The following is a 72089-nucleotide window of genomic DNA, read 5'->3' as shown; positions in this document are numbered from 1 at the left end:
ATATGCATTTTATGCAAGTAGTCTGTTATACTGTTATAAAAATCTCATTAATGTACATTACAAACTATCAGAATTGATTTCATCTTACTTTTTGGTCATATACATATCAGCAACAGCACCAAATTGTATATTTTTGCTCAGTTTGGGCCTTAAAAATTAGGGTGTACTTTCCTCCTTGAGTACGTACTCCATATTTTCTTAACTTATGCTGTATGAGCCATAAAAGCCTGAGAAATCAGAATATTCTGACTACTATTCCATATGTCAGGCATTACAGGGTTAAAAAGTAAATCTCAAGTCTTCAGAAGTCATTTGATAGTTTCTTTTTGGCCTAGTATAGCTTTCCAGATTTTTTTTAACTTATTTTCCCTCTGGAGATGTCACAGGGTGTACTTTGCCTAATGGCAATGATTATTTCATTCTCCATGTCTTGAAGAGTGTCCCTCTGCATTGAAGTGCCAGGGTGGCATCTATCACTGTACATTCGTCAGTTCATCACAGCTCTTGCCTCGAAGATGACCTCTCGCAGCTGTCATCTCATCTTGACATCTCATTGTTCATTGTGTGATGTTTGAATATCATCCTTGGGGCTTTCAGCCTTGTACTCGCTTGTTTAGTTTGTTTGTTGTTTTCTTCCCCTAAGATGCATCTTGTCTTCCATAATTATCTGTGGTAGAACATCAAGAAGTGAGATGATAATGTCAGATTTGGAGAGGTGGAGGGGTGGCCAAGGCATCTGCCAATCCAATAATCCTATGACCTCTGTGTAGATGCACAAGGATATGGACATATGGGTGAAATTCCTTGGCAGATTCCCAGTATGTCGGAAGATCATATGTCTTAATTAAAGACCACCCAGACAAGTCTCTGCAGAGCCTGTACTCTAGAGGATAAGGCTTCCTAGCTCAAGTTGTGGAAGCTCTTAGTGATGACCTCCAGATTCTCAAAGATGAACCATTGTTCAATCATCAAACGGCTCAGAGTTCAGTCTACCTCATGCAACTTGTATGAACTGGCTACATGTGTCCTCCACCGCAGTGTCTTATTCAGAGTTCAGAACACGTCTTATCCTTTTTGTTGACCTGCTGTAGATGATTCACTTCTGCATATTGTGGCTCGTCATTTGCCTTGAGGTATCAGCAGATTGCCACACCTTTACATCACTTCTCTATAAGCAATACACATGTAGAAGTCGAATCATTATCATGAAGAGTTTGTTGCAGTTAGCCTTCCATGTGTTGAGTCTTGAAAAGCCTGCACGTACTGTTGGGATTGATGTGATTTATATTAAATGATAGGAATTAAAAGTAACAATATTGATTCTAAAGTTACTTTTGTAAAGCCAATTGCAAAATCAATTGGCAAGGCCTATCATGCACCAGGGGTGTTGAAATGAATCGTTTCTACGATGCGGACGTGGACGATTCTGCATCGATGCAGTAATAAACCATAATCGATTATAGCCTACTGACGTTTCTCTGACGTCATTCGTCACATACGCGCTTGTCACGCTAGCATAAAAAAGGCATAGGGAGGCAAAACACAAAAGTGAGTAAAAAAATGCACCCACTATTTTAACATTTACAGAGTGCGTGCGAGTAGCCTGTGTGTGCGAGTGCCTGTGTGTGTGAGCGTTATTCTAACTTAAGTGCCCTACCAGACAGCTTGTGTTTATTAGTTCTAAATGCTCCTATCGTCGGCTGTGTTCAGACTTATGTTTTTTTTTTTTTTTTTTTTTTTTTTTACACTACATTCAGGAAGTGTACTTTCTTGGACCAGATAAAATCAAAAGGAGTTCTTAAAATAAAAAGGGAGTTCTGCTTGTATTCATTGACGAAAATGTAGCCATGTGCAGTGATATTTTGCAATGCATCGTGATTTCGAATTGAATCGAATCGTTGACATGATAATTGTCATCGAATTGAATTGTGAGACCAGTGATGATTCACACCACTATCATGCACTGACATCAAATGTTGAAGGATTCTATGAGAAAAGCCATGAGAGGAATCATAACTTCTTCTGCATTGAATGCTGGTATGATGCTGATTCATAGCTGGCTCATGGAGGGAGTACAGGAGGTCAGATGTGACTGTGCTGACGGATTAAGGTCATGAAACAGGTTTTAACACTTTTCTGACAGCCCCTCTGCTTACCCAACTAACCAGTTGACATGTTGAATTGTAAGCTATTTACACTGCAGCTTTGCGCTGTGCTGTGGTTGTTAGCCGGAGAACATAAAACCCATGTTAATACTCACACCATGCACATAATATCTCTGCCTCCTCTGTTATGTCAGTCACGAGAAACTGACTAATATAATATAATGATGTTATATGATGTAATCATGCTTTTGAGTGTGGACATAATGTATACAAGGTCTATAATAGCTGCACAAACATTTCCATGCATCTTATGCCTCGTTTCCACTGAGCGGTACGGTACGGTACGGTACGGAACGGAACGGTACGCGTTTATTTGCGTTTCCACTATCAAAAGTTGTGAATGGTACCAAAATGCCGAACCGTACCGTACCACTTTTTAGGTACCCTTCCATTGGGGTACCTAGCACAGTGGAACGGTACTAAAAGGTGGAGCTAGACTCACTGCAGGACGTTGATTGGTTGACAGAGAATCGTCACTTGCGCGTGCTACACATAGCTACAAGAGGAATGACAACATAAGAAGCGCCATTTTTTAATATACAGTTTAATATAATACTACTGTTACTGTATCACGAAATGTAATTTTAAGAGTTTTTCAGGCGAGAATGTAGTTGTTTAAAGCTCAAATCTGTGGTTTATTTATAAAGATGATTTTTTTTTCCCCGGTTGTGAGATCCATGCGTTCAGCGGGCGCTCGGCGCTCATGTTTCCCGGCTGGATGAGCCTTGCCTCGGCGTTCGTCGCAGACTCCGACGGTAGTGGTTAAACATAAGATATAATTCGTTTTGTGTAGACCTAACGGGCGATCTTTGGTCTCGTGAGTATATAATGAGTTCCCTGTCAATCGTTTTGGCTGAGGGCTAAGTTTAGTTTTATATTAATGTTATTTGTGTTTAACTACTTGTAATGTTAGAGCGCTGCATTTGGATATTTGACTGAATTGTTTGCTTTATTTCTTATTGTATAGCTTCTTGTACTTTACTTAAACTTTTATATAGGCTATTATTGATAAAACTGAAATTTTACAAAAAGAAATATGGTTTCTTGTCATTTTTTATTACAAGATTATCACTGATGTTTATTGCAACATTTGTACAAATGCATATATTGCCTGGAATATGTTTATTTTATTTATTTTTTTAAACGAAAAGAGGTAACGTTAGGGTTGTGTTTATATTTCGTTTCGTTATAACGTATAACGTGCAGTGAATAATCAATATGCGTTGCGCATGAACCACATTTGTGTCCCTATAATGTTTAATTTATTTAAATGAAAACGAAAAGAGGCAGAGTGGTGTTTTATAACATATTTCGTTTTATTGTTGCTTAAAATGTACAGACAGAGTAACCGAGATAACCGGTGTATCAGCGACGCTTTTAAGAACGCGCTGTACCATTTGCATGTAGGAGTCGCACATGGCAAGTACAAACTTTGCGTACTTGATATTGAGAAAAGCCTAATGTCGGCGCTTGTCTTCTTGTGACAAACATGTCGAGGAGCAAGAACAAGATCTGCTGCATGTCATCCATTGTAGTTTACTATGTTCTTCTTCGCGCGAAAATGACGTCGATCGAAACACCACGCCTATCAAGTAAGGGTACTGTTGGCAGTGGAAACGCTAGCCAGATCATGGTTAACAGACCCGAACCGTACCGTACTGTCCCGTACCGTACCGTACTGCTCAGTGGAAACGAGGCATTAAGGGCTGTTGTTCGTCAGGTGTAGGATCCCTGGAAGTATGTGACTGAATTCTGTCATTTTTGCTGATTTGCAAATGCCATGTGACTAATCACATTGAAGCTGCATTAAAATGAAATGAAATGAAATTCAATATTGTTAAAATATTAAAATATAATAGATATTATTCAAAATATTGTATATATATTTTCACCCCTAATGATCCCCTAGAGTATTTGCAGAAAGTCTCTTGATTTCTGGATAAATAGGAAAGGATTGTGTTAATCACACTGCTTTGAAGATTAAAGGTCAGGAAGATCTTTGAGGATCCTTTAGTTACAATATGAGAGAACATCCTGGATTAATAAGATTCCTCCATTCAGTGTGACTTTTAGAGTTGCATCAGACTGTTATTTCTGCCCAAACCTGTGAACTCAGGGCTTAGGCGAGAGCCAAAGTGACTCTGACATTTCATTCCTCAGCAGGTGGGTGCTGATAGTGCTGCCCTCCCCTTCAACACACCCTTGAACTCCTCTGACTTCTGAAGGAGAAAGAAACTATTACAATGAATCAGTTGGAGCCATCCCAAAGGACCAGGCTCTGTGGCTTGGGCAGTCTGGTGGATTGAGCCTCAGATTGACCGGTCACATGACGTCACTCTCAATGAAAGCCCCATTGCGCCTTCAGGCATCATTCATTATGCTGTGAAGTTTCAATTTTGACCAAGCCAATGCAATTACTGGCCCTCTGCTGGGGCTTTGGCAGGTTCTCTGAAACTTCAATTCCCCTAAATGAGAATCTCAAATAGTGGCTCTCATTCAAAGCACCATTCCACTCGAGTAGTGTTTGTATTAAAGTGGCTTAGCTGACATAGGTGTGTGCTGCCTCAGGGTGAAAGCCTCAGTTTCATTTTCACCTTGACTGCTTCTGTTTATAAACACAATAATCGCACCTTCAGTTTTTATAGCGCTCACCCAGACTTTAATTTCCCACGCAGCCATTCTGATTTGATTCAGGACTTTTTTTAATGAGCACTAATCTCACACTATAGATCATCACTGAGCTCTCATTCCATAATCCTGCTTTAGTAATATCCCGGGGGGAAATCTTTGAGGATCATTTATGAAGTGGCGAGATGAAGAGCAAGTCTCTCTCTTATCGTTCTTATGAGGGTAATCAGCCAACATCACATCCATCATCTATATGCCATCTTCATGTTGCTGTTACGTAATGTGTGATGCGCTAGTTGCAGTCAAGAACTCCAAGACCCAGGCCAATATCAGACTACAGAGACGTGGACCAAGATTAGACCCCTTGAGATCCGTCTGTCCAAAAAGCATTTTCATGAACTGAAAAAGAGAAATGCTGAATTTATTGACTGTAAAATGAGACCCAGATTTGTATTCATTTAGCAAATGCTTTTATTCAAAGTGACTGAGACATAAGGGATAAGATAAGAAGATAAGAAGTTTCAGAATTGCTCAGAAAAGTATGTGATACCATGAGACAACAGAAAAAGAATGAGGAGGGTTTCTTAACAAGAAAGTTTTAAAGAGTAAGTGCCTTAACAGTTGTAAGTCAAGTGTTCACAGAAGAGTCTTTATGCAGTCTTTTGGAGAGGAACTTGGGATTCAGCTGTTCAGTTGAGAAGATCCAGAATTGGAAGAGGTTCTTGACAATCTCAAAGGTTTTTTGGAATTTCTGAATTAAGATCACTGACTAGTTGGCAGGCGAATGCATTGAAAGAAAGCACGGCTATAAAAATGCCATTTTTATCCAACTATTCACAGTCACTTCAAATGTGTAGGTGTCCTGAGAGCCAAGCGCATGCTTCTAATGCTTGAAAATAATCGTCTGCTCTGCCAAGAGGCTCTTTCAGAGAGATGTGTCGTGATGTAGCACCATTCGTTCCCAGCCATATCTGATGCATCAATGCATGAGAAGCCCACGTGAGGGCTGAAGCTGGCTAAGAAAGCAGACACGTGAGCCTCCTTAAAAGTTCATGTTCAAAGTCCCTGTTGGAGAGTCAGAAGTTCTCTTGAGACTGCTTTACCTGATAAATCAACTTTCCTCAGGTGGATTGGGCTGCAACATTTGACAATGAACAAAACGCTGACTTTGTCCCAATTGTTTGTTTACAGCCAGCGAGAACTGCCATGACTTCCACCCCATGTTTTTCACCCATGACCGCTCTTTTGAGGAGTTCTTCTGCATCTGTATCCAGCTACTCAACAAAACCTGGAAAGAGATGAGAGCCACTTCTGAAGACTTCAATAAGGTGAGAACAGCCCTTTTGAGTCCCTGCACCTGTGTCTAATTCTACATCAGTCTCCCTCTTCTAGTGGTCAACCAATATGGGTTTTTGATTGGCCGATGCTAGGGTTGTCATGATACTAAAATTTCAGCAATCAATAACAATATCAGTAAAATTACGAGACCATTGCTAAATCTAGTATGCTACTGAACTCAGCCCTTTAATTTGTTAGTAATACTTCACTTATTTTTTTTAAATTAAATTACAACAATGGGTTAAGGATTTTTGTTATTATTTAGTTAAGAAAACATTTTTCAAGTAATTATTCAAGAATTTTTAAATAATAATTATTATATTAATCCAAATAAAACTACTTACAAGACTTAAAATAAAGATACAAATTAAGTATCATGCATTTTCAAGTACCTTATTGTTTAATTAATATGAACAACATAATTGACACTGCATTTGACTGTTCATATGCAATTTGAATATAATTAAATATAGAATTATATTACGATTATCATTTACTCAAAATTGAATTTTTTTTTTCAATGTTCTATTCCATGTGCATCAGCAGGTCTGTCAATAGATTTTAAAGTAGTTTATCAGCCAATCATGCTCTTTATCAGATATTTAGTCTATCACTACTTCACACTACTAGGACTTTTGCAGGAGATGATGGTTGTTTCAAGCTCTTGGCAGAGATGATTTTTTTTTCTGGTAAAAGAGGTGGTTGAGATTTGCTAGGCTGTTGTTTGTGTAATTATGATAATCACACAGCAAACTTGTAACCGATTTATAGCATAAGATAAAAAAACATCTTGTGTAAAGCTGTATATTTGAGCTTAATTAAGATTCATGGACATGAAAAGTCATTTTTAAAATATCTCCGTGGAGCATGTCTCCCTGGACACTGTGATTAAATTCATCATCCTTTGTTTTCTTACATGAGCAGCACATCTGAGAAAACTTGCTTGCTTTTGCCCCTCGCCTGTATTCCTGCCTTATTATAAATAGACTTTCTGAATATAGAGATAAAACTGCTGTTTAATCTGGTGATCAGAACTCCCTATTCTTTTTTTTCTGACAGTTGTCTGGCAGTGTGCACACATGGAAATCTTAAACTTTACTGGAGGGATGAAAAGTTGCTGTCGGTAGATTGATTTGTTTCAGGTTCTTTTAAAGGTAGCGAGAAGGTTGAGGTGGTGAAATGCACAGCCCTATCAAGCTCTTGTTCCATAGAATGACTTTTGCGTGAGTGGCCTGTGATTCTTGCCTGTGTTCCCTCCAAATAAAAATCCACATAACCATCAATTCTGAGATGCATTGAATAATAAGACCATCACGTCATCAGCAGAACAACTGCATGTGATTTCTCCCACTAAATATGAAGTTATGCCAGTAGGAGTTATCCTTTTTCTTTTCACAGAAAGAACACCTAAGTCTCAACATCCCTGGGCTGTGTTTACTTGTCGTGTGTGGACACAATCCTGATTGAACTGAAGAAGATTAGACCCACCTCTCCGCCCACCTTTGTGGGAGCTTAATACAGACTTAGAGGAATAACTCTCGGCTTCATTGTTCAGATGTCGCCTTCTTAAGCACACTTAACTTTGGCATTGTTTTAAAATTAAAGTATTATAGTGCCTTAAAAGTTTGAGATAGTTGTTAATTACATCTCTTTGGGTCTTGGATCCCTCCATAATATATAAATAACTCTTTAAGCCTCTACTACTATAGAATTGTCACTTTAATAAAGTAGTATAAACTTTATTACACCTCGTTGGTCCAGTTTACTATACATTTATAAAATATACGTATATAAAGTTTATATAAACTTTGAGTCATCTGCCTTTACATGCACATGAACTTGGGAATTTATGGGAATTTTTTACCGTTCTTCTAGAAGTGCATTTGTGAGGTCAGGCACTGATGTTGGACGAAAAGGCCTGGCTCGCAGTCTCTGCTCTAATTGATCCCAAAGGTGTTCTATCGGGTTGAGGTCAGGACTCTGTGCAGACCAGTCTAGTTCTTCTACACCAAACTCGCTCATCCATGTCTTTATGGACCTTGCTTTGTGCACTGGGGCACAGTCATGTTGGAACAGGAAGGGGCCATTCCCAAACTGTTCCCACAAAGTTGGGAGCATTAAATTGTCCAAAATGTCTTGGTATGCTGAACTAGCTGGAACTAAGTGGCCAAGCCCAACCCCTGATACCCCCACACCATTTTCCCTCCTCCACCAAGCTGTACAAGTTGGCACAATGCAGTCAGGCAAGTACAATTCTCTTGGCAACCGCCAAACCCAGACTCGTCCATCGGATTGCCAGACAGAGAAGCGTGATTCGTCACTCCACATAACACGTCTCCACTGCTCTAGAGTCCAGTGGCGGTGTACTTTACACCGCTGCATCCAACGCTTTGCATTGCACTTGGTGATGTAAGGCTTGAATGCAGCTGCTCGGCCATGGAAACCCATTCCATGAAGCTTTCTACGCACTGTTCTTGAGCTAATCTGAGGGCCACACAAAGTTTGGAGGTTTATAGCTATTGACTCTGCTGAAAGTTGGCGACTTCTACGCACTGTGCGCCTCAGCATGCGCTGACCCCGCTCTGTGATGGCCTACCACTTCATGGCTGAGTTGCTGTTGTTCTCAATTGCTTCCATCTTTGTTATAGTACCACTAACAGTTGACCGTGGAATATTAAGTAGTGAGGAAATTTCACGCGAGGACTTATTGCACAGGTGGCAACCTATCTCCGTACCACGCTTGAATTCACTGAGCTCCTGAGAGCAACCCATTCTTTCACAAATGTTTGTAGAAGCTGTCTGCATGCCTAGGTGCTTGATTTTATACAACTGTGGCCATGGAAGTGATTGGAACACCTGAATTCAATGATTTGGAGGCGTTTCACAATACTTTTGGCAATATAGTGTGTGTGTATATATGTGAAATAGTGAGGATGAAAAAATAATACAAGGATAATACAATTTAATATCATGTATGTATGCAACTGTCTTCAGGCCATACTTTATTGCATTTAAAGCACATTTTATATCAGAAATGTGCTTTTAATGCAAGCTAAAGGTTGGGCTATATGTACGTTCTGGCATCCCTGAATCTGTGGATGTTTTTGTGGCTTTTTTTGGCATGTGAGCTGATTTAATTTATTATGTCCTCCATTTTGTGCTTTTGTCTTGGTGGGTCCAGTCAGACATGCGTTAAAATGATTATGAGGCTTCACTGTCACTATACAGCATTGATGGACCTCCACCATTTTCGGATGACTGCACCTCACCATCCTCTGCCTCTTCTCACAGACACACAACCATCTAATTTTTAAACGCACATGCTATTTTTCTCCTCCCCCACTCTCTCTTCGTGATTGGCCTGTCACATCCTGTAAATATTGTCTGTCCATCTGTGTGTGTGTGTGTGTGTGTGTGTGTGTGTGTGTGTGTGTGTGTGTGAGAGAGAGAGAGAGAGGGAGAGAGAGGTGTGGAGACGAGAAGCAGGAGGCAGGTCTGCTCTCAGCGATGCTTTGGGGGCTAAAAAAAACTGACGGGCAATGGTTTGCCTGTTTCCATGGCAACCACATTCTAATTACTCCCTCTCCCGCTTCACAATAACATAGAACAGCTATTGTGTGCGTGTGTGTTTTGGTTCATAAACAGCTGTCTTCTCCACCCAATCAGCTCTGATGAAGGCAGCTATGACACCTGACTTTAAAATGGCCACTTCGGTGCATCCAAGCACAGTAGTAGTGATGTAGTGACTCTGTTTAAGCTATAGCACAACCCCCACCCCTCCCCCTTCCAATCTCTCCCTCTCCCTTGTATACAAACCACGTGATCCTTATTGCCGAAACTCCATTGGCTGAAGCAGCCATGGCGTCTGGCCAATCAGGCTTAAGCGCTGAAATGGACATAAACTGAGCTGCTTGGAGATGCTTTCAGACTTCAGAGTGTTGATGGGCAGAAGAAATCAACCTTTGGCTAAAGCATGGTCCGTTTTCATTAGCAGCACACACACACAAACAACCCAGGAACCATCTGCCACCACTGTTTATTTTCCTTCTGGCGATCCTTTCGTCCCTGCACCTGGTCAGGGTTCGTCTCTGCTACACTGGGTTGGACCAGCGTGGATCCGCGCTCCCAAACATGGAGGTGACAATGGCATGTGAGTACTGCTTAAGAGATCGTGTCAGGTGCATGGAGGAAAACGGGTGTAGACTGAATGAAAAGGATGAAGGGTCATTTGCAATTTTGTCTGGATGCTGACGGGAAACGAGAGATAAAGCAGGCGCACAGATGGAGATGGCTTTGTGTGAAGCTGCTTGTAGTAATCAGGTTAGAGGCAGATTTCAGCTAGCGATTAACGAGGAAGCGATCCAGCGAACGCTCCAACCAGTGCGCTCCTCCGTTGCCCATCCCCTCCTTGGGGTACTTGTTATGAATGAGCGCTTTAATGTGTTGTTTCTCCATCACTCCTTTCTCCATAAAACATTGACCTCTGCTGTGTGGCTGTTCATTAAGTTTGAATTATTTGTACATGTATCCCACGTGTACATAGGCGTGTTGTAAGATCAGCACATTTTTTGTTACTCTTTTTACAGGGAAGGCTTTTATTGAGGTTAATCCCTTTTGTATACAGCCTTGTCCTTTGTGAATTCTTTGTTAGTTCAATGTTCAGAGGATTTACGTTTTGTGATCAAAAAGACTAAAAATCTCCCAACACTTCTGAATTCTGTGATGGGCTGTCAGTTAGCCCCTAACGTTGATTGATTATGGTAATATCGCAGGCAGGATTTTTTTCAGAGCATAAATCTGCAAGATCTCATAAAGTGAATGATGTCTCGAGGTGTTGTTTGGTCGTGCTCAGCATCCGCACCCAAGCCTCCGGTCCACAATTCCCTACTTCCCCTTGCAGAGCAAGATTTTTTTCTTTGTTTCTTCTTTTCTTTCTTCACTCTTTCCTTTGTTCCTTCCTTTCTATCTCTTCTTCTTTATTTCTTCACTTTTCCTTTCTTCCATCTTTCTTCCATTTTTCCCTTCTTTCTTTTGTTCCCCTTCTTCCTCTCTTCCGTCCTTTCCTTCTTCATGTCTTCCTTCCTGTCTCATTTTCCCTTTCTTTCATACTTTTCTTTCTTAATTTCCTTCTTCTTTTCTCCTTTCCTTTCCTTTCTTGCTTCCACCATTTCTTTCTTTTCACTTTTCACTTCACGTTTTGTCCTTTTCATACTCGCACACAAACGCAGTGCTACTTTACGCTATGAGCTGAGTCTCCTGGGACCTTAAGTGACCTTAAAGCAACAACATGGAACTTTTCCTCTGCGGTCGCCCTACAGGTTGGAAGCGGAATTGTCCATTACCGCTGTCGTAAAATGATTTACGGTTACTGTATATGAAGCATGCAGGTTTTTTTTCATATGGGCAATGATAATATTATTAATCTTCCCCCTTTCATAATTTATACATGTTTAGTAGACTAAACATTTTAACTCAAACATTTGCGATTTGCATGTCGATTGCAATGCTCAAATCTGAACGAGAATGATAGCGATAGCATCCTAACCATCTAAAACTAACTTACCATGTTAGTGTTTACTAGCTACCAGATTGATAATTCGCTCATCTACTAGCTGATTCATGAAGATAAATAAATGGAGGATCAGATAGTTTCCATAACGTAGCCAGGCAGACAACAGATTAGAAAAACTAAAGATAGTATGCAAGCAATTTACAGTTACTTACTAGTTCAACAGCATGACGGCCAAGTCAGCATCGGTCTGGTAACACTCCTCCTCCATAAGCTCACGCCAGCGAGCAAACGCTCGACCCATATTTATCCTCGTCCTGCCTTTCAGTTTATCACTCTCCCTTTTCGACTCTACTCCGACAAAACCTTGGACTTCTTACGTTTCGCTGCTGCTTCAGCCATGAAGAAAACAGACGTACGAAAACAAACGCGCTGGTTGGCCACATTTGAGGAAGTGGTGGGCAAAGTGACGTATGCCGTAAAGCAGTCGAATTTTGTAGTTCTTTTTGAGGGCTGGTTACTACCGGCACCCCGAAGTTACATAGTGCCAGTAAAAGCGATACAGACCCCGTCAGGCTCTGGCAGACGTCTCATTCAACCTATTGTAAGTCGATGTACTATCACAAGGGTCTTGGAAATATATTATGAAGGTTGAAAAGTTACATGTTGTTACTTTAATGCATTGCATGCTTTTGGCCCTTGGAGAAAGAGTTACTCCTGTCAGTGGAGTGGATGTGTGGCTGGATCCTGAGAGAGTTGAGTGCCACCTGCTAGAGTACAACATTTTTGGGGGGCTTTTTCAAAATCCTGTGTTATGAAATGTTTCCTTGTCAGAGAGCACTTGTGTGTTTAGACTGTGTCCTCTTTAGACCTGCTCCACGTAGGATTCGAACCGGGGTCTCCGGCATTGGAGGCGAGCGCTAAGAGGCAAGGGGAGTTAGGTTTACATGCACAGCTCTATACACTCGGTACAATGACCCCCCTAAACCTCACTTCCATCTGGGTCATGGCACCAAATGTAAACGGTCAAAAACGGTTCAAACTGGGGTCTCCGGCGTGGGAGGTGGGCGTGCTAACAAGGAAGCTAAAGACTGCAACCGCTAACGTGCCTCTTGAAGCCAGGGGATTGAGGTTTATACGCACAGCACTTACTGGCCTATGTCTGTTAACATCTGCACTTGACCATGTATATGTTTGTTCGAGTGTCTTTCTCTGTGTGGTCATCCTCAATACTGCAACAACTATTGGAGGCTACATACTTATGATACACCCTAAAACATTGACTGTTCTGTGAGAATGTATTACTATTTAAAAAAGGCACCCTGAGACAATCCGTTTCAGACAGGGAGCACTCAAAGGAGCCTAACAGATGTCATCACTCTGCAGATGACTGCAGGTTGTATGGCCAGGTGTAGATACTCAATATCCTGTGACATCAGTAAGTGCCAGGCCATTCGTCTCAACACCCCAGCAAGAATCCAGCAACCTTCTGCACAACTAACACACCAGGTTCTCCAAAGTAACCCTGGCCAGGTCTGAGATTTATGGAAGAGAGTGGGAGAGCCTACCCATAGCATCCCATTGCATGCAAGACTGCAGGTCTCTCTCTTGGCATGCATATGCATGCACAGGTGTTTTATACTTGTCTACTCCACTTGTTATTCATAGACTTACCCCCAGCATTTATGAAAAAATGACTTCAGACTGTACTGCATCTAAATTCATGACATGGTCTTTGTGGTCAGTGTTTCCGGCAAATTATTTTTCCGTTAATGATATCTATTTATTTTCTTTGAAGCAATGCCCATTTCTTTGATTTGAATCATTATTAACTGTTATAAAAATCATTATGGGGGAGGAAACCGCATAATTAGCATGTCAATTGTGGAATGGATAAATGTCCCGTTGCTTTTTCATGCCTGATTACCCCATTGGGTCCACAGTCCATAACTAGCAAAATGAATGCGAAGAGGGATGAGTGCAAGATATGCTTCCCAGCCTGTACTGCAAATTTGTTTTTTGTTCCTTTCCAGTTCAGATTTGAAGTTTATTGCGAAGTTTGTTAAACACTATTTGAATGATTGACAAGTTGTAAATGATAATTATGAATGGTTTCAGTTGTGGCAAAGACTTCTTTTGATGTGACTTCCTGGGCTAATTAAGCAGCTTTGTCTTTGGAGAACTGCGCCAATTGAAAGGTTTTGGGTTTGATCCTAACACCGTGTCCTTACCAAATGTGACGCGATACTGTGACATTAGAAGAAAGGTATCTTTGCCGTGTTAATCAGTTTTGGTCCTAACCAGCTTCGACCCTGTCATCAGAGGATTCTATTTTAGAAACAGTTTATATTTCTGTAACATTGCGCCTGGAACAACAACATACAAACTATGACAATGAGTATCTCAGGTACTGAGTATATACTTTATTTAAAGTTAAAAGGGTCTGTGTGAGTTTGAATACCATTTTGCATGACCTTTATAGTCATACTGAAAGCAGCAATGGACAATTTACCTCAGATCTTGAAAATAAATTAATGTTATAACCGTGAACTCAATGACCATGACAAAGATTGTATCAGTCTCTCAGTATGTATTTTAATCATGTTAAAGTGGTTTAAAATGTATCAATTAGATTATGTAGGCTACTTATTCATTTAATTGAGATTGCACTGCATTTGCAGACAGAGCCCTCCCACATGCTCTTCTGATTGGCTGTGATTTTTGATGGATTTTGTAGTCATGTCATGTCTGGTGTGGACAGACAAATTGCTTGTCGCTAAAATTTTACCGCATCACGTCTGGTTAGGACACAGTCCTAAAATTTTACCAAGACAATCCTGTGGCGGTCACCGATGTTCGCTTCAGCTTCACATGCAGAATGTTTTAATATGCCATTTCCTGTGTATATTAGTCATACAAAATGTCAGGATCATGAATAAAGATAATCCTCTTCTAGGCTTTGTTTACAGCAAAGCTGCGCATAACATTTATATGTGATTTATCTTCCTAAATCGATAAAAGAAAGTCTTCTGATGTAACTGAATTACGGCCCTTGCATAATTACAGGTAGGAAAAAAATATGACTATTAATAATGTGCTGGTATGTAAAACACAGAGGCATACCTATGAATTTATGATGGATAGCTGCGCAAAGTTGTAATTAAAATTGGACGGGAGCGATAAATCTAGCCTGCCCTGATTGGAGGCACAGCAGTGCTTTGATTGGCTGTCTGAATGAGGGAAGTATGCAGACAGTTGCAAAAAAAGGTGCTGGTAAACCAACGAGTGGACCACTAAATGCTACTGGAGGTAATGTGCTTTTCAGTGGTCATATATATGGAATAACACTGTCCTAAGTCATGGTGGGTTTTGCATTTGAAATTGTCGGTTTGTTTGTAGGCCAGACAGACGGAGTGTAAAGTTAAAAGAGTTTTACCTTTAACAAACACCACTTTCATAATGGATTGGTTTCTCAGTTTTGTGTGTGTGTTTCTGTAGGTGGTTGATGTGCACTGCTTATGATCTGACAGGTTAAGACAGGAAAACCTAATGCACATGTATCACTATTTTTTGTCTTACATATGATAGCCTAGTTAACTACATTTGGTTTGTTTACCTGTTTCTCATTAACATTTGGCTTGTGTGTCATAGCTGTGTATTTGAAATTGGTTTGGACCCCAAAGAACAAATTTGTTTTAAACTTTAATCATTCAGAAAATCCATTTGTTATCTTTTTTCAGTTGTTCAGCTGCCAGTTTATCAGATATAAAAATGTATGAAGGAATACACATATATTTTACAGCACTTGTCTTTAAGGGCCCTAAAATCTGGATTTGCTTACTTCTGTTTCCTCAGTATAATCCAAGACGGCAGTATACGAAAGATTGTTGTGTTTTATAATATTATTGTATTTTGTATTATATATCATATTACTTTGTGTCATTGCACAACTCTCTTCATGGCCTCTAATGGCGCTGGCATGATCCCACAAACCCACTCACTTTCCAAAGATGATTCAGAAACACTTTAATATTAAGATTAATCCCTCATTTGTTGTGCCTAAGGGAAGCAATAGATTTCTTCAATGCCATTATTGCTTTGACATTCAAATATATTAAATAATGCAGGCGCATTAGAAATTTATAATAATAGCTCTGATGTATCAATATAAATCAAAATATATAGTCCAATGCAGAATAACAGCCTTGGTCTTAAGAGTGCTTTAAATTTTTGAACACATAAGCGCACAAACATGCACAAATACACACACATTCATTCTTCTGTATGTCACTCTGTATTATCTGCTGGCTGACACACAGTGGGCGAGTGTGTTCTGTGCATTTAGATGCTCGAGAGAGGAGAGGCGAGAGAAAGACAATAAGCATGGCAGGACAGATGAAGACTCACACACTTCCTGCTGAGGCTGTGACACACTTGCGTGCGTTTGTCTAAAAAAAAAAAAGGTCCATTTCCGCTTTATTCATAAATATCACCACCTACCACATCAGCAGCTGAAATTCCACTGTTCCCCCATATCACCTCGTCCTCAAATAAAAGGTCTGCTTCTATTTCAGCCATCACGACTTGATTTAAAGAGGCTGATAAAAGGAAGAGAGAGAGCTTTGGATTAATTTTTGAACCGTGAAAAATCTGCAAATGTGCTCAGAAAATTGCTTCCCCCGGCATAAGGGATTGTTTCAAATGGAGATGTTCGCTTCTTCGTCCCCCACCTGCAGCTGTCAAACCCCCCTCCCCTTTAAACCTTCCTGTGCAGTTTGAATAGAGCCGTATCGGTTTATTCCTCCAGCAATCACTCCGCTCATTCTTCAAGCATGGACATATCAGCCTAGTGATTTGGGAGGGGGCCTTGACCTTGGCCCAATCTTATCACTAATTAAACCTCATCTAATCCTGCTGTGCGAGCCAGCAGCACCTGCTTCTCTGGGTGACTGGGAGGGGATGCATGCGTGAATAGCTACTGGACTCGTTTCCAGCTTCCCAACTCATGCGTTGCTGTGCTCCCTAGCTAATCACAGCATATGATCTGTAGCCCAAGGCTCGGTGCGTACACCAACCCACTGCTTGTGATTTGGGGATGTGCATTATTCAAGCATTACCAGAAAAGCTGTGGCTTTATTGCAGCTGGCCGTTTCTGTATCTGAGGATAAAGGAAAGTTGTCTTCTTGTGCTGCATATGGGTGAATTCTTGTCATAGTCCATTGCTGGCTATTGCTTCTGTTTATTTGTATTTGATTCTTCATCAAACCGTAATCTCCAAGATGGCTTTCATGACTGTGCTTGGCTGGCCTCCACTTATCTCCACATGAAGAGTTTCTTCCGAGCAACTTCTTAATACGTGCTCTTCAATGGTGGAACCAATACCTGTGAGAACAAAGCCTTGAAACTGTTATCACTGGTGTTCCACAAGGCTCAGTCTTGGGCCCGCTTTTTATTTTTTATTTACTGCCCCTTGGACATATTTTTAGGAAGTACGATATTAATTTCCACTACTATGCTGATGACACCCAGCTTTACCTGTCTTCCATGCCTGGAGCTTAATAAGTTTGTGAATGCCTGTCCAGGTATTTGCCAGTAATGTGATTTTGCACAATATATTTAGTAAGAAGTAGCTAATAACATAAATGTATAGAATTACCCGTGTGTGTGTGTGTGTGTGTGTGTGTGTGTGTGTGTGTGTGTGTGCCGTTCAGGTATACCCTACAGATTGTCCCCACAAAGATGACAATATACGAAATCCGAAAACAGCTTATAAATCTTACTAAGTGATGTTTTTTGAAAACCTAAAAAGGAAGAAAGTTTTCTGTGATGGATAGGTTTAGGGTTAGAGTTTGGGGATAGAATATTTATTTATATATTTTTTTCCTTGTTTATTCAGAAACCTTTTGTCTGGGAATGTATGTAGACACTTAGCATGTACACCACCAGTCTGTCTACAAAACAAATTTCAGGCATGTAAGCATTAGGTTTTTAAGATCATGATCATAATAAAAGTTGTCCTTTTATGTCAGTTATACTGACCTTGTGCTGTCATTATCATCATTAGTTTCAATCAACGGTCTGATCTTTTGTCTTTGTTTAATTCAAAAGCTGCACTAAAGTAAAAGCAAGATTTAAGAATGAGAAGTTTGTCTGCCTGAATGCATAAAATGATGTCCTAATGATGAAATCTGTGTTTGTGTGCTATAGGTGATGCAGGTGGTGAAGGAACAGATAACTCGTGCTCTCACGATCAAGCCTAACTCTCTGGATCAGTTTAAAAGTCGTCTGCAAAATCTGAGCTATACTGAGATCCTCAAATTGCGCCAGTCCGAAAGGATGAACCAGGAGGATTTCCAATCCCGGCCCATCCTGTGAGTCACTGGAAACTCTTTAATTATCTAAAGCACTCATTTCCCACAATCAGACTCACCCAGTTTTGGTCCATGTGTACTGCACCTGTGTCCCACTCATGATTGAAAACAAGCCTTTAAATGGTTCATAACTAATTAAACTAAGAGGAGACTCCATTAAATAAATTACCCACTGCATTACAGTAGTGTCATTTGAGCTGGAATGTACAATCGCAGAGAACATTCGTTTTTTGTGCGTACATCAACATGCAATATAACAGTGAAATGGAAATGTCCATGTTGAACTTTCAGAGCTTGTTTGAACTGAAACGCTGGTAATATCACTCATGATTTCATGTTCTATAAATGTGAAATATATAACATGGTTCAGTCTGTTCACTATAACAGAAATATCAGTTTGTCAGCTTGGCTTTTGACAGTATACACAAGGTTCCCACATTTTTGACCACTGATTTTTCCATTAGCTTTTATTTATTTTTTTCTTCCAGTATTCACAAGCATTTTTAATTCATTTTGTTTTTATTATTATTTTTACAGTAGTAAACATGGTTCCTATGGTATTAACTAGGTTATTGTAGCTGAATTAAATAATTGATAAATTACTATTCATTAAAAAAAGAGAGCCCACTTTACATGATATTGAGGATGGTTACTTTTTAATCCCTAACCAAATTAAGCATAAAAATGATCAAATCTAGAATCAAAACCAGATAAGCCAACTCATTACCACAGAATGTGATCAAAATGTTATTTTCTCATAAATTACTTTGCTCAGGGCATTGCTTAAATTACATTAGAGAAGTCTTTAAATGGCTAATTAATATTGCAAATTCTCAGCTTTCGATCTATAAGCAGTAAATTTGCCAGTAGTATTAGCAAAACCACAAGATAAAAGGAAGTTTGCCTGGCTCTTTCTGACTTGTGGTACAAAGAAATGTCTAAAGACCAAGTCTGTATGTCACTCTGTATGTTTTTGAGTCTATCTTTGTGTAAACTGCCAGGAAAGTGGTGGATCAGTACTTTTAACTGCATTTGTCTGATGTTTTTCCAGGGAGCTTAGGGAGAAAATCCAGCCAGAGATCATGGAGTTGATCAAACAGCAACGCCTCAATCGCCTGTGTGAGGGCACCTGTTTCAGGAAGATCAGCAGCCGAAGGAGACAGGGTAAGAAAAACACCATGTCATAAGGCAGCAAAGTGACACAACAAAACTAAAAGCGATACAAGCTGCCTCTTCCTTGTTATTCCAAGTTTCTGTCCAAACCAGCAGCTATGAACAACACTACATTTGGTCTGTTGCTTGATTTTGTTTTCAGCATTTCCCACCCACACAGTACATTCATTGAGCAACAATCCTGCACCTCATGTATGTTATCCATTAAGCATTGGCAAGCCTGAGAGAGATTGCATGTGGTAGTAGAGAAACATTGCATGACAAATCCCTCAAGGTTCTCTTATGAGAACCATTAAAAGGATGCCGTTTGCTGAAGCAGAACAGAAATGAATGAAAATACATGTGTTTTTAACATTAAAATAATATCAATATGCCCTCATTTTTCTTACTGTGTCTCTGTGGTGTAATGCAGCATTTTTGCCTTCAGTTTCCCCTAAAAAATTTACTGGTTAGTACATAGTATAAGATTTATGATATCTCCCCTAAAATGAATGTGCTTTCAGCTGAAATGTCTTAATGTATAATTTCTGAGTGAGCAGAGCTTCACTAGCTTTTTATGTTCATGAATTGATTCACTTAATGGGGTTGCTCCATTCTGCCTTTTATTTGGGACCTCTACTGGGCTGCTTCTTATTCGAATCTTTGGAATTACAGGAATTTACAGACACCTTCATTGGTCATAAATTTTTTTTATTTGCACATCAGCATTCTCTCAGTATAGTAACGGAATGTTAGAATGTCTTACATGATAGTTTTTATCCAACTATTTTACATAAACACTTTGAAATGTATGCGTTCTATGAATAATTTTTTTATGAGTGCTATTATTAAACCGACAGCATGATTTAGCAAGTGTGAAAAATAGCCTTTTCCGTTGCTGAGAGAGCGGAAGTATGGAGCCAATTTCAAACAAACGCTGAGTGGTGGGAGTGATAAAGCTTACGGCACAGATTGGAGAGTTGAAGGATCGTCAAATGTAATACCGTTTTTTACGCGGGCTGGCTGAAGAGGAGGGCTGCCTGCTGAGCTCAGAGGGAGGCTTTATCAGTTAGCCTGGATAATTTAACACTCTTCACACTTCTACCGGATTAGATCATTCTAAGACTAGACACCTTGTCTATCTCTTGCTATGCATTCGTCTGCCTGCCTCTCTTTCTCCTTTCTTCCTTTCTCTATTCATTTGAGAATTGTCACACTTTTCCTGTTTTATTGACATAATTTTCTTCAATTATGAACCTCATTTGTGTGAATGGAAAAAAAATTGTTTTGTTCACAATCAACTATTATATTATCTGCCAAAGACTTGAGACACTTAATATGACTTACATGGCACCCTCTCATAATTTGACTGACATATGCATTACACATTTGATAATTCGATATTTATCCAGTGGTTTGCCTTAATGAGACAAAGTTGAGCAGAGTTCAGCAATATTTGAATGTTGAAATTTTTTGCCCCAACCTCAAAGTATTCCAGTCAACTTGCAGTCGTGGACTCAAAATTTGATTTGGTTACTTTCACTTCCACTGAAAATAACCAAGTGGAATGGCGCTTGATTGATCTGTCCCAACTTATTTTCAAGTAGAAGGTTGAGAATTCCAAGTTCCAAGGTGTCCAGAATGCAGGATTGGATACAGCAGTAAAGGAGAAATGCCTACTAGTAACCAATATTTCAGTGACTTGTTCTTATCCGTGTGAATGCACCACATGAAATAGCATTGAATAGTTACCTTTGCACGTGTCCACGTGTTTGTGGTATGTGGCAGTATACTGTATATCAGTTTTTTCATTACAGACACAGATAGGTCCTTAATATATTTAATTTATTATTGTTATAGTAACCTTCGTGATAATGTCATTTACTTTGAATCACATTGAATGTATTTGCTCCATGACATTCAGGTATGTTCTACTTCCTAATATAATCTTTAGAATGAGGTTCCCCACAGGAGCGAGGTACTAACCACAGGAAGCCACCAAAATTCCCAAGATAGCCCAATGTCAGACCATTGCTTTTGTCTATGAACAACTAACCTTTTCAGCAAGCGTTTAAGGACTGCTCTTAAACGACAGATTAAAGCGCACCTGTGGATTTTCACTGTGACAGGTGCTACATTGACATTTGTATTCCCTATTGTTCCCGCATAGCAAAGCTTTCTTCTCATGGTGGACAAAATGAGCTGTCCAGTTTCCACCTTGATCTTAAGTATTACAGAAGTTGCCTGAGGCTGAGCTTTCTGAATAATATTAAAATGTAGGCTAATTCTTCTTTGCCTTTAATTTACTGAAACATTTTAGATTTTTGTCCTCTTTTAGACAGTGAACAATCCTACATCTGGAAGCCCACCTTCCTTAAGAATCTAGCTCCAACCCTAGTTAAAAATCCTGAGCCAGCTAATCTTCAGAATTACAGGTTTATATTGGGAGCAGATTGAGTTCAACTCAGAGAAATCTTTGCATTTGATAGATGTTGATTGGGTTGCAGTGTCATCTTAAGGTTAAGGAGATCTTATTTTCTTAGTCCCAGATGTAGGTTTAAGTGCATACATGATGCCTGAGGAAAGGGCACCACAGCAGCACTAGCATTCAGGAGCATTCTTAAATAAAAATAACTTCTTTCCGCATCCACATCGCTCATCGTCTCATGACTTGTGTACTGTATGTCACCAATTAGAATATAAATTCAGGAAAGCCACGTACAAAGGAAGCACCCTTTTCATCATGCACGTGGCACTGCATGCTTATTAAACCATTCTGCACATATCTCCTCTGACATCTCAGAATGGGCTCACAGATGGCTGTTGGCTGCAATATCCATTGGTTGTTCATTGTACATTTGTAGTGGTGGATAAACGGCCCATTGAGCTAGTTTGTTGGTAAGCTTAAGCTATAGAAAGAGATCACCCTAGATCAAGCTGTTTCCAGCACACTCCTTATCTCTTTGGGTGTGTATATGCAGCCTGTGAAGTGCCACCCTGCAGGACTTTCATCCCACTCTTTCATCCCACAATGTTTTTTAATCTGCCAAACTGCTATTCCCAGCTATTAGGATTTGGATTCAGGCGCCAGGGTTGAGTGCCAGCTATGGCCTTCTAGGCTAAATGTGAGCAGTCCTGGCAGTGATCACTTTTGTCTGCTTTTGGCATGGCACAGGAAGCCTCGGGAAGTGATTTGGGGGGAAAATTGCCTGTCACGGCTACCCAATCTGCAATGAAAAGCCAAAGAATATTAAGCATTGTACTAGAATGAAAGACAACTTGTTAGCATTACATTGTGGAAGACTGACCTACTGCTCTGCTTCTTTACAGACAAGTTCTGGTACTGTCGATTGTCGCCCAATCATAAAGTTCTCCACTACGGGGATCTGGAGGAGAGCCCTCAGGGAGAGGTACCCCATGATTCCCTACAGGACAAGCGTGAGTACAGCCTGCTTTCTGATTGTGGTGTAGTGGCTTCACTCTATAAAGATGGGATTAAGATGGCCACACCTTGTCTTATTAATTATTCTTTGTTCCCTATGGCAGTTCCTGTGGCTGACATCAAAGCTGTTGTCACTGGTAAAGACTGTCCACACATGAAGGAAAAGGGAGCTCTGAAGCAGAACAAGGTGAGCAAAAATTCTCTTGAATATCCAAAGATCAAATTTTCCTTTGATGCAGTGGTGCGTGGCTTGGTGACAAAGGATGCATTAGTTATGCCTTGTATCTTTGTGAGTAATGATACATCAGCTCACTTCAGTTTCAAAGTCACCCTTTCTTCTTCCCTCAGAACAAAGCAGACAATGTCAAATTTATGCCACAACTGTAAAAAATTACTCCCTGTTGACCAAATTGATTAAACTTGAGGACAGAATATCAAGTATAGTTGGAAGCTTCTGGCACAGCCATAAGGATCCCCTTAGTCCTGAAGACACTGACTGTAAAATAACAATGTGTATCAATGTTTTTGTTTTTTTGTACTTTCTTTAAGCAACATTTATCTTAATAGGAATTTGACTTGAAAAAACACTTCCCTCACTAACTGCTGAAAAGAGACGGAATTCTGATTGTCTTGATAGGGCAGATTTGATTAAGGCTCAGAAACACTGCACCAGTAATGCCTGTGGTAAACTTAACGTATGCCGCAGAAGTACGTCCATTTCTGTGCTTTTTTCGTTGTCTTATTAACCATTCCAAGAAATTTGAAGGATTCCACGTTGGTCACATATTATTTTCATGGTGCAGAAGTATCTGGACCTGCTCCTGGATGACCACATTCCTGCAGAGTTTAGCTCCAACCTGCATGGAAGTTTCTAATAATCCTGAAGACCTTAATTAGCTTGTTTTATTAGAGTTAGAGCCACACTCTGGTCTAAAAGGGTTATCTCTATTCTCTTAATGAGTAATGGGTGTGTTTTGGGCTTTACGTGCAATAAACCAATAAATCAGAGTCTCATCTCCCATTCCCTTTAAATGCCAGTTGCGCTCATGCCATGGCGGATTCGCTATTTACATGACAGAATTTGATAGTGGGAAGACTGAACGCGTCTCCAGAGCGCAAACGGATCTGCTCGTGTGCAAGGTTAAAGCGTGCGAGCAGACCATTTACGGGACAAGCCGAACTCCACCATATCTTTATGTACAGTACAATAATAATCTTTTACATTTGTAATCCTTTTATTTTTTATATTTGGCAGTTTTGCACGTCCCTGCGTGTTTAATAAGCAGACCTTTAGACCAGGTTTTTGTCGGTCAATGGCACAGTCTATTTCAGTTGCCTCAAAACGCGCCAACAATGCGACTGAACACACCTCGTTTTCAGACCAGCACGCCCATGGGCGCACAGATGGGCACACAGATGGGTGCAAATGCATTTGCTATTTAAACAACGTGGCGCAGGACGTGAAAATGATAACTGCGTCAGGCTGAAACTAGCAAAAAACACTGTAGGCTTATAAGTAACTGCTGTTTAGTCTATTTTTTCTGCTCTAGATAGGCCAAGGGGTCTGAAAAGTGTTGATAAGATCTAGGTATAGACATTTCAAATGTGCCATAGAAAGGATTAGATTGTTGGCCAATTGAACAAGGTGTCCTCTTCTTACTTGAATTGGTGACTTCGATGGCTTGTCCATAATTTTGACAGGGTTGTTACCAAATGCAATTACTCCAAAAACGACATGTATTTTCTGTGTAGAATTGAGTCCATGAGACTGAAGTATCTTGTTAAGGTAAAGCATTGATGCACTTCCTACTGCTTTCTCTTGGTGCCCGGCAGGAGAAGCCGGTATACAATCACACACACACACCAGATTGGACCATCTGCTGTCGTAATATGTTCAGAGAGGATCTGCAAGTCACGCAATAGGAGGCACACAAACACAGCAGCCCCATTAGCATTTGACAGACGGTGTCAATTCTCTTTCCTTCTTTAGGAGGTGCTGGAGCTGGCTTTCTCTGTCCTCTATGAATCTGATGAGTATCTAAACTTCATTGCCCCTGACAAGCACGAGGTGAGCAACCAGCAACTGCAAGCTACAAATGGTGTAGCACACCTCCTTTGTGTGATTTAGATTTTGTGCATGCTGTGGTTTAATGACATGTTTTCTGGCTGTTTTTCAGTACTGTGTGTGGACAGATGGGCTGAATGCACTGCTGGGGAAGGAGATGACCAGCGAGTTCACTCGCTCAGACATGGACACTCTTCTCAACATGGAAATGAAGCTCCGCCTCCTGGACCTGGAGAACATCCAGATCCCTGAAGTTCCTCCCCCAATCCCCAAAGAGCCAAGCAATTATGACTTTGTTTATGACTGCAATTAATCCCCTTTCACTGGACTGACTGATTTTTCGTAAATGCATACTGGAAGAAAGACTCTTTCCTGCTAAAACTTGGCTCTCTAGTACGCCTCATCACAATGGATTTGCTGAACTTAATGGACTTGGCTTGCAAGGCCTATGAACCATCTGGTCTGGTTGAAGAACCACCACAAACTGGTCCTCAGGTCCTAAACCCCTCTAGTCCTGTCGCAGTAATTTCCAGACATCTCTTCAAACAGTTACATTCCTCAAGCAGCCCACCTCCACCTGCTCTGGCTTTAAAATGGTTGTGTCAAGAATTTTTGTCCCATCATAATTTCTGGCTGTTCGGAGTGGGATGCTCCCTGTAGAGTGTGCAAAAAGTCTAGGGGATTGTGGCATGTAGCACTCACTGTAGTATGTTTCTCACTCTAACAAGCGGCAGCTATATTGCTAGCAAAGTCCAAGTTTGTTCTTTCTCCAAGTATCCCTTTCATGCCTCTTATACTGTAGACTGTTAAATTAAATAGGCAGCTTCATGCAAGAGGTTGCCTTTTTTGTCTTAAACCATACCTGCTTTGTGCGTACTTTGTTATCATTGTCTGACTATAATGCAGGCGTGTAGATATAGCTCTTTCCTTCACTTGACATCAACCAGACTCATGGCAGACTGCTGTAACATTCCAAAGCAATATTGAGCTTCTGTTTTTGTAAGCTGGTATAAACTTTTGTGATATTCGTGATTGCTGCCAAGTAGTCAGTATTATACATTTCTGTGTGTTAAGGAGTTTCATTTTTCAGGGCCGTCAAATTTCATTTGAACTTTCGTGATTCATTTAATTTAAGATTGTGGGTATTATAATTGTTATGATTTATGTTTCTTCTCCCCTCATGTTTGTTAGAACGCAACATACTGCTGTTTACATTAAAGATGGATTCCAGTTCAGTTTTTAGTTTTTAGCATTTCTTTAATCATGCTGTCTTGCATACTTTATATAAGGAGTAACCAATCCTGCTCCTAGAGGGCTACCTACCTGAAGAGTTAAGTTTTGAGTTTAACTGGCTTTAGGAGTGTTTAATTAAGGCTGGAACTTTACTCTGCTGGAAGGTGGCCCTCCAGAAACCGGAATGGACTCCCCTCATTTGTACATATTTTACTTCATACTTGCTTGTATTTTATATTTTTATGAATATATTCTGTATGAATTTGTGGGAACCACCTTTGATTAGTAGTGGTCTCCAGGGGCCTCATTTATAGAACGTGAATTTACTCAAATCCACGCCAACGTTCATTTTTATAAAAATATACGTCTTTGACGTAGAAAAATGCTTAGTGCCACATCAGGTTCTAAGCAGATGCACACACTTTTCCTTGTGGCAGAGAGTTGGAGTACTACAGGTATTTGGAAATTTAAGCAATTCTTGCTGCCACCATTCTCAAGTAAAGGATTTTTGACAAAAAAACCTGTGTACATTTGTTCTCTGAATCACACGTATGCACATTTGAGAAACGATCATAAGATCAAATCTAGGACGGTCTCTACGCAACATTTTATAAATGAGGCCCCACAAGAAGTGTAAACACTTACCTCTCATATTACACAACTAGGAACATTGATTACTCTACTACCCACAAATACAAAAAAACACTGGCCATCACAGCCTGAGCGACTCGGGGTGTTCCAGGAATGTTCTTCACAGCTCTGTGTGGTATTAACAGGGCCATCTTGGCAATAATCTGCTGGTCTGTGTAACTCTAGCATTTCCAGTGACTTCCTCCTACTCACTGCCACCTCAACCTCCTTTAAAGGTTGTATCAGCGATTTCAGGCACAAAAAAGGCCCAAACATAAATGATCACATTCATCTAATCTTTCATAACGATCCGCTAGCTGCCTGCCCCTTAAGCAGGCCGTCAAAAAACGTGTCTCTGTAGGCAGCCTAGGCTCTGCGATCTGCACACAAAAACAAATGGTTTCACCAAACACTCAAAACCAAAATAAATAGTGTTCCAACCAATCACCGACAGGGGGTGGGTGTTGTGAGGTTTTGCCCTCGTGTTCTCCATAGACCGTAAGGTGTTCTCTGACTTCGCGTGCAGCTGTGCACAACACCCACCCATTGTCGGTGATTGGTTGGAACTTGTACGGTTCCTAAAACAAGTTACTTGTATTAACTTGTGCGGATTAATTGTTCACCAGAAGACTAGTAATATGCGCTAACAAAGTAGGCTAAATGTTGACTTTAATCTAATGGCATTTCTTAATCGACTGGCAGATTTTGTACTAAGCACACCCCTCAAGCGTAGATAAGAATCTTGTCTCTCTTACGGGGAGTTGCATACTTGACAAAACAAATATATTTGCTCTCACTGTTAAGGTAAATGTTTTATTGAAAACTGCAATAAAACTGCATTATTGAAAATATTTTTGTTAAATCCTACATTCCTGCTGCAATAATATGTTAATTTCATTGGCTATTGAGAAATGTTTGTTGTATGTTCAAAAGTTTTTAACTGTTCCAAACCTTGTTTTTGAAAGAAACCAATGCTTCTGTTCAGTAGCATTTAAATTATCAAAAAATTTTCAAAACATTAATGCTACTTCTCAAAGTGTTCCATTTGAACATACTTCCCTACTATATATAGTAAGAACAGTATGTGACGAAAACTATTTTCAAATATTACTCCCGGCGAGATTCTGAAGTGCGCATATGATGGACAAAAATGTATTATCCCATGAGGCCACGGGAGAGGATTTGTGAATGGCAGTGCAGTGACGCAACTGACGAATGTAGTCCGGATTACATTCATAGTACACACATGTATAATCTATACTAGGGCTGACTTCTAATAGTCGAGGATTCGACGATTCGATTCGGAGAGGTCTGATTCGACTACGAACCTCTTAGTCGAATATACATGGGCGTCAGTTTGGTTTGAAATGTGCTGGGGACAGAGACGCATTCGCATTTTCAGAAGGGCTGGGTACCATTTATTTTATTTTTTTCGCTTTCGCGCAGGTCATGTTTTGAAAGACATGTCCTGTAGCTTACTAATGTAAATAAATAAAACTGTATTCAAAAACCTGCTTCACATTTTCAGCAGGGCTGCGGAGCGGCTGTGAGTTGACTCCACACGGTTCTCATGTGCGTTAAAAAGCTGACTCCACACGGTTCTCATGTGCGTTAAAAAGCTTTAGGTGGTTTAATGTACCTAAACAATGATTACCAAATTCCCCTCTCATGTTGCTCCTCATAACCACTTAAAATGGTAAAAAAAAATCGAACCCAGAGTCCAATTATTGTGGACGTTATCTGATATTAAGCGTTTCTGCTTCACATTTTCAGCAGGGCAGCGGAGCGGCTGTGAGTTGACTCCACACGGTTCTCATGTGCGTTAAAAAGCTGACTCCACACGGTTCTCATGTGCGTTAAAAAGCTTTACATTGTTTAATGTACCTAAACAACGATTACCAAATTTCCCTCTCATATTGCTCCTCATAACCACTGAAAATGGTCAAAAAATCGAACCCAGAGTCCAATTATTATGGACGTTATCTGATATTAAGCGTTTCTGCTTCACATTTTCAGCAGGGCTGCGGAGCGGCTGTGAGTTGACTCCACGCGGTTCTCATGTGCGAGTTGACTCCACGCGGTTCTCATGGGCGTGAAAAAGCTTTATGTGGTTTAATGTACCTAAACAACCATCACCAAATTTCTCTCTCATATTGCTCCTCATGTTTATGAAATGTTATGATATACTGTATGTGTGATATATATGTGTTTTTTAGCTCTTTTGTTTGAAATGGAAAAAATCTAGCTGCTATCTAAAAAAAAAAGAAAAAAAAGGTCCGACTATCAGTCGACTACGGCAAAATCTAACGAATCAGATTCGACTATGAAAATCCTTAGTCGAAAACAGCCCTAATCTATACATTTTTTAAGTTGGTCATGAAGTAATTAGCCTACTTATTCAAAACTACCACCTACTCAAAGAGTATGAAATTCCGGATGCAGCCTCTTTCTGCCGTCTTGATTCATACTTTAATCTCTTCAGTTCAGTTTTGGTTTTAAAAATGGCAACAATGAAATCTTGTACAATGAAAATTGTAATTGTACTACTCTTTGCTGATAGATGAAGGCTATTCCATGATTGTGTACACTGTCTTTATATGAAAGTAAACTGGATTCAACCAGGACAAAGGGTGAAGTGAAAGGCTCATCTTGTCAACAGACCCTCATCTGGCAGATTTATTAAACCGTGTGTAATGTATCATGCAGAAAGTTCATCTGCAACACTAAAGAGTCTCTGATCATTTGAAATTCTTTCCACAAGACCAGAATTTAAGAAAAGCCACTAACTGACAAAAAAGGAGAGCCATAAACATTTAGAACAATGTTGTGTATGTGTATGTTTGGGAACGTCTTAAATGTGAGAAGTGGGTTGAAACCTTACCTGGATATATTAAATCGCTGCTTGTCTATCATTTACATGCCAGGGTTAATGGGCAGAGAACATATGTCAGTGGATAATTAGGGGAAGCCCATTTTGAAATAGGTCTACAAGATCAGACCAAATAAGTTGGTATTAACATTTGACATTACGCTCATATATGTAAATATATATTTATACATAAATATACTGACTAATGTCGAATTTCGTGTAATTGATAGATGAGGAAAAACTAACGTGGCCCGTACGGGGATCGAACCCGCGACCTTGGCGTTATTAGCACCACGCTCTAACCAACTGAGCTAACCGGCCTAACGTGCTATTGGAAAGACGTCATAGTTTCTGAAAATTGAGGACTTCACTGAATACTGTACGGGTCGTCTCGGATAAAAGAGTGATTGCAGTGATTCAGTTCACTGTCTTTACTTTAGTGACGTATAATGGCTCTGAAATAGTGTTATTTGGGAATAGAGCATACAACAATTAAAAATCAATTAATTACTCACCTTTATTTACTGGCGTTTCTTCCGACACCCATTTAACTTTGTCTTCGATGGATATAAAGATTATTAAGAATGTTCTTTCCATTAAATTCCAACAAGTGGCGGTGTCTAAGCCTCAGGAAAATCAGCGTTAAAGCAATTTTAAAGTTGTCCACATCACTCGTGCGCTATATTCAAAGTCTTCCTATGTCAAATGACAGCTTTGTGCAGCTTTTGTATTCGCTGATCATCAAAGTAGCGTTGGCGAATTTGAACGAATGAGTCATTAGAGAATCATGTCTTTTTAATGAATCGGTTCATTCGGAATAATCCAGTTGCTAAAGATTAACAGTTCACTCATTCATGTAAAGCTACTCTATGACTTCTGAAGAATTGGGATATAGCACACGGGTTAACACGGGTTGCATCATTTTGAACTCTTCAGTCACTACTGTCATTTAAAAGACATTCTTCAAAATTTCGTCTTTTGTGTTCGACAGAAGAAAGCCATCAGCCATCTCGACAGATCAACAATGTTTTCCACATTATCTCCAGCTTGGGTTTTTGTTTCAAAGTCTGTTTTCAAATCTGAAATACAGCCCTCCTCACACCAAAGGCAGATTTTTACCGTTTGCTTCAATAAGCAGCTTGAGGAAGGATCAAGAATAAACCAAGGAAAAACTGATAATCTACTGAGGAGGAATAGTTCTAGCTTTCCTAATTCTTTTGATAGTCCACAAGGCAACTGAACCGTTTATCCTTTATGTTAATGTTGTATTTTAAGTGTGTTGTACTCGTGTACTTGTGTGTTGTCCTTGTTAATATAGATATATACTTGATGATACTGATGTGAATGTGATACTATCCTGAGAGTATAATAAAGGCTGGATCATCAACAGACTGAACTGATGCACCCTGCTAAGAGCAATTTTGCAAGTATCATTTTGTTTTTTCCCCCACCATGCCAGTACAGTGTCTTATTCTATTCTAGTCCTATGATGTCACGTGTTTTCATTCTGTTTTGGCTAAGATATAGTTCAGTGGGCCTTAGCGTAAGCCCACAATACTAACAGCAGGGGCCAGAAGGATGGCTATATTTACCTCAGCAGAAACTGCTGCATCAGACTGTACATGTATAGGCCGTGGTGCATCTTGCAGCAACTCTGGATTCAATTTAACGATTTGTGAGAGGAAAATCCAACTCACATGAGCACAAAACTGAGAATGTGCTAGGATAATCAAAGGTACAGAGACAGCAGTAGCTCAGGTATGGCCTAAGGGAGACTAAAGACAATGAAAAAATTGAAAAATCAATTTAGGAGAACTCCGATCCTGGGGGTCTGCAGATGTCAGCTATTCACAGAATTAGCTGGATGTCTTTAAGGTTGATAAACTAGAAGATTGCACTCTTATACACAGAGAAGGACACACAGGTCTTGGAACACAGATAGAAAAGTATGCAGGACTTTTTTAACACACCAATTGGCTTTCGGATAGTAGGAATATACTGCCACCAGCTGGTTATGGTAAGTATCCCTTAATATTGATGCTAGAGAAACAGCAACAACATTGTCACATAAAAACACTAACTAGCATTCAAATGAATTATTTACTATCTATTGGTATTCTCTTTTTTTCGATATAGCCTACACCATTTTCAGTTATACTGAGGCCCTGAAGAAATTAAACAGCCAACTTAATTCCAAGAAGAATTGTCATTTATTAAAAAGTTCATTAATTACATATTTAATATATACACACATTTGTTTTCTTTACATTATATTGCCTACAGCAGCTAAGCAAATTTAGCAAGCACATCACTTGATAAACTTCAAAATTAATTTTTAAATTATTTGTTCAGTGCTACTGAAATCAAGTCACGTTTTTGATACATCCCTCTAATTAACATTAAAACATTTAAAGTATGCATTTGCTCATGAGGAGAAAAGTAGAAAAGCCCAGAATGTGTGATACAAACCGAGTCGATCGTTTCACACAAAAATTCACCTTCTAATGCCCTGAGCTGTATTAATTTATGCAAGGCTCTCATTAAGCCAAGGTCACCCGCTGACCTGCTTTTAATGAAGCAGTTCTCTGAGACTTGCCTTCCTTGGATGCTCCGAAAGACTCATATCTGAATAACGGAAGGAGAAAACCAACACAAATAAGTGATTCAGCAATGCAGTGGTGGGAATTGTGCAATTGAAATGTGTACAGACAGTGCACTCACAGTTCAGTGTATCTCCTCCAGTCTTCTCTGCTGACAGATGCTCTAGTGTTAGCCAAAGCGGTGGTCAGGTGAGTTTGGCATATGAGAGAGCCAGGCTTACTGGGACCAGTCTGCACCAGAGAGGATTCATCCTATGAACACAAAAGAGCAGCAGATCTCATCTACTGAGCAGCCACACACTCGGACACAGACTTCTGTCTGGATGGATGGGAAAACTATATAGAAAGAATGATGGATGGACAGGAAAACTATATGGGTAGAATCATAAATGGAAAGATGGATGGATGGATGGGAAAACTTTATAGATAGAATCAATAAATGGACAGATGGATGATGGATGGGAAAACTATATAGATAGAATCATAAATGGATGGATATATGGATGGACGGGAAAACTATAGGATGGATGGATGGATGGATGGATGGATGGATGGATGGAAAACTAGAGGGATATAGCAATGGATAGGAAAATGGATGGATGAATAGCATGATGGATGGGAAAACTATAGATAGAATCATGGATAGATGAATGGATGGATGGACAGGAAAACTAAATAGGTAGAATCATAAATGGAAAGATGGATGGATGGATGGATGGATGGATGGATGGGAAAACTTTATAGACAGAATCATAAATGGACAGATGGATGATGGATGGGAAAACTATATAGATAGAATCATAAATGGATGGATATATGGATGGACGGGAAAACTATATAGGATGGATGGATGGATGGATGGAAAACTAGAGGGATATAGCAATGGATAGGAAAATGGATGGATGGATAGAATGATGGATGGGAAAACTATAGATAGAATCATGGATGGATGGATGGACAGGAAAACTATATAGGTAGAATCATAAATGGAAAGATGGATGGATGGATGGGAAAACTATATAGATAGAATCATAATTGGATGGATATATGGATGGACGGGAAAACTATAGGATGGATGGATGGATGGATGGATGGATGGAAAACTAGAGGGATATAGCAATGGATAGGAAAATAGATGGATGGATAGAATGATGGATGGGAAAACTATAGATAGAATCATGGATGGATGGATGGACAGGAAAACTATATAGGTAGAATCATAAATGGAAAGATGGATGGATGGATGGATGGATGGATGGATGGATGGACGGACGGACAGGAAAACTATATAGGTAGAATCATAAATGGAAAGATGGATGGATGGATGGGAAAACTTTATATATAGAATCATTAAATGGACAGATGGATGATGGATGGGAAAACTATATAGATAGAATCATAAATTGATGGATATATGGATGGACGGGAAAACTATATAGGATGGATGGATGGATGGAAAACTATAGATAGAATCATGGATGGATGGATGGATGGGAAAACTACATAGAATCATAAATGGACGGATGGATGGATGGGAAATCTATATAGATAGAATCATAAATGGATGGATGGGAAAACTAGAGGGATATATCAATGGATGGGATCATGGGAAAACTCACTGGATGGATGGATGGATGGATGGGAAAATGAGATAATGGATAAATGTAGGGGAAAATTAGATGGATGGAGGAATGAATGGAAAAACTAGATAGAATGATGAATGGATAAATGGATGATGGATGGATGGGTATAAAAACAAAAAGATGTAACCCATGTAGGTCAACCACTGATCAATTTTGGGTATTAAAAACAAAAAGACAGGAAAACTAGTTATTTAAATTAAAGGAAAAAGGAAGGCAAACTGACCGTGTTTTTGCGGTAACTGTTCTTAACGGTGCTGACTTCTGCTCGGAGGCGTTCCGACTGCTCATGGGTCAGTTCCTGAAAGCCCTCTTGCAGACAGGACATAAAAAAGGGAGCATGACAGGAGCTTGGATCCCTCATTGATGCCCCTGTCAGGTCGGGGGCAGTCGAATTGGCTCCAGACAGGTTCTGAGAATTCTGGGAGCAGAACAGAATGTGAGAGTCTCATAAGAAGCTCAAAAGTATTAAAGGATCATAGAAGTTGGAATGACATATAATCAATTATTTTGAAATATAACATTTGTAAATTTAGAGTCTCACCAATTCAGATAGAGACTGGTTATCCAGTTCAGACTCAAAGGAGCTGCCAAAGTAAAGGCGCCAGATGTTGTGACGTGGGTCCTCAGGTGGGAGTTCACTGGGGTCCAGCAGAACCATAGAGTGCTCCAGCCCTGCGTCCCCCTCTCCAGCTGAGTCATCTGACCCGCTGCTGTGGTTCAGGAAGATCAGGGACGAGAGGCTGACATCACTGTCTGACCCTGAGCCCAGATCCTATAAAACAGCAGAGAGTCTGATTCACACACAAGCTGTAAATTTAACACTGATGTACTGACTACTTTTTATATCATTTCTAAATCTAGAGTAGTTGAAGACTGACATGTCGACAAGGCCAATTATTGAGCATTTTGAGATTATCAGCGTTGATCACTTGGACAATTGTATATTGTATTTATATAAATATTTTGAGTGAATTTTGTGTACATGTTAATTTCAACACTTATGAGCATGTCTTGATTGTATATGACACAACTCATATGTATTTCATCTATCACAGAAATAAATTACATTACAGATATTACAGTTTTTACTGTATTTTTGGTCAAATAAATGTAGACTTGGTAAGCAAGAGTCTTCAAAAACATTTCAAAATCTTACCGACCCGAACATTTAGAACATTAGTGTGTATGTTGATCATTGGCCACTGGTCTTTAGATATGGGCATCAGCCACTGAAAAACCCATGTCGGTCAACCACTGATCATGTGGTTAGAGTGATATATGTATGGGTCAATGTTTGAGTTTGTGTGTAACTCACATGCAGAAGGTTGGGCCCCAGGCTGCTATGGATGGCCTCTAGCTGAGCGTTATAGAGGAGGGCCTTCAGGTCGGCTCCAGTGAACAGCTCTGTTGCCACAGCAATCTGCTCCAAGTCCACATCTGCAGCCAGCGGCACAGAATGAGTCAAAGCCCTCAGGATCTCCAGCCGTGCCTCCTGAAGGACAGATATGTATCAGTGAATTAATAGTGAAGATCTTTTAGGTGTAAAACCGATGTGTGCCAGACAACATGCTGACCCGATCAGGAGGAGGGCAATAGAGAGACTTGTCCAGTCGCCCAGGTCTCAAGAGAGCAGGATCAATCAGGTCCGGACGACTGGTGGCAGCCAACACATACACCCCTGGAAATAAAAAAAAACTATGCAGAGATCTCACAAACACAACAATGCAATCTTCCAAATATCAAAAAAAAAATATATATCTCAAGTCACATAATTGGCTTTGCTCTACAGTCTCAGTCTTGGTGTTTTTGTGGCAAAACAAATTGTTTTTTAAAGGAACCGTATGTAAGATTGTGGCCAAAACTGGTACTGCAATCACTTTCAAATTACTGTAGAGCGGTGTATCCCCTCCCCCTCCCCCCTGACTCTAGGTTGCCAGATATGCTGCAGGATCCAGCAGGAATGTTTGTAGCTGCAGCTGTGGTAACTAGAGCAGAGCTGGCAACCCGGATGCCAAAACACTACTGACTTCGTGATTGGTAGATAGGTGGAGGGTGGCGCATCAGGCCAAAACACAACATGACAACCTTAACATCAGTTGAGGGCTGCAACTATCACTTTTAAATGACAATATCCTGGCCGGACTACTGTTGTAAGTGATATAAGTATTTGAAATGAACATGATTTCTTAATGTGTAGTGACATATCAGGGCCATTTTATGATTAACTGAAATACATTTCTTACATACGGTTCCTTTAAATTTAGAATTAGATGGTAGCAAGATATCTAATCTAAGTTAATCTACTGATTTTTATGATGTTGCTACAGTATAAGCAATAACCACATAAAACAAACTTCACACAAGTGTCCTTGAATGAACACTACATGCTAACATGAGGCACTTGGGTAGTTGACATACAATTTCAAGCAGTTTCAACAGTGTTATGGTGGTGTGCTACTGTATACAATAATTGTCAGTTGTAATATAATTATACAGTTTTTATTAGAATACCTTTTATGTTTTTAAAAATTAATTTGTCACACTACAGGACTACTGAGCAAAAGATTGATTTAAAAAGTTGAAAAACTTGGTGACTTCACCATATACATACACTACCATTTAAAAGTTTGGGGTCAGTATGAGAAAAAAAGAAATGAATAATTTAATTCAGCAAGGATGCATTAAATTGATCAAGTGACAGTTAAGACATTTATAATGTTACATAAGATTTCTATTTCAAATAAATACTTTTGAACTTTCTATTCATCAAACAGTCCTGAAAAAAGTATTAAGCAGCACCGTTTTCAACTTTGAGAAAATTAGAAATGATTCATGAGTACCAAATCAGCTTATTAGAATGATTTGTGAAGGATGGAGTAATGATGCTGAAAATTCAGCTTTGCCATCACATGACTACATTTTAAACTATTTTAAAATAGAATCTTTTTTTTTTATTGTAAAACATTTTACAATATGACTGTTTTTACAGTTATTTTTGACTAAATAAATGCAGCCTTAATGCAAGAGAATTCTTTCAAAAAGATAATCTTACCAACCCGACTTTTGAATGGTAGTGTATATATAAACCTTAACCTAAAATCTGCTTTTGAATAAAAAAAAAAAAGAAAAAAAGCCATGGACATTTTATACGTTTTGTACTCACAGATCAACAAACTGGGACCATGAAGCTGGTCAAAACGGAACAACCTCAGGTTGAACTCAGGTAAAAGTGTGAGCATTTGATCTTGATGTACCTGTCAGTCCTTCCACTCCATCCAGCTGAGTAAGTAGCTGATTAACCACACGGTCAGTGACCCCTGTGTTGTCATGGCCTCTTCGAGGGGCCAGAGAGTCAAACTCATCAAAGAACAGTATGCACGGCTTAGCTTGTTGAGCCCTGCAGCAACACAGGCACACATTTGGTGATGACTTTAGTAAACTGCTACTATATTTCATATAGAAGAGCATTCACACAGACCTCTGAAACACATCTCTAACTGCCTGCTCACTGGCACCAATATACTTGCTGAGGAGTTCGGGACCCTGGAGAAACACATAGGACATCACAATACATCAGGACATTCAAATTTGATGTCAATACACTGTACACTTTCCCTTACCTTGATGCTGATGAAGTTCATGCCGCTCTCTTTGGCCACAGCTCCAGCTAGTAAAGTCTTGCCTGTACCAGGAGCGCCAAAGAGCAGCACACCAGAGCACTGACGCATGGGAAGACTGGAGAAGAGCAGCGGGTACTAGACACAACATGACACATCAGACTATTACTTCAACCACACGTGAATAGGGATATATAATGGAAATGATTTGGTTAAAAAGAATGAGGGAACTCTATGTCTGTCCCAGTCCTTATGATCACTTTATTTCCATTTATAGACATAGATTAATTAATATTTTGAATTAGTAGATTTAAACAATTATACTTGGTGTCTCGAATAACATTAAAAATATGACCTGAGCAGTGTTATTTTAATTTTATTGATAAACTGTTTCAGTTTTTGTTCATTTTAGATTTCATGATTACATTTTTTTGTTTTAATTTAAATTTTTGGGTAACACTTTATTTTACAGTGTCATTGTTACATATGTTATATGTAGTTACTATAGTAATAACTATAAATTGTGCATAATTACATGAAACTAACCCTAAACCAAATCAAACCCTAATCCTAACCCTTTAGAAAGTACATGTAGTTACTTAATATTACTCAGTACTTAAATGCATAATTACAGTGTAACAACGGCACCTTAAAATAAAGTGTAACCAATATTTGTTAAACTTTTATTAACTTTGTTGTGTTTTTGTCATTTGTATTAATTTTAAAAAAAATGTGTCTATACAGTTTTTATTAATTTTTAATTAAATCTAATTTTTAATTTAAGATTGTTATTTTAGTGTTTGAAGGAAAACGTCTCGGTTACGTATGGTAACCCTCGTTCCCTGAGTCCAGGGAACGGAGACGCCTCGTCGGGGGAGTTCCCCTGACGAATTGGGATCACGCCAGGGATCCAACCACCTTCGAGAGAGTTAACAACGAGCCAATGAAAGAGAAACTGAATTGGCATGCAATATTTGCATTCCGCGGCCCGCCTACCAGCGCGGGTATAAAAGGCGGAAGTAAACATTGCGCAATGCTTTTCGCTGAGGAGCCGAACAGTGTCCAGTCCTCCGCGAAGGTACAGCAACATGGCGACGGGACGAGGCGTCTCCGTTCCCTGGACTCAGGGAACGAGGGTTACCATACGTAACCGAGACGTTCCCTTTCGTCAGCAGGGAACTCCGACGCCTCGTCGGGGGAGTTCCCCTGACGAATTGGGATCCCTACCAAAACGCCATAGTGCTGGCCCCTTCCAGCGCCCAGCTAAGCTACCCTGCAGCAGTTTCCAGAAAATTTTGCGGGAGCTAGCTAGGGAATCACACTGCTGTTCCGCAAGACCCAATCAGTGGATATTGGATAACACTGGGAAAGCGTGCCCGACCCCAAGGATATAATAGGGGGGAACGCTGCGGAAGCTGAGGCAGCCTAGAGGAAGGCCCTCAAATACACACATGTACTAACCACGTAGGGTAGTGAAACATATGGAAACCCTTGAAGGTAGTCCCAGTCCAGAGGAGTGAGGAGCGTACTCAACAGGGATGACAGAATGTGTCTGTCAAGGGGAAGACACGGCTGCAATGCACGTGGCAATAATGGGTCGCCGCAGGGACCACTGGAAAGAACACCCAGTCTACTAGCAACTCCTTACTGAAGGTAGCAGACCTGGTGCCGGGCGGTCCGCAACGCCTGGCACCGGAGGGGTGATGGAGGAACTCACGAGGTTAGCCGTTTGTTGGGTAACCAACGGAGCACAAAGACGCACGTATCCGCTCACGGAATGGCGTCGCAAGCCGACACACCTATTCCCTCTAATTACTGGCCGTAGCGAGTACTCGGGAGGAAACCGGTTCCACACGTAGGCTATAAAACCTAGCGAACGTGTTCGGTGTCGCCCAGCCCGCAGCTCTACAAATGTCTGTTAGCGAGGCGCCTTGTGCCAGAGCCCAGGAAGCGGCAACACTCCTAGTGGAGTGAGCCCGCAACCTAGGTGGGCAGGGCTCACCCTGGGACTCATAAGCCCTGGTGATAGCATCCACTAGCCAGTGGGCTAACCTCTGCTTGGAGACAGCCTTCCCCTTCTGCTGGCCTCCGTAACAAACAAAGAGCTGATCTGAGGTCCTAAAGCTTTGTGTTCTGTCTATATAAACCCGGAGGGCCCGGACGGGACAGAGAAAAGCTAGGGCTGGGTCTGCCTCCTCCTGGGGCAGCGCTTGCAGGTTCACTACCTGGTCTGCGAAGGGAGTGGTAGGAACCTTGGGCACATATCCGAGCCTGGGTCTCAATATGACCTGAGAAAGGCCAGGCCCGAACTCTAGGCACGATTCGTCGACCGAAAATGCCTGCAGATCCCCTACCCTCTTGAAGGAAGCCAATGCTAACAGGAGCGCTGTCTTAATGGACAGGATATTAAGCTCGACTGACAGCAAAGGCTCAAAAGGAGGACTTTGAAGTGCTCTAAGCACTAAAGTTAAGTCCCAAGAGGGTACAGGGTGCAAGTTGCGAGGTGGATTTAGCCTCCTAGCACCCTTGAGGAATCTGATGACCAGGTCGTGCTTCCCCACGGACTTACCTTCAACTACATCGTGATGTGCGGCTATTGCGGCCACATACACTTTAAGGGTGGAGGGAGACAGCCTTCGCTCCAACCCTTGTTGTAGGAAGGAGAGCACGACTCTGATCGGGCAAGTTCGTGGGTTCTCCCCGTGGGAAGAACACCAGCCGACGAACAGGTTCCACTTCAGAGCATAGAGGCGCCTCGTAGAGGGGGCTCTAGCTGAAGAGATGGTATCTACCACTGCCTGTGGCAGGCCATCTAGAACCTCCGCGTCCCGTCCAGGGACCAGACATGGAGTTTCCAGAGGTCTGGACGCGGGTGCCATAGAGTGCCCCGTCTCTGAGAGAGAAGGTCCTTCCTCAGAGGAACCGGCCAGGGAGGGGCTGTCGCAAGGAGCATGAGTTCTGGGAACCAAGTCCGGGTTGGCCAATACGGGGCCACCAAAAGGACCTGCTCCTCGTCCTCCCTGACCTTGCACAGTGTCTGTGCAAGAAGGCTCACTGGGGGGAACGCATATTTGCGTAAGTCCCGGGGCCAGCTGTGTGCCAGGGCATCCGTGCCGAGAGTTCCCTCGGTCAGGGAGTAATACCACTGGCAATGGGTCGTGTCCGGAGAGGCAAACAGGTCTACCTGTGCGGCTCCGAAGATTCGCCAAATCAGCTGGACTGCCTGGGGATGGAGTCGCCACTCTCCCGGAAGGGGAGGCTGACGTGAAAGCTCGTCGGCCACATAATTGAACTCCCCTGGGACATGAATGGCACGAAGCGACCTCAGATGCTTCTGACTCCATAGGAGGAGGTGGGAGGCGAGTCGCGACATACGACGGGAGCGCAGACCACCTTGTCGGTTGATGTACGCAACGGTCGCAGTGCTGTCCGTACGGACCAGTACATGCTTGTGTCTGAGAAACCCCTTGAGGCGACACAAGGCCAAGCGTACTGCTTGCAACTCTAGGCAATTGATGTGCCAATGCAGCTGGGGCCCCGTCCACAGATCCGAGACTGCATGCCCTTTGTACGTGGCCCCCCAACCCTTGGCAGAAGCATCTGTGAACACCACAGCATGCCTGGAAACCTGGACTAGGGGCACTCCGGCCCGTAGAAACGCAGGATCCGACCAAGGGGAGAAGGTTTGGCGACAGTGCGGGGTGACTTTGACCCGGAACGTGCCGCTCTGCCACGCCCACCTCGGGACTCGGTCGTGAAGCCAGTGCTGGAGCGGTCTCATATGCAACAAGCCGAGCGGCGTTACTGCGGCTGCGGCTGCCATATGCCCCAGGAGCCTCTGAAACTGTTTCAGTGGGACCGCTGTCCTGCCTCGAAAGGACTTGAGACAGGTGAGCACTGACTGGACGCGCTCCTCTGTGAGGCGCGCCGTCTGAGCGACTGAGTCCAGTTCCATACCGAGATAAGAGATCCTCTGCACGGGGCAGAGTTTGCTCTTCTCCCAGTTGACCTGAAGCCCCAACTGACTGAGGTGACGGAGCACCATGTCCCTGTGATCGCACAACACATCTCGCGAGTGAGCCAGAATGAGCCAGTCGTCGAGATAGTTGAGAATGCGAACGCCTTGTTCTCTCATGGGAACAATGGCCGCCTCCGCGACTTTCGTGAAGACACGGGGCGACAGGGCCAGCCCGAAGGGTAGGACCTTGTACTGATATGCTCGACCCTCGAAAGCAAACCGAAGAAATGGTCTGTGTCGAGGAAGAATCGAGACATGAAAGTACGCGTCCTTCAGGTCGATCGCTGCAAACCAATCCTGGGGACGGATGCACTCGAAAATGCGTTTCTGTGTGAGCATCTTGAACGGGAGCTTGTGCAGGGCCCGATTCAATACTCGCAGATCCAGGATTGGTCGTAACCCACCGCCTTTCTTGGGTACAATGAAGTAAGGGCTGTAAAACCCTGACCTCATATCGGCTGGAGGGACCGGCTCGATCGCGTCCTTCGCCAGCAGGACGTCGATCTCTTTCCGCAAGACCGGAGCATCCACTAGACGCACACGGGTGAAGCGGATGCCCCTGAACTTGGGAGGCCGGCGTGCAAACTGAATTGCATAGCCGAGCCGGATGGTGCGGATGAGCCAGCGCGACGGACTCGGGAGCTCTAACCAGGCTCCGAGAAACCGCCGCAATGAGCCCACCCGCACGACCGGCGTACCCACGGAGGGGCAGCGAGGTGGAGGGCAGGGACACGGCTCTGGTGGCATCGTAGCGGCCGAGAGCGGGGTCTGGGTGTGTAATTGGACAACACCTACCTGCCTCCACCGGGGGACAGACGGCAGAGAAGACCCGAGAGTGTTCTGCTGCGGGCTGTCGCCTGGCGAGGGAAGGGGAGGAGACGAGGAGCGAGGCCCACGGGCGGCTGCTGGTCTCCGAGCCTTCCCGCCCAGCGGCAGAGAGGAGTGGCGTGACCGAGGTGGCGCCACTGCTATCTGAGAGCTGGGGAGAGGGGACTGAGAGTGGCGAGACCCGAGGGTGGCGCACACTGTCGTCCCACTCTCTAACGGACGAGACCGCTTGTTCAGCAGCCTCATCCGTGAATGACCCAGAGGAGGAAGAAACTGCTCTTTTATTGAAATTGTGGGTACCACCGACCGGGTGGTCGGTGGCGGAACAGAAACAGACACAAACAAAAGATTTTCCACCCGGCCCTCCTCCGGGGGAAGGAGGGGAGCAGAGGCCCCCTCCCGTAGAGCAGTTCCTCGGTCCTCTGGGTCGCCCGTCTCAGGAACGCCTCTTTCCTTTCGCCTTCTTGGGGGGTGGAGGCGGCTGAGCGGGCGGGGGAGCCCCCCTACGACCGGCGCCCCGCCTCCTGGAGTTGGACTGCTGTCCAGAAGGAGGAGCAGAGGCGGCCGCAGGAGGGCGCCCTCGGCGACGAGCAGCCCGAGGTTCCTCGGCCACAGGAGACGGACCAGCAGCAGTCCGTTTCCTGGGCAGGACATGCCGAATCGCCTCAGACTGCTTTTGGGCGCCGAGAACTCTTGGGCGAAGTCCCCCACCGAGTCGCCGAAAAGGCCCCCTCGGGATATGGGAGCATTCAGAAATCTGGATTTCTCTGAATCCCGCATATCCGCGAGGGTAAGCCAGAGGTGGCGCTCCTGGACCACCAAAGTGGACATCGCCCGTCCCAGAGAACGTGCGGTGACTTTCGTCGCCCGGAGGGCGAAGTCCGTCGCCACACGCAGCTCCTGCAGCACCCCTGGGTCGGGACCACCTTGCTGCATGTCATGAAGCGCCTTGGCCTGGTGGACCTGAAGCAATGCCATGGCATGCAGGGCGGAAGCGGCTTCTCCACACGCCGTGTAGGCCTTCTCGGTTAGCCCAGAGGAGAACCTACAGGCGCGGGAGGGGAGTGAAGGGGCACCCCGCCAAGTGGAAGCGGCTTTCGGACACAGCTGCATCGCTACTGACCGCTCCACCGGGGGGATTCCCTCGTATCCCTTAACCGCTCCACCATCCAAAGTGGTGAGGGAGGAGGGGTGAGTTGATCTATGTCTGGCAGTCAGGGGTGCCATCCATGACCTCGTCACCTCTTCATGCACCTCCGGGAAGAAAGGGACCGGAGCGGGACGCTGAGAACCAGCGCGACCCGCCCCGATACACCAATCATCAAGCCGCGAAGGTTCGGGACACGGTGGGGGGTTCCACACGAGCCCGACATTCGCGGCCGCCCGGGCAAGCATAGCGGCCAGCTCAGGATCCGGCTCAGCCGCAGCCACCACACCCGAAGGGGGTAGACCCGCCGAGTCGTCACCTGAGGATGACCGCTCTCCCTCCGATGCAGCGATAGACATCGCATCTTCAGGTGGCGCCCCGAAGGAAACAACCGGAACCGCACGGGGCGGCACCAGCGGCTCCAACGGGGGCACCGATGGCAACGGCGCTACAGAGGAGTGGGAGCCTCGTGAGGATCTTTCACCTGGCGAGGTAGTCCGCACTGAAACCCTCATACGCTCACCAACAGCCACAGCCGAAGTAGTCGCCTGCTGAACTGAACCAGCCGACGAACTAGATCGGGTGTAGACTGAAGGGACACCCTCAGCAACTTTCTGCTGAAGGATTCGAAGTCTCGAGCGGAGCGTCGCCAGAGTCATGTTCCCACAATGAAAACATGACTCGTTCACAAACGCTGCCTCTGCGTGCGCTAAGCCCAAGCACGAGACGCAGTGTTTGTGACCATCACCCTGAGACAGAAGTCTACCGCATCCAGAAACACACGGGCGAGATGACATCTTTGTCACGTAGACAAAGAAGCAGGTCGCCCAAAACTCTTTTAGGAAAGAGAGAGAACCTCTCTTTCAGTGCCGAAGCACTCAGGGACCCACCGCGGCCACACACGGGGAAACTGCAAGCCCGTGTGGGCACTCAAATATCAGCCGTGAAAACGGCTTTTTTTTTTTTTTTTTTTCACAGCTGGCAGAAGCGGCGATCACTGACGAGGCTGTCACACCGGCACCAGAGAGGACTCTTCCCGAAGAGACTCGTTGAAAACGCTTCACTTCTCAGGCGGAAAACAGCAGCACAAAGCAATCTGTTCGGCTCCGAGGCGATAAGCATTGCGCAATGTTTACTTCCGCCTTTTATACCCGCGCTGGTAGGCGGGCCGCGGAATGCAAATATTGCATGCCAATTCAGTTTCTCTTTCATTGGCTCGTTGTTAACTCTCTCGAAGGTGGTTGGATCCCTGGCGTGATCCCAATTCGTCAGGGGAACTCCCCCGACGAGGCGTCGGAGTTCCCTGCTGACGAAAGGGAACTAAATGAAAAAGAGAAACGTTTCCTTGGCATCTAGTTATACTAAAACTAATACCAAATATATATATATATATATATATATATATATATATATATATATATATATATATTTTTTTTTTTTAATAAGTTAATAATGACACTGATTTGAGAACAGATAGACCAGTATTATCATCCTGACTTGTTAGGAACACAAGCACTCACAAAAAAATACTATAAATATTTTTGAAATATTTTGATTCAAATCAATTCCATGAATTTTTTTTAAAGTCAGTTCAGTTAGACACTTTTTAACACACTCTTTAACACAGATTTGTAACCAGCCTAGTTGATTCACCAACTCTTCTTGCACATGAACTGGATTTTCTTATTTAGAAAAGCTGGTCTTACTGAAATGTCGACACACTGAAATGAAACCCCCAAAATGTATTTATAAACAGCGCAACGTTTCGACCAGTCAGGTCTTCATCAGGCACAAGCTACAATTTGAGCTGTAATTTCAGTGTTATTTTTATTTATTTATTGTTATCTTTTTGTACTGCACCTGAGCCCAATTTGGGTTTTAGATGTGCCCATCTTTTTAGTATTTTGATTCTTACACTGAAATGGACATTTTGTGCACAACAGCCACCATACCTTAGCTGGGAGCAGTATGATGTCCATCAGTAGCTGACGTGCCTGATGAAGTCCCCCAATACGCTCCATGCCGGCCCCGGTGGGAGCCTGCAGCTGAGCCCCCCATAGGGAGGGTGGGGTGAAGCCCTGAAGGGCCTGTCTGAAGTCCTTATAGCTCAAATCTGTACAACCAGAAAACTTAGATTTCAGAAAAACAGCTGAATCATAGAAATATATGAAATTAGATTTAGCGCTGGCCTTCAGAGTTGCCATTGTTTCTGCTGTGTAGAGTGTTGGCATGGATGGCCCTCTCGAGCAGCAGGTTCAGGTCTCGTGGCATGAAGCCCTCTGTTTCTTTGGCAACACTGTCCAGGTCAAGAGTAGTTTGACAGTCCAGGAAGTTCCTTTTGACTGTCAAAGACCTCAGAATCTCAACCCTTTGAGCCTACAAAGAGAAAACATCCTTTTACAGTCATTTCCTTTTCTTTAAAAAAACAACAACAACACATGCAGGAATAAAACTAAAACAAAACTGAAATTCAACTAAAGATATACTTAAGTATATTTGATTGTGCTAAAGTGGAACTATTGCAAGTATACTTCAGGTACAAATATCTTGCATTTAAAGACTGATATTATATCATACTATCCTTACTAATAGTGATATTAAAACACATTTTAGGCGTATGGAATGATGTTCAGCACGCATTGGTTGAAGTCCCAACTCTTTCATACTTTTCTCCTATTTGGGGAAATAGGGACTTCAGACCAGGGGAAAATGACTCTGGTTTTAAACAGTGGGCACTAAAGGGTATTCGTAAGGTTGGGGATTTGTTTGAGGGAGATACATTGATGCCCTTTAAAGATCTTAATGAAAAATTTGGAATCCCAATGAAACACTTTTTTTAAATACTTGCAAATTCGCAGTTATATCAATAACAAGCAAAACCATTCACTATCTAGACCTCTACCAACAGAACTAGAAAAGGCTATGTTTTACGAGGAACCTAGTACAAACCAAATTTCACTGTTTTATTGCAAATTTGTAAACAGTTCTAAGGAATCATCTGATTCCAAGAGAATTGCTTGGGGTATAGATTTGCAAAATGAGCTTCCAGATTCAGAATGGAGCCAGATATGTGTTAAAGCCCAGAATGTGTCAATTAATACTAGATTTAAGCTGATCCAATACAACTGGGTAATGCGTACATATGTCACCCCTGAAAAGTTAAATAAATTTAACCCGGAAATCCCAGATATCTGTTTTAAATGCCAAAAACATAAGGGAACATTCTTCCATTGTATCTGGGAATGTGAGGTGATCAAGACATTCTGGCAAAAGGTGACAGCACTAATTTCTTTAATTATCTCAAAACCAATTCCAATGACCCCTGAAATATGTGCTTTGGGTTTAATTCCTGTAAGTCTACCATTATCAGGTTATCACACTAAAATGATTGACATTTGTCTAGTTCATGCAAGACGTTTAGTAGCATTCTACTGGAAGAACATAGAAGGTCCATCCATTGATCATTGGTTAAAAGATCTGTCACATTGTATTGCATTGGAAAGAATAACCTACAGCATAAAGGGCAAACTAAAAGATTACCATAAAATATGGGATCTTTTTATACATTTTCTGGAAAATAACCAAATATCGATACAGGCAATATTAGATACCTCTCAATCCACTGATTGATATGTGTAAATATGATGTGCTTATGTATTTGAAAATATGTGGACACATTTGTCTTAGCCTTTGTATAATAACTTCTATACCTGTGTAACTGATTTTTTGGATGCTGAGGGTGGGTGTGGGTGGGGAGATAGTTAAAAATAAAAAAATGTTTTGTTTTTTGGAAATGTTTTTGTTATGCTACATGTTTTTCAATAAAAATATGTTTAATAAAAAAAAAAAAAAAACACATTTTAGGCTTAATATTAAAAAAAGTGCATTGTGCAATAAAGAAGTACTCCAAATAAAGTTTAATTATAATATTTAGATCAGTAAATCTCAAGCGATATGTCAGTAAATATGTTAATGGTTTGTAGTATACTTTTTTTCACTAGGGTAGTCTTGAGTAGTCAGACTTTTTACTATAGGTATAAAGACTCGTCCACACTGCAGCTTGTTCTGGCAGGGATTCAATAACAGGAACATCACAAACTTTAGCAAAGTAAGTGACTTTGAAGTCCAAATGTTTTTGTTATATTGCGGTAGGGCTGCATGATTAATCTAAATAAAACTGAAATCGTGATATGGCTAAGGATAAAAATTAAGAAATTAAGAAATTAAGACAGTCATAAATATAAGTATTATAATTTTAAAGTTTCAAATTATTGTTATTATAATTATTATTGTGGTTGTTGAATATAATCATCATATTTATAATTACTATAGTCATATTGATATATAATCACAAAATTTTGGGCCAAGTTGTGCAGCCCTGGCACAGTAACCCTGGAACTTTTTAAATCACATTTTAAATCACAATTGCAATTTTTCCTTTGATGTTTTACCCAAATCATAGATTGCAGTTTCATGAACCCACCAGATCTGGTGTTTGGATCTTGCAGAAGCTTTGGAAGAAGTGTGAACCCTGCACCGCAGTCAGAGTCTGATGAAGGGAATGTTCACTCTGTGCTGTGACCATCAGAGCTATGAGACTGGAGCGCACCACCATCTCATCCACCAAATCCCTCAGACCTGAGGAGAGCACGTAAAATAAAGACATCCATCAGATCATTCCTCACAGAGATTCATGTGGAGCCAGGCACGTCCGTTATGATGTCTTACTCTGTGCTATGTGCTGCCGCAGTACGGCCTCTGGCCCATGCTCGTGCTCAGGTGAGGTCGCAGCACCAGTCACGTGATCCAAGTCATCCAGCAGGACCACTGAAGGTTGTCTCCAAACTGCCTGCTCGAAAACCTCTTCCAACCTCTGTCTGATTTTGTCTGCTCTCTTACCTAACATTCATTCATAATATTGAGAAATATGATTGATAAAAGACAAAAATGTAATTAAGTTGGAATCCACATCAAAACAGGTCCGTCTAATACTCTTGCCTACCTTTTAGTGTTTTGCAGTCCACAACTTGAATTTGGACGTCCAGCTCTTCACTGGCCTTTCGACACAGCGCTCTAGATAGAGAAGATTTTCCACTGCCCTGTGGAGAAAAGCAAGACATTTAGCACATACATCCTCTTTTCTTTTTTACCATACAAGTCAACACATATCCTTGATTGTTATCTGGATTTCCCAAAAAAGTCACAAAATTTGACATCAGTGTAAAGTCATCAAGTGCATGGGAGCGATTGCTACATTTATCCATTCAACAATGTAGAATTTCAAACTTCCTACTTAGAACGCCACCTGAAGTCAGACTAACAAGATGCAGAGATGTATAACCCTGAATTTTGATGCAAATGTACACAACCATTCAAAAGTTTGAAGTCAGTATTTCTTTTTAAAGACATTAATGATTTTATTCAGTAAGGATGCATTAAATTGCAAATACAAATGACAGTAAATACAGTACATTTATGTATGTTACAAAAGATTTCTATTTGAAATAAATGCTGTTCTTTTAAAATATTCATCAAAGAATCCTGAAAAAAAATCATCACCTTTCCACAAAAATATTAAACAGCAACTTTTTTCAATGTTGATAAAATCTTACTAGAGCAGCAAATCAGCATATTAGAATGATTTCTGAAGGATCATGTGACACTTAGACTGTAAGACTAGAGTAAAAATTCATGCTGAAAATTCAGCTTTGCCCTCATAGGAATAAATAACATTTTAAAATATATTAATATATAAAACAGTTATTTTAAATTGCAATTTTTATTTACAGTTATTTACAGACCGCAAACTTTTGAACGGTAGGAAACCTGATCGGTATGATCTAAAATAATATTCTCGGTTGATGATCATACACCTGCAAAAATAATTACTTGCATAATATTAAAGGTGCATTGCACAAGTCTTTGAGTTTTTGCAGAACTATGCCCCCTCTGGCGACAAGCGAAACTGCAACACTGCAACTGACCGCGCATGACGTCACGCCCAGTCTCAAATTCCGACCCGAATCCCTCTTATTTATTTTACTGTACAGGATTATAGAGGCAATGGCAGAGATCAGAGAAGGGCTCATTCAGCCCATCAGGCAATTGTTTAAGCATGTATGGGTTAGAAAAACGGGTATTTTTAACATGAAATGTTGTGCAATGCACCTTTAAGTACAAATATCCCACATCGTACTTTGAAAGGGCCATCGCATAAGCGTGAAGGTTACCTTTGCACCTGTGATGAGCAGAGCTCCACTCCTCAGTCCACGTCCTGTGGAGACCAGCTCACGCGACAGAGAACCTCCCATTAGAGCATGAGAGATGTGCTCGAAAGCAGACCTGCTGATGTCCTCTACCCCACTGAGCAAACAGATTCAACAGTCACATACAACAAAGACTCAACAGAAAGTAAATTCTGTTTGCTATGGATATTAAAAAACACATTGATATTAGAGCTGCACGATTCTGGGTAAATTGAGAATCACAATTTTTATTTTTAAAATAAAAATTCTCCCACGATTCTGAACAGACAACTAAACAAAATAACATGTAATTTACTAGAGGTTCTGACAAAAATCGAAATTTCTGCAGTCAATTTAAAAACGTTTAATTAATTTGTCTGAATTGAATGAATGATTCAATGACTCACTCATAAAGACTCCACTTGTTCCATGACTGGTTGAATCAGCGTTTTTGAATGAATCTCTTGAACGAATGATTCAATGACAAATACATTTTTTTAACATTCACTCTTGCGATGTAATTGATAGTGTTTTGCTCTATTTTGTCTACCATAGACATCAGTGTTTATATCCGAACTATAAACTTTTATCTCGGTACTTCTGCAATAATTTGCAACACAGAAATATGATACTGTGTGGTTGAAAAGACTATTTGTAAAGCTGTTTCTTACCTATGCTTTCTCTGGGTCAGTGGCAACAGCAACGCAGATCTGAATATTCTAGTGTGATTTTGTCAAAGGATTAATAGACATAGGAGAATTGTTGTCATGTAGAAATAAGATCGCATGGGTGTTTGAATCGAGATCTTTTAGCGAATAATCGTGCAGCTCTAATTGATATTTCCTCTTTTTAAAAAGAATACGAGTATACCCAAGAGAGCTGAGGGAGGGAAAGCCAAGATACAGATCTTCATTATCATCATCAGTGCCACTGTGGTCAGAATATTGCGGCTCTCTGACAATCTAAACAGAGATTGAGCTGGTTTGTTGAGCATGCATGAGAAGGAAAATTAATTTCCAAAAACGATATGTCTTTATACCTGCACGTCTGTTTTCTTTAGTAAACTGGATGATAGAAAGAACATCTCATCATCTTGCTGTTGCTCTGGTTTTAGCACAGTCAAGACAAACTCTTCTTTTCCTGAGAAGAGAAAAACACAGAATAGTCTGTAATAATTGTAAAATGATTGAAAACATACTGTACATTCTTATGGTTCTTCCTCACACCTTCAGCACAGGGTAAGAGAATGACATTAGTGCGTCCGGTCAGACAGGTCAAAGGTTGATGGCTCTGAGCATGCAGCCAGTTGAGGAATGCAGACTGAATATCTTCTTCTTTTTCACTTTCTGCCTGCAGACAAAAAAGGGAATAACTTTACAATACAATATTTTCATTACCTGACAACATAAAGCACTAGTCTGAAAGAAAATATTACCAACGGTAGTAATGGTCGAACCATGACTGCTTCTGCTACTCTTGGCAAGGATTTTAAAGGCTGAATCCTCACCGCCGAGTGAGGTTCAATCTTCAAATGCCTTTGCAGCATCTTTGGGATCTACAAAAAAACACGATTTTTACTAGGGATGCACAATATATCTGTATTATACCGGTAATTAATCTATATTCATTTTTTTTTTCATTTGTTTGTATTGGTTGGATACAATATAAAGAATATTTTTATGAAACTTTATAACTGAAATTGGGTAATAACTTACCCAAACCTTCCCTGAGTAAATTTCTTCACATTTATGGAATTTCTGGTCTTCCTGCAGCCTTTTCATATTGTGACAAAGCATCCTGACCACAACAGCATTCTCCTTACATTCCTCTGTGTCGTTCCCTTTGTGAGGTCCATCTCTGATTTTCTTCTTCTCCATGGCCTGCTTGACTTTCTCCCTGAGTTCTTTAGGAGAAAGGATCTTTGAAAGTCTACCGTATGTTAAGGCAGACTGCCCTGGATTCCAGTTCTCTTGTTCTTGCAGGTTCCATGGCAGTATATGGACATCTCCGTGACATGAGCCTAAATGGCTGACAGAGCTAGGAGGAGTTCCACATGTTCTGAGGATACAGTCATTCAGGATGGTGGGAATTGTGGGAACTGTGAGATTCTCCTTTGCAGGCTCAAATCCTCTTGTAAACAAGTATCTAAACAAGCTTCTCAGATCAGCTATACCTCCCCAATGGCCTTCGTTCTGACTCTCCAGATGATCACTGAGGGGTTCCCGATGGACGACTGAGCTGGAGGAAGACGTGACATCAACATTCTGCTGTTGTAGATGTTGACGTGGCTCCACTGATCGAGTTTGGTGGAGTTGTTCATTTCCTGGATGTAGTTTTGGAGAGACAACGAGCTCAGTGAACTGCTCCAGTCGGCCATAAGGAACAGATGGAGATAGAGATGCTAAAAATATAAGAATCATTAGTGTACAAGAATCAGTTCATACCCAATGACAACTTCAATATGACAGACCTTCAAAATAGGGCAGACTGACCTATCCTGATATAGATGACAGTGTGCTGGTCCACCCATACAGGGAACACACCGTCACTGAAGACCACTCGGATCTGATCCAGGAGTCGCTGTTCCAGAACAATGCTGTGCAGCTCCTGGAACAAAGTTCAATCAAATTTTTTGACTGAAAAGACATTCACAATCCATTTTACTTGATGTATTTGTATAAAGTAAAAAAGGTGTTCAATGAAAATACATTTTACTGACAGGGTCATGAAATGTGAGCGTTTCATACCAAAATTGAGCCAGATGTGAATGTTTGCATAAGCACTGATGAATCATGCAAAATAAGACCAGTAAAGTGTATCATGAAAGAAAATTGGGTCCACTTAGATTTCACGTAGGCTTTGAAAGATGTGTGATTTTGATTTATATGCATTATAATGGGCATATACCACTATATATCAACTAAAAATCTCCTTGGGACTGAAGACAGAGATAAATGATGCCACTGTGGCCTCACCAGGATCTCCCAGTCATCTGGAGACAGAGGCTCTACGAACACCTGCTGCACTGACTGCACCTGATGACATGGCCGCAGATACCCCTAAAACACATCACAACCATGTAACATGTATCTACATCACTGCTTCTCAACCTTTTTGACTCAAATATTCAAAGGCCTCATGACTTATCCAGTTGTTCATGATTTAAGGGATGATGATTAAGGATAAGCAGCATTTATAATAATATTTTTACTCAAAATGTATACCTGTTAAAATATTTTAGAGCTTGGCATCACTACAAAAATGTATACCGGTATTCATAAAATGTATAAAAAATGCCCAATGGAGTTAATTAACATGACTTTTCCCAGTCTGGAAATAACACTTTTAAAATGAGGCATATATCCAGTTTTTTTTTTTACCATACAAAACTGAAATAAAATATGAGATATCTTCAGTTTTAGTTGTTTTATTTGAATTCTTGTTTTGTCTTATTTTAAATTATTTTAAGGCCCACTTGTGGGGCCACCGGTCCCTTGGTTGAGAACAACTTATCTACAGCCAGGCTCCATCAAATCACTTCACAGTCATATGCAACACATCTTAACCAGTGGCAAACCTGTTCTCCCTCCTTAAGCCCAAGTTTCTCTCCCAGCTGTCTGCTGATCTCAACTCTGTCCTCTGGACCTGAAGACCTGATCCAGCTGAGGAACACGGGTGCAGAAACACCCCATGACAGCTCCAGGATCTGGTTCTGACATCACATTAATGATACATGACCCTCAAAACATTCAGAACTTGACATATGATGGAAGGTAAACATACAGTACAGTGGCGGACTAGTAAATAGCATGTATATTATTATAAAGCAGCTAGCTAGACACGAACCTCATGAAGACAGAGATGAGTGGCGAAGTTTGATGACAGCTGAAGAAAGCAGTTCTTGGAGTTATTGAAGACCAGAGTGACAGGTTGAATCCCTTGGCTTCCCAACATTGCCTGCAAGGCTGCAGAAACCGCGCTCCTACTACAAAATTATACCTTATTGAAGTTAATCCGTGGTATTAAAGTCAGCATGCTAGAACTGTCAACATGAACTGCACGTAAGACATTAAAAAGCCCACGGAGTGTGTCGATCAGTCGTAAAAGCGTCGTTTGAATGAACAGTTTCGATTAGCTGCGTCTGGCAGTGTTGCCAGATTTCACTGGCAAAACTAGCGATTTACCCAGGATTTACCCAATCAAAAATTATTATGAAAATAATTTAAAAATGAAAAATCCCCCCAAAAACGCAACCCACGACTATATATTTTTATAAGTGACTTTAAAAAGCGGCAACACTCTTGCAACTGGACATTGATTTCAAAATAATTGCATTTACCCAGAAATTGCAATTAATAAATAATTAGGATAAAAAACACTGTTTTTAAGGTACTTTGTAAACTACTGATTTAATTTAGTGTAAATTACTGGTTATATATTCTGCCATTTTATCCCATTATATCAAAATACCGAAAGCTCTAAGTTTCTAAGACTTTTATTTTGAAATGTTACATCCCGGATGTGTTGTGTTCAGTGTCTGTGTTCCATGCGTGTGACTTGCAGATCAATTGAACTGAAAAAAACAACAACTGGTTTCTATGAGGTGAAAACCGCAATTTAGTCCTTGCTGTAAAATAAGTAAACCTGATGGAAACGAATAATGTATTTATCGTTTAGAAATTTTTTTTGTACATATTTTATTGCTCTGAATATTAGTTAATTTTGACATGGAGGAAGTGGAGACAGCAGAAGAGCTGTTAGCCAAACAGCAACGCAAGGAAAAGAAAGACCTGCAAGGTAAGAAAACATGTCACGATTACATCTATAAATACTAATTTCTCAGAAATTTCCCTTTGAAATGCCACAAAATGCATTGCATGACACTGTATGGGTTAAGAAACGAAACATAAAAGTACACAATACTAAATATAACGTTAGATGCATTTTTCATGTCATAGCAAAAATACAAACTATGAAAAATGCTGTTCCCAAAAATGATAAGAAGAGGAGGAAACAGCTGACAGAAGACATAGCCAAACTAGAGACTGAACTTGATCAAAAACACGAAAATGAGCTCAAACATCTTCAGAACTCTTCCTCGGTAAGTAAAATGTTGTTAGAAGATGTTAAAACACCCAATTAGAAACCAGACACATCATCTAGATACACATGACAGCTTACTCATTCTGATATCATGAATTGTTCCAAGGTGAAGGAGGTTTCAAATGCATTGGAATCTGTGAGTTTGGCAAATAATGAGGAAAAAACGGATCCAAGCAAGCCAAGTCGGACATCTAAAGCCCAGAAGAAGCGGGTGAGTTATTTTAATCACATAAGGTGACTGTACTTGCGTCTATTTTGAAAACACTGAAAATTCTTGGTGTTTTTTTTTTTAGGACAAAAAGGCTGCTCTTGAGAAGGAGCGGGAGGTCCGGATTGCTGAAGCGGAAGTGGAGAACCTCACAGGCTCCCGTCATCAGGAGGGGCTGAAGCTGAGACAGAAGCTGATGGAGAAGCACCTGCAGATCAAAGAGATCTCTTCTGACGGTCACTGCATGTACCGCGCTGTGGAGGATCAGCTGACGGAGAGAAGCACCACCCTCAGTCTCAAAGAGCTTCGGGCTCAAACAGCTCAGTACATGAGGAGCCACGCGGATGACTTCCTCCCGTTCCTCACTGACCCCAATTCAGGAGACATGTACACTGCAGGTGAATGCCAGACTCTGTGCCATACACTTCAATAGATAGATAGATAGATAGATAGATAATATTTTATAATTTGACTATTTCTATTAAAAATAACTTTTCTATTGGAATATATTTTAAAATGTAATTTATTGATGTGATATGAATTTTCAGCCTCATAACTCGTCATATGTCACATGATCCTTCAGAAATCATTCTCAAATTAAGATTTGGTGTTAAAGAAACATTTCTGATTATCCACGTTGCAAATAGCTGTGCTGCTGATTTTTTTCAGGATTCTTTGATGAATAGAAAGTTATTTTGAAACCAAAATATTTTGTAATATTACAAAAAGAATTTGTGCCACTTTTGATTTCTGGCACAATTTAAAGTGTTAGTTCAACCAAAAATTCTGTCAGTAATTACTTTCCCTCATGTCATTCAAAACACCTAAGACATTCGTTCATCTTCAGAACACTAATGAAGATCTTTGTGTGTCATAAAGCTAAATGCTTGTTACATGATATGAATGGATTCTGTTGTTAACTGTAGATTAATTTTGACTTTAGATGAGTTTGAGAAATACTGCAATGATGTTGCAGACACGGCTGCTTGGGGTGGACAGTTAGAGGTAAGGATACCAGCCATCTATTCCAACAACAAACATTAAAAAGTCATTATCCATCATTTGCCTATTTTCTTAAATATTTTGATATTTTCTCCATGGCAGTTAAAAGCCCTTTCACAGGTCCTCCAGCTACCGATAGAAGTCATTCAGGCAGAATCCCCCACTATTATTATTGGTGAAGAATATGACAAGCCACCAATCACATTAATGTAAATAACTCAAGCTGTATTTTTAGATATTTAAGATGAATATTCTATGCTGTGTACTAAAGTTTGTTTCACTGTCTCTTTCAGTTATATGCGGCATGCTTATGGACTTGGTGAGCACTACAACTCTGTGGAGCCTTTGAAAGATTTGGCAAATGAGGAAGAGGGTTGACCCAGTCACTGACACACATTAGTATATGCACCTGTGCATAGTTACCCCGTAGAAATGGACATTCTGGAGTTTGATTCCATTTTGCTAGGATGAGTGGAATTACGGTGGTTCAGTCAGGATGCTCATAGAAGATGCTGAAATAACACATGCTGATGGTGACTTCAGTTGCACTGGACGAGTTTAATGAAATAGTCCATGCTTCACAGTGTTATTTATGAATAAACTGCTATGTGATTTGTGTTATTCATGGAAAGCTGCATATCTGCAAGGCATTTCCTCTAAGAGGTGCTGGATCATTCATGGTCATGCTTATGTCATTAAATAAAAAGAACAGAACTTTCTATCAACGTCAACAAGCTTTTGTCTTAACGACACGTTAGACAAATACAGTCTCCCTCCTTAAAATGGGGATTTTGGCCAATAGAAGAAACACATTAGTGCCCGGTTTCACAGAGAAGGTTTATATGGAAGCTTGTTTCCGCCACAAAATAAAACATTTTAAAAGATAATTGAAAAACATGCAATTCTGACTTTATATCTTGCAATTCTGACTTTACATCTCGCAATTCTGACTTTATTTCTCACAACTGCGAGATATAAAGTCAGAATTGTGAGATATAAAGTCAGAATTGCGTGTTATAAAGTCTGAGTAAGAATTCTGACTTTTTCTCACAATTGCGACTTTATATCATGCAATTCTGACTTCATAACACATAATTGCGAGTTTAATTGCATCTTTTCTCAGAATTGTGAGATATAAACTCACAATTGTGAGATACAAAGTCTAATTCTAAGGGAAAAAAAGACAGACTTTTTTTTTTTTTACCTCAGAATAGTTTATAACACGCAATTGCTACTTTATATCATGCAATTCTGACTTTATATCTCGCAATTGCGACTTTATTTCTCAGAATTGCGACTATTTCTCAGAATTGTGACTTTATATCTCGCAATTGCGTCTTTATGTCTCAGAATTGCGACTTTATTTCTTACAATTCTGACTTGATATATCGCAATTGTGAGAAAAAAAGTCAGAATAGTGAGATAAAAAGTCACAATTATTATTATTTATTTATTATTCAGTGGCGGAAACAAGCTTCCATAGGTTTAAGCCTAGTCCCAGACTAAAATGAATCCGTTTTAACTGAAAGCAACTTGCACTGACATGTCTTAAAATATGTCAGACTCAGTGCCATTGTTTTGTCTCAAGATGCACAGAGGTAAAGTTTTTTTTCTAAAGCACTTTTCTAAAAGCTACTTAAATGTCCTAATTGAACTATGGCCTAATCCTGGCTAAATCTAAACCCTGTCTGTGAAACCAGACTTAGAGGTTAGACTGTATCCAACCATCAAAATCACATCTGAACTTCACAAGATCACATCACAACTTCATAATAATTTAGACATACTAATATATTCAATTATTTGAAGCAAAAATGTACATTTTAATGACAACATTTTAATATTTAGCTGTGCACATAACCCTGTCACTACATGATTTTCAAATTATGACGAAATAACATTTGGAAAGCATGATGAAATGTCATTCCGTTATATTACGTTTATTGTTTACTGCTACAATAAAAATGTAGTAATGATATCACACAGATTAGGGATTTAATTTAACAGTCTAGACTTTTAGGTTGTACAAATCGCGAAGCCCATAGAAAATGAGTAAAAAATAAAAATGCTCATACATTTAGTTTGACTTTGACCATCAAGATTTTCTGAAGGTTGACAACCTTTCACTGAGCATCTGCTGAAAGACAAAATGCGTTTTAAAACGTTTAATGTCCTATATAATTGGTATAATGTTCAAAAATGTTAATTTTGTGTGGTCAGTATTGAGGCGCCAATGACAGCATGCCATTCTCATGTTAGGCCGTCAGGCGGCGCCAGTGGCTTCAGACAAGGTGCGTTACATCTCCATAGAAACGTTGGGAAAGTCAAATCAAATGGCTAATGATTCATTTATCAGAGCTTTAAAAACGAAATCAAAGTCGCTTAATTTGAGTTCCAGGAAAATTACACATCTTCCAGAAGTTTTTGGGCAGCTGCCATGGATTGCTGTATTAAAGTTGAATAATAATTATCTGTCGAGTCTGCCGTCTGAACTGATGTGTTTACAGAAGGTGAGTTCAGACACTTCTGTACAATAGGAATGATTCATTTAACAATAATATATCATTATTCTGTGACAGAGCCCAAAAAACTTACCATTTTAGTAAAGTTTTCATTCATAATTGTGAGTTAGTCAATGTTGAGCAATACGTTAAACCAACAATATAACATTGTAAGTTTAACTGGCCATGACAACTTAATTATTGCAAAGCCAAAATCTAGGATTTTAATCTAGATCATGCAATTCGTTGTAATGTTTTCATAGTTTGTACTGTACATTTGTTAAGTTGACAGAGCTCAATCTGGGAAATAATGTTCTTGAGGAGATTCCATCCGTGTTAAAACACCTCTGTTGTCTACATAAACTTTATTTATATGGGAACAAAATCAGCCATTTGTCACCAGAGGTGCTGGGTAAGTTCAAACTCTTAACGTTATTCAGGTTTATCGTAGTTTATTGAACGGGGTTTTATAGTAGCCTATGTGTTATATATATTTTCAGAAGGCCTACCAAATCTCGAGCTTCTCAATTTGAACCACAATAGAATCAAAGTCATTCCCGCAGAAATGAAAAAGTAAGATGAATCAAGTTTTTTGGGGGGACATATCACACACACACACACACACACACACACACACACACACACACACACACACACACACACACACACACACACACACACACACACACACTTTGCTAATTGATTATCATGCATGCTATCTGTTTTTTAAAACATTTCTTGTTTATTTGCAGACTGTGTAGTCTAAAGAGCATCAGTGTCACAGACAATCATTTACAGCAGATTCCAGCTGAACTGGGCTTGATGAAGAGTTTGACTGAGATTAACTTCACTAATAATAAACTGACTCAAATACCACAGCAGCTATGCAATTTATCACAGCTGAGGAAGCTGTACTTGGCCCGAAACAACCTGACAGAACTACCAGAGGCAAGAGTGACGATTATCATAATACTTAACCCATTCTTATGTTTATTAGATTAATATGTGTCCATTCTTTGCTTAGGGTGTTCTTGGTTGGAAAAATCTGAAGATCTTAGACGTTGCCGGAAATTTTTTATCTGTGTTTCCAGTTGGTGTAAGTTATTTGGACAAAGTGCCAGCCATTTATGTTTTTGCTATTTATAATAATTTTGTCAATGTAAATGTATTTAGTTTTTAAATAAGCTGTGTAACTGAAATACACAGCTGATGCTAAATGCTAATTAGTATGACCTCAGCCTCCCCTAAATACACAATTAACTTTATTGTTGACTTTTTATTTATATTCTACTGATGTTTTTCTCTTTAATGTTTAGTTTCAGTTTCTCACATTGGACGAACTGTTCTTCGAAGGAAACAGTTTAGTTCAGTTCACACTGATGGAGTCCATTCAAGAGAAAGAAGTCCTCGCATTAAAAGTAACATTCTATTATTTCACACTTGTTGCCCTTGTTGCGACCACCACCCTCGCATTGACAGGGGAATATCCAATCTGTCCGATTACAATGCACGTATTCGATTAATTTCAGATTTATTTCCACAAATGAATGAGGCCTGAAACCGATTGAGAATATTGAAATGCTTTTTTCCTGCTTGCACGTTCGTTGATCATATCCGATCTGTGCCACATGGGAGAAAAAACTCAGAATTGGGTCACTTGAACCATGTAATGTACAGACCCCTTCCAAAAAATTAGAATATCATGGAAAAGTTTATTTATTTCCATAATTCCATTCAAAACCTTAAACTTCCATAGATTATAGATTCAGGGCCCACAACTTAAACGATTTCAAGTATTTAGTTGTTTATTTGCACATAATTTGGGCTTCCAGCTCATAAAACCCACGAAAACAGGATTTCAAAAAATTAGAATATTATATGAAATCACACAGTGATACCATGGTCATTGAACCAGGTTTTGGTTCTTTTGGCAGTGTGGGCAGGTGCAAATCCTGCTGGAAAATGAAGGAAGCATGAAGTGCTCTGAAAATGTCCTGGTAGACGGCTGCATTGACTCTGGATTTAATAAAGCACAGTGGACCAAAGTCCTCTTTTCTGATGAGAACAAATTTTGCATCTCATTTGGAAACCAAGGTCCCAGAGTCTGGAGGAAGAATGGAGAGGCACACAATCCAAGATGCTTGAAGTCCAGTGTGAAGTTTCCACAGTCTGTGTTGGTTTGGGGAACCATGCCATCGGCTGGTGTTGGTCCACTGTGCTGTCCACTCAACGCAGCCGTCTACCAGGACATTTTCAGAGCACTTCATGCTTCCTTCATTTTCCAGCAGGATTTGCACCTGCCCACACTGCCAAAAGAACCAAAACCTGGTTCAATGACCATGGTATCACTGTGTAATTACTGTGTGATTTCATGTAATATTCTAATTTTTTGAAATCCTGTTTTCGTGGGTTTTATGAGCTGGAAGCCCAAATTATGTACAAATAAACAACTAAATACTTGAAATCGTTTAAGTTGTGGGCCCTGAATCTATAATCTATGGAAGTTTAACGTTTTGAATGGAATTATGGAAATAAATAAACTTTTCCATGATATTCTAATTTTTTGGAAAGGGTCTGTAAATGCGGCCTTAGTTAACTATAATAACCCTGTATGTGATTTTTGACCTTTTTTCCAGAAAATCATTCAAATGAAAAAAAAAAAAGGTTATTTTTTAACCATATCATTTCCATACTGGTGCTGATTGTAGTTTAATGTGTCCAGGAACTCTCAGCCAGGCTCATCCTCCAGGAGAGCACTAACAGTTTCTCAGTGGTGTCCAGAGCTCTGCCAATGTACCCAGATCTGCAGGATGTGCTGTCTCATTGGGGCCAGTGTGGCCTGTGCTCACAGCCCTTCCTCACCACCTGGCTGGAGTGTGTGCAGTTCATCAACACCAAGAAGGTACAGCATCAGATCATTCTGCATATCACTTTACCAGAATTAACAGGGTCACAGTTTAACTTAACTTAGTCAATATTAGCAAAACAATATGTTATTTTCTTCTTCTACTTTTTTTTTTCTGCATGATCCACATTGCATGTCAGTAAAGTGCAAGAGAATATTAGACTATCCTTTAGTAATTTGAGTCTGTTCTATTGTCTCTGAACAGCACATGGGGATGAAAAGCTCACAGTCTGTTCCAGTGAGAGTTTTGCTGTGCTCTTACTACTGCTTCAACAGAGATGACTACAAATACTATGGGCTTGCGCGATTATAAATGAAAAATTAACCATAATTTTCCCCAATGACTGATCATGATCTAAATCTCTTTATTATAAAGAATGAATTTTGATGTTTTTGCAATACACCAGCAGATGGCAACATTTGATCACTGATGTTTTGACATTTTGATCTGGCTGTCAGATTGATATCTGCTGAAGTGAATCAATCCAGTAAGTTATACATATATATAAATCTCACAATAATATACTTCAATATTCTTCTGTATTAGATTAAAATGCCATACACTTATTTTTCCTTTATCCTTTACATTTTAAAAAAAAAGTTTTTTTTCATTACAGTAAAATGAAATAATCGATTTTATTCATTTTTAAGTGCACAATTTGACTTCTATTATAGTCATTATACATTTCCTCCTGAGTTGATTTTTAAGTGATCTGAAGCACTCCGCCACAGGCTAATCCCAATTTTGATATTTTTTCCATTAGTATTTTCGACCTTTCTATAGTCTAGCTTTATGCTTGCCATTATAATTCCCTACAATGAATGCACTCCATACCTCTGTTTGGGCCAATGGCATCTGTTCTAACCTGAGAGGAAACTTCATCTCTCCAAATTAATTTCTCATGCAGGCCTCCTGAGCTCAGAGCAGAGTCTACCGAGTTGGGCCTGATGAATAATGCAGCAGGTTTAATTGCAAAGCCAGAAACTAATGACTTAGGACTGGTTAACAGCAGGGGAACCATACATCTCTGCAAACTGAATGAAAAATCAGTTCAGAAAAAAAGAAGGGGGGAGAAAACGCTAATTGATGAATAATTAAGCTTGAGCTACAGGGCATAATTGTGACATTTTGTTTCAATCAATTTAGAAGTGCGGGGGAAAGTGCACTTAGGAAACTAATGGTGACTGTGTGGATGTCCACTGAAAAGTACCATGAGACTCAGTCATTTATTATACAGCCCTCAGTCAAGCTCAGCCATTATTCTAGAGCAGTTGCCTCAATTTCCAAGTGATTGTGCACTTGGAGGGCGTCAATGCGCCTCACAAATGGTATATGGACTCCCCGTGAAAGGAGGAGAGGAGATAGTGTAAACAAGTCTGTTTCAGTCTGATGTTACTAAATTACTTTCTTTGAGGCAAATGAACCAACAAGCAGAAAGCTGTCAGGAGAGCCGGCCGCTCGGCCATGATAAGACTGTATTGTTTTCAGACATCAGCAAAATCAATCAACCAAAAGACAAGACTCAATATAACACTTCCCGAACCATCCCCTGTATTACGATCACAACTGTCTTTGTAAATCATCAAGAGTACATACAGATCTTTTGTTCATGGTTTGGCACATTGATGAAAAATCGGTTACATTTGATCCAGCATGCAAGTTTATTGAGTCACATATACTCAAAAACGTGAATGACTTTGAATCTACATTTGTTAGATCATCAATATTCCTAACCCAACTAGCCTTGGATTGTTATCTGAACCATCAATTTCATATTGAAGGAAGTTGCTGATTTCTTTCTGATTTCAGGCTCTCAACATGCATGGCTAAATTAAGCAGTTACCGTTAAAAAATGATTGTGTAGCAGTTGCTTTTTTCATGCCGTTTAATAACAACAAGAGTGATGTTATCCAAATGCATAGCACGAGGTCATAGATAATCACAGCTATGCTGATATCCAGAACAATAATTCAGTGTGATATGGATTTTATACAACAGTTCAACAAACAAGTTAAAGTTGAGTAAAGGTGCTATCACATTTACCGTTGTACCGATTGCGAAATCCAGTCATTTCTATAGACCTTATGTTGCCCCCCTGCCCCTTTTCAGCACTGCTCTGTCTTCTGGTTTGTTTTTCCACAGCATGAAGGTAAGATCTTACAGATTAATGAATGATCCGCTCGTTTTAAAATCTTCCTGGTCTACTGACATTTGTTAAGACATTCGCTTCAAAGATAATGCTCATGATAACTTTCATTAACTCTACAATAAGTAAATCGACTTCACCAGCTAATTACTCTTCAAGTCTTTGATACTGATGCCATAAAAAATATACAAAGCTACTTCAAACACAAGATTCTAAAGATGGCTGTGCGCTTGTTTCTCTGGCGCTAATACAGTAGGTCATGCTGGCTTAAATATAACATTACATAGAATAGGAAAACACCCCAGTGGACTTTGCACCTGCTGCAATACACAAGAGACGGTAAACATATTCTATTAGATTGCAAAAGATAGGAAGAAAGAAGGAGAGTTAGAGATGCAAATTTAAAAACAAAACATGACACTGGAGAATTTGCTGGGGAAAACATTTGGGAAAATGCACAGTCTCCTAATAAATGATCTTAAAAATACTGGGATAGAGAGTAGATTTAGTATGAATATCTAGTATTTATATATTTATTTATTTATTATTATTTCTATCAGCAGGTGGACGTAATGCGCCTTTAAGTTGGTTTGCCTTAAAATAATGTTTCCAGAATCGTATCAGTGGTTCATCAAGTCGTAACAGGGTGAAAGGCACTTCTGCATTCGCTGTGCGGCCGTATATCTGCTATAACCGCACTATGCAAGTTTGCCAGATCGGGTAGCGTTTCTGTTGTTCGAATGAGACATAAGAAACTACAAATTTGACTTGTTTTATGGCAAGCGTTACAATAGTCATTATTTTGTTTTTCTTCGTTTCTGATGTCGCAATGCATCATACTTTCATAAAATCATGCAACGTACTCTACCTTGTCTGTGGACATCGTTCATTCCAAAGCCGGTGCTGGATAAACAGCGAGCGTGCGTGCGACAGTAGGCTGCGGTAGGCTAAATTATTTACGGTAATGGGCAATTCCGCTTCCAACCTGTAGGGGGACCGAAGAGGAAAAGTTCTTTAGTGTTGCTTTAAAACCAAAAGAAGTTGTTTCTCTGTCTGGAACATTGGACCAACAGAGGCTATTTGTTTTGAAAGCTACTTCTGTGTGAACGGCACTTAATACATTGCTACACTGACTCAATAGAAAATAGACCCTTTTGCCCACGAAATTTTGTTAATGTGACAGCAACTTACTAACTTGTTAGAAAACATATTTCTGTTTAGCTTGTCTACTTGTGCTCTTCCAACAAAGTTCCAAGCGAAGCGACAGCAGAATTAAATGTTGCATGTCCGAGTAACACATTTCTAATTTCTGAATTAATCAGTGTTTTGAACAAATTCTTGAGTGAATGATTCAGTGACTCACTCACTTGACGCCAGCTACAGGGGTACAGAGAAAGACAGACGCAGGCAAACATGGTGTGGTCGACATAGATGCACGCTTTCTCCTTCACTGTGGTAATTCTAAAAAGGTAGGAGAGAATCACTTCTATAAACTCTCAAACCTCATGTTTTCCAGTTCTTCAGAAATGGATAAAATACTCTGGGAAGACCCTTTAATGTTTGTTTGTTTTTTGTGTGTGTGGCAATGTTACAAGCTCATATTTGACATAATTTGGCAATTATTAAGGTAATTATTGAGAGAACTGAACTCAATGCAACAACACATATTTATAGTGCATATTGTAAGATTAAAAATACATGTAGGCCAGAGGGGTTTTTGCTAATTTGTGTTCATTTACATTTGTGTGTACATTTGAAAGCACACCAGCCTGAGTATTTCTTTGTGAGTCCAGACAGAAACAGTCTGCCTTTGTGGCAGAGCCCAGTGGCAGCCATTACTCAGTGCACTGGAAACAAATGGTGCACCAGTCTCCTCCATCTCTGTAGCTGGATTGTGAGCGCCCGAGGACAGCTTTGAGGCCACCAGAGCAGAGTTTACCGCATGATCTGTGGCCTTTGCATTACAGGCAGATCACCGCTCCATTTTAGAAAGAGAGGGAGCATCTGAAATGAAACATGCATTATTCCAGAGAGCAGATGTTGGGGTCCTGGAGCAGCAGGACCGCCTCGGGCCCTGTCTGGTGTCAGCGTGTGTGTGTTTGCGGATGTGTATATGTGCGTGAGCAGCTCTCTTCTGTCAGACCACTTTGTTAAAACGGAGCCCAGCCTTTCCTCTTGTTTTGCTAACCTCGGTTCACACAAACACTCCACTGTTGTTTTCATACATCACCGATGTGGGAATGTCACGACACGTCTGGTGTGCCCAATCCCCTATTTGTGGGCATTTGTGCCGCCTGAATAGAGAGAATGTGTTTGATTGACATTAATAGCAATGCAGAATATCTGTCATTGGAGAAAATATCACACAGTGGGTGACGTTGTGGCGAACTGAGAGCATTATGCCTCTACACTCTAAAATGTATGCCATATGTTAATTAGGAAGTCTACACTCATATAATTACTGAAAGGGAATATTGCCTATGGTGAGAATATCTCCCCGCCACCTCATGGGGAACGTAAAGGAAGATAAAGTAGGTGTGCATAAATTTTAATTTACTAGCCTTGAAACGGGAAGAGTAATGTTGGCAAATTCACTCAGGATGATCTATTGGAAAGCCGGAGCTTTATTACATTTCTCCTTTGTCAGACTATTTAAGCTCCTATCAAGCCTCTACACACAAACATGAGCACATTAAGAATGCTTCAGTAGCTACGTTACAGATTAGATCTCTTTAATTGGGTTTCGTTTGACCCGTTTCAGAGATTTCTCCGTAATGCATCATGGCATCACTTATAATGTAAAATAGGGTTTTACACACAGTGATAGATAACATAATGTATTCACTTTATTTACCTGCATACATTTACTATATCGAGCTTACAGCCAAACCAGATTTTATTGCGCCATATTGCTTTCATAATCTCTTACACGCAAGTAACCGGAATGAGATTGCTTTGATTGTGCTTTTGCCCGAGGCATCCCAGCTCATCCCTCCTACCCGTGCCCAGTCTCCTGGGTCCAGCTTTACACCCCTGAACGTCCTTGTGTGCTGCTCAGAAATTGTTTCATTGTAAGAATATGCATTAAAAGAGTGAAAAGAGACTTATATATTTGTTTATCTTTTTCTTTAACTCTTTTTATGTCACCTTGCCTCACATGAAAAGCACAAAAAGGGGTTTAATGACATATTAAACAACAGCCCTTGTAAAAACAAAAGAAGTACACTTAAAAAGAGTACTTATTAATCATATAGGCCTACGTTATTAGAATATACGTAAGTGCAAGCTAAACAATGTTTTCAGAAACTTAAATGGGTTTTAAACTTAAGATTTTTCATGTATTAATCACCTTTTTATTGCCAATGTGAGAACAACTAATGGAACTTTAAAAATGAGACCTTCCCAGAATCCCTGACTTCCTAGGTTGTGTATGTAAGCCTGGCTGTAGAATGCTTTTTATGTGAAGGACTCTAGGCATTCACCTTATAAGACACATGAAACAAATTATATGAGACAGTGATAATATGATAATAATGCGGAAAGAGCTATTCTGTAATGTCAGTGTGTCATGCAAAGAAAACAAGTTAATTCAAACTATATTTTCTTATAGCCAGATCTATATCGTCTCAAATATACTTTATAATAAAACTATCATAACAGATTTTACCTTCTCTGTCGACATGATGTGAATTGCAGTTTTTGCAAACAGTGTGATTCACATCGCTATGATCAGATGCTGTCTTCACTCATTTAAAGTGATGGCTTCATATATTTTATTTCTTGGCAAATCTGAATATTTTACATAATTGCATTCTGTAATGACCACATCATTACTTATATACATCAATGCTTGTCGTTCATTTCTCCGATATGTCAAATAAATCCCTAGGGAGAATATGCCTACCCCTCTGAATATGACTGGTGTGGGTCGATTTTCAGTCCTTCAACCAGACCTGTTATCTTCTGTGTTCAAGTATTAAAATTAGCATCATTGATTGGTGTATTGGACTGCTTCTGAGAAGGGGAAAAACAGCTACTCAATACCACGCAGTGAACCACTGTCAAGCTACGAAGAGCACTCTCCAATCAGGGAAATCTATTGTCTGGCATCTTATGCTGAACGAGGGCTCTCCTATTGAGCTGCTGGCATGGCACCAAGGCGTTGTCAACATGATGGTTCCACAATCAATCTGCCACACTCCTTCTAGGCGCCAGTAGGGGCCACTGTGTCTCTCTGGTAAACGTCTCGACAGCGCTCAGGATTGAAAAGCGTTGAAGCAGAGCATGTGAAAGCATCTATGAGGATGAGAATACCACACTAAACAAAATGGCTGAGGAGGACTGGAGATGTGCCAAAATGTAACCAGAAAATAATCAGGAACACTGACAATAGGACACTGCTTTAGCCCAAAAAGACTGAAGTGTCAAGCTTTGTAGATTCACACGTTTATAATTGTACCCAAATCAAAGCCAAAACTTGGGGTTTAAAGAAAATGTGCATCCAATGTTTCATATTATTCCACTGCAACATTTTTCTTTTGATATATTGATTTCCTTAAAAGAAAAAAAAAAGACAGCATCCCAGCCATGTAAGCCTTTGTTTTTCTGCCTCGGCTCAGAACATATGAAAGTAAGTGTTAGACAGAGTGAAGCGCAGATGCTTTGAGGTGAAGATGAGGCTTGTACCATCATTGGCCCTCTTCTCATTAGCTGGAGCGCCACAGAAAGACCCATTCGCTGTGGCAGTTTTGGGTCATTCGCCCCTTTTTCCAAGTGTAAAAACACCTCATGTTGTTAAGAGCAAGAAAACACAGAAGAAGCAAAAAAAACTTCAAAGAGCAAATAAGCTTTAATCTTGTTTCGTGCTCTTTGAGAGTTTCAGTAGTCACAATAATGACTGTAGACTATCCATAGGGGAATTATAAACCTGGGCCTTTTTCATACTTTTGAGAGGCTTTGTTTTTCTCGGAAAGTCGGTTTTCAAGTTTTGTAATTTGAGACGAACTACAGCGGATGCACTGAACCAAACAATCCTTTGATGCGCCTTGGTTGAAAGAAAAAGAAAAGAAAAAAAAAAGGTCAGCAAATTGTGAGCACAGACACTGAGGATGATATGAGCATTGGTTCTCTTCTATAAGCCGTGCTATTTAAAGTAGACATGACATCAAAACTGAAGACTTTAAACATTGTGCATAATTCTCAGTGCACATTATTTCAAACAACTCAAAATGTTGTCTTTGTAATCATTTTATTACATAATGACTTGCTCCACCTCTTTATTGGTTATTTATTGGTCACTTAAGCCCATGTTAACCAATTCCACATGTCTATTTAGGCTATTTAGCTATTTAGGCACTGCGTGCCAATAGTTATTTAATGCTTATTAACATTATGGTAACAGCAAATAACGATAGATTTCGAAAAGAAGTGTTACCTCTGGGGAACGTCATGCTCTTGAGGATGAACTTGACCTCCTCAAAGGTGGATGTCAGTGGTGTTTCAGGATGAAAGTAGTCCTCCAAGCCCTATTTTTTTCTCTCCTTGAATATCCTTCATCTAGAAATATGTCTCATTAAAGTCAAAGCTAACAAAAAGTTCCATGGCAACAGGCCTATATAATTATCAGGTACGTTTATCCACACTTTTATGTGCACACAAAAACATTTTTTAAAAAGATTTTTTGCTTGTCATCATGTTTATTTAATATTATTCTTCATATAAAGAATCATTGTCAATAGATCTTCAATCCTCATGCTTGTGAAGCATAAAAAAAGCTTATTCTGTCACATTTTGTAAAATACATGACATAAAATTAGTTGCAAATGCTGTTGAATTTTACACTTATATAAGTGAAATGTTCCTTTAAAAAATGATTTGTGTAAAAATAGCACTACATTTGTTATAAATGTTTCCTTTGCTTGTGAAGTGTTTGTATGTCATTTTTGCCAGTCTGCAGCATAATGTCTTGACCATCTGAGAGTAGGTGCCGTCTACTGTCTGTGTCTCAGTAATATAGGTCTGTTTTCCCCATTACTCGCTGATGGCTCACATGGCCCGAGGAGCATGCTCAATGTGAGAGGCAGCTGACACCAGCACGACCCAGGTAGAGGCATCTGCACACAGGATTTTTCTGGAACACGCCGCGCCTGTGGCATTCTACCTCCACTGGATCAACATCTGTTTCATATGGAGGGACAGGAGCAACGTCCTTGAGGAATATGTCCGCTGTGTTCATTAATCTCTCTCTCTCACTCTTTATTGCAGTAACTCTCCACCACAGCATCAGTCATTGCCCTGTCATATGTTACATTTACCCTATCACATTGCCATATGTCTGGCTCATATGTGCACTCATGATTAGACTTAAAATGACAACAGGATTTTGACTACACGCATAACAGATCTATTAAAGGGGACCTATTATGTTTTTTATATTTTCAACTTTCTGTAGTGTGTTGCAGTTTGAGCATGAAAACGTCTGCAAAGGGAGGTATTCCAATGCTATCTTTGAGGTACAGTATGAGGTGGCTAATTCGTACGAATTAGTACGATCTCACTCATACGAATTCACATGATTTGTCTAAACCCCAGTGATGGGTAGGTTTAGGGGCGGGGTCAGGGGTAGGTCATTCATACGAATTGGGCAACTGGATTTAGCAAAAATCATACGAATTCGAGTGAGGTCGTATGAATTAGTACGAATTAACCACCTCGTAAAATACGTACGAATTGCTGTGAGATCAGGTTGGTTATTCTCTATATCAGTTAGCACTGTTATTGAACTTCCTGAAACACCTCGATTATAGTTTTCAGTTTTCTTCCGGGAGCGAACACATACGATACTCCTCATTTAAATCATTTTCGCCCAAGGCATACACAAAAAAAAAAGGGCGAGGCCTGTTTGAGAAGTGTAAGAGATGCGTTAGAATTGTGTTGAAACTCACGGTTATAATAAGGGGCGTGACATTTGTGAAACAAGCTCGAAGCAGTTAACCAATCACAACACACTGGTCCAGCTAACCAATCAGAGCACACAATCATGTTGGAAGGAGAGGCTTTATAGAGACAGGAACTAAACAGAGCGTTACTAACAGATTGGGAAGAGAGGTGCTGCAACAATGTAAAACCTGTGAAAAAGAATGTGTGTTTTGAACATTCAAGCTTGAAAACCTATTCTAGTAGAGTAGACCCACCCCCCACCCCAAAAGTTATTTTTTGTTTTCAATAATTCTGAATATAGAAAATGAATATTATGAATCTATTAGATGTAATGGTGCTGGTCTAGTGCAGCGTATGGAAAGGCTGATTTGCTCCAGCAGGTGTGTTTGAGGAAGGGAAAGCGCTCCGAATGCTGGTGTCGAGCGGCACTGCAGCCGTATGTGCTGGAACACAGCCAGCCTAATTGAAGCACCTGGCTTAAGTCAACCTCCTCAACCCAGCCATTAATGCTACCGCTCTGGTAATGCAAGGAACATTTCTAAAATGAGACGATGAAGACTGTGACCCGTTGAGACTGATATTCAGTCTGTCTAGTTAGGAACTAGTAGCTAAAAGAAATTCCGGTGAGATGAACTGGCCATATTTTTGAGGCCATAATATTAAAGAGAGCTGATGATTCCACATCTCTCATGATTACACCACACCACATTAGAATAGACTAAGACGGGGTCCTTTTTTCAATACTTTTTATCGCTTTAATTTATTACTTATCAACAGATGACATAATTATATACCATGACTTAATGTGACATGCTCACCAGTAGGTCACTGCTCCGACATGGATTAATTGGAAACTTTTTGACTAATGAATAATTTGAATAATTTTTGCATTATTAGCCTGTCCTGAGCAGTAGAGGGTTGAGCACCATTGAAGTGGTTTTGAAGTTCCTTCTTTAACAGCCAAAACATGCTCTACAATTGAATACGTTCTTTGATGTATAACAGCATACTAAAGGTTGTGATGTGATTAATGTCCCCGTCCTTCGGATGAGACGTTAAACCGAGGTCCTGACTCTCTGTGGTCATTAAAAATCCCAGGATGTCTTTCGAAAGAGTAGGGGTGTAACCCCGACATCCTGGCCAAATTTGCCCCTTGGCCCCTGTCCATCATGGCCTCCTAATCATCCCCATATACTGATTGGCTTCATCACTGTCTCCTCTCCACCAGTAAGCTGGTGTGTGGTGAGCGTTCTGGCGCAATATGGCTGCCGTCGCATCATCCAGGTGGATGCTGCACATTGGTGGTGGTTGAGGAGATCCCCCATTCTATGTAAAGCGCTTTGAGTGCCGAGAAAAGCGCTATATAAATGTAATGAATTATTATTATTATTATTAATGATAGTACTCATGTTTTGTTTATGATTACAGCAGGTTATTTCAGATACTGTCGTTCTTGCACTGCAAAAGAAAAAAGAAATCTTAGTAAAAAGAAAATGAAATGATCCCATTTGCAAATGTTTTTCTTGTTTTAAGCACATGCGTCGCTTCATAAAATTCAGGTTAATCCACTGGTGTCTCATGGATTACTTTAATGATGTCTTTACTACCTTTCTGGGGCTTGAACGTGGTAGTTGCGTAGGCTGTCAATGGAGGGACAGAAAGCCCTCAAATTTCCTCATAAATATCTTAATTTGTGTTCCGAAGATGAACAAAAGTCTTTCGGGTTTGGAAGGACTTGAGGGTGAGTAATTACTGACAGAATTTTCATTTTTGGGTGAACTAAC

General features: G+C 40.5%; 4 protein-coding genes across 8 annotated transcripts in view; 3 read left to right on the top strand and 1 right to left on the bottom strand.

Moving 5' to 3' along the window:
* Nucleotides 1–25905, top strand: part of elmo1 (engulfment and cell motility 1 (ced-12 homolog, C. elegans)) — an 87196-nt gene extending 61291 nt beyond the window's left edge. For all 4 annotated transcript variants that reach the window (XM_081376964.1, XM_081376962.1, XM_081376965.1 and 1 more), the window contains 7 exons: nt 5985–6121; nt 17848–18011; nt 19063–19175; nt 22494–22601; nt 22710–22792; nt 24596–24673; nt 24783–25905. In XM_081376964.1, coding sequence (XP_081233090.1) covers nt 5985–6121; nt 17848–18011; nt 19063–19175; nt 22494–22601; nt 22710–22792; nt 24596–24673; nt 24783–24983 — 884 coding nt within the window. In that variant the 3' untranslated portion in view covers nt 24984–25905. The remainder of the gene's footprint in view (nt 1–5984; nt 6122–17847; nt 18012–19062; nt 19176–22493; nt 22602–22709; nt 22793–24595; nt 24674–24782) is intronic.
* A 5686-nt stretch (nt 25906–31591) lies between these two features.
* pex1 (peroxisomal biogenesis factor 1) lies at nt 31592–53791 on the bottom strand. The gene is made up of 24 exons (XM_081376420.1): nt 53347–53791; nt 53078–53212; nt 52476–52559; nt 51993–52107; nt 51216–51901; nt 50936–51055; nt 50727–50850; nt 50540–50640; nt 50371–50462; nt 49486–49618; nt 48258–48354; nt 47984–48154; nt 47739–47893; nt 45445–45631; nt 45208–45368; nt 37266–37400; nt 37124–37188; nt 36900–37042; nt 35220–35323; nt 34961–35137; nt 34187–34417; nt 33869–34063; nt 32124–32254; nt 31592–32027 (listed from the first exon to the last, which is right to left on the bottom strand). The coding sequence occupies exons 1-24, from the start codon at nt 53452–53454 to the stop codon at nt 31943–31945; spliced, it is 3735 nt and encodes a 1244-aa protein (XP_081232546.1). The 5' UTR covers nt 53455–53791; the 3' UTR covers nt 31592–31942.
* A 219-nt stretch (nt 53792–54010) lies between these two features.
* Nucleotides 54011–56841, top strand: otud6b (OTU deubiquitinase 6B). 2 transcript variants are annotated; one of them, XM_081376455.1, is made up of 8 exons: nt 54011–54103; nt 54217–54297; nt 54459–54601; nt 54710–54814; nt 54897–55209; nt 55755–55816; nt 55916–56022; nt 56107–56676. In XM_081376455.1, the coding sequence occupies exons 2-8, from the start codon at nt 54228–54230 to the stop codon at nt 56189–56191; spliced, it is 885 nt and encodes a 294-aa protein (XP_081232581.1). In that variant the 5' UTR covers nt 54011–54103; nt 54217–54227; the 3' UTR covers nt 56192–56676. The 2 variants fall into 2 exon arrangements, with proteins under 2 accessions (XP_081232581.1, XP_081232580.1); XM_081376454.1 differs by having other exon boundaries at nt 54011–54297; nt 56107–56841.
* Nucleotides 56842–58146: 1305 nt separating this feature from the next.
* Nucleotides 58147–61532, top strand: lrrc69 (leucine rich repeat containing 69; the record flags this gene model as incomplete). The annotated part of the gene is made up of 8 exons (XM_081376448.1): nt 58147–58323; nt 58600–58726; nt 58815–58887; nt 59067–59262; nt 59339–59410; nt 59631–59732; nt 61037–61216; nt 61425–61532. 8 exons carry the CDS (start codon nt 58147–58149, stop codon nt 61530–61532), a joined length of 1035 nt encoding a protein of 344 aa, XP_081232574.1.
* Between the last annotated feature and the right edge of the window lie 10557 nt (nt 61533–72089).

The sequence above is a fragment of the Scardinius erythrophthalmus genome (assembly GCF_964197995.2).
Source record: "Scardinius erythrophthalmus genome assembly, chromosome: 10".
NCBI lineage: Eukaryota > Metazoa > Chordata > Actinopteri > Cypriniformes > Leuciscidae > Scardinius > Scardinius erythrophthalmus.
Note: the sequence above shows the minus strand (reverse complement) of the source record. Positions and strands in the feature narration are given on the sequence as shown.

Excerpts from the sequence above, each read along its gene's own strand:
- pex1 (XM_081376420.1), bottom strand. The coding sequence starts at position 53,454 with ATGTTGGGAAGCCAAGGGATTCAACCTGTCACTCTGGTCTTCAATAAC. Across the intron at positions 49,619-50,370 it reads CCCTCCCTCAGCTCTCTTGG|TGGGGTAGAGGACATCAGCA; the intron begins GTATACTCGTAT and ends CTGTTTGCTCAG. Across the intron at positions 34,418-34,960 it reads TGGGGCCCAACCTTCTGCAT|GATCTGGGCTCAGGGTCAGA; the intron begins GTGAGTTACACA and ends GCTGTTTTATAG.
- otud6b (XM_081376454.1), top strand. The coding sequence starts at position 54,228 with ATGGAGGAAGTGGAGACAGCAGAAGAGCTGTTAGCCAAACAGCAACGC. Across the intron at positions 54,298-54,458 it reads GGAAAAGAAAGACCTGCAAG|CAAAAATACAAACTATGAAA; the intron begins GTAAGAAAACAT and ends TTCATGTCATAG. Across the intron at positions 54,602-54,709 it reads ATCTTCAGAACTCTTCCTCG|GTGAAGGAGGTTTCAAATGC; the intron begins GTAAGTAAAATG and ends AATTGTTCCAAG.